At 43.2% G+C, this 72089-nt stretch overlaps 1 protein-coding gene across 1 annotated transcript; it reads right to left on the bottom strand.

Moving 5' to 3' along the window:
• Positions 1-12914: 12914 nt before the first annotated feature.
• On the bottom strand, positions 12915-71086 carry LOC115784903 (cell death activator CIDE-A-like). The gene is made up of 5 exons (XM_030736308.1): positions 71019-71086; positions 63759-63897; positions 37473-37625; positions 36799-36971; positions 12915-13009 (listed from the first exon to the last, which is right to left on the bottom strand). Exons 1-5 carry the CDS (start codon positions 71084-71086, stop codon positions 12937-12939), a joined length of 606 nt encoding a protein of 201 aa, XP_030592168.1. The 3' UTR covers positions 12915-12936.
• Positions 71087-72089: the final 1003 nt, after the last annotated feature.

The raw sequence follows: 72089 nt of genomic DNA, 5'->3' as shown, positions 1-72089 counted from the left end.
TAGTGCCCCTCTGCAGACTGAAACTTTGTGAAATGAGATCATTTGTCCTAACACGCGCATTCGGAGAGCTGTGTAGTGTTCTGATCCAGTTTATAAAGGATGAACCGAATCCAAATTTTTGCAGAACTGCTAGTAAGAATTTCCAATTTACCCGATCAAATGCCTTCTCTGCATCTAAAGACACGATTGTCGTCTCTAATTTGTTAATAGAACAATAGTCTATTATATTTATCAGTCGACGTGTATTATTGGCTGAGTGCCGACCCTTGATAAAGCCTGTTTGATCTGGATGTACAATAAATGGAGTAATACTTTCTAATCTTTTGGCAAGGGCTTTGCAAATTATTTTAAGATCTACATTAATGAGAGAGTCTCTGGAGCTTGAAAAAAGGTGACTGGACTTCTTTTTGTTTCTTGAAGACGTTTCACCTCTCATCCGAAAGGCTTCTTCAGTTCTCAACCAAATGGTGGAGAGACCCAGGTATTTAAACCCCTGTGGGCGTAGTCCCCTGGAGGTGGTTATGACCCTCTATTGATCATGTGCTTGAACACATGTGCCCAGGTGTGAAGGGGGCGTGGGTCATATTTAATCAGTGGTTTCAGTTGAAACCAACTTAGGACTCCGCTCCATTGTTTCCTGTGGCCTATTGAGGTCACTGGAACAAAGAGACCTCAATGAGAGAGATTGGCCTGTAGCTGGATGGGAGTGTGGGGTCTTTGCCTGGTTTAAGAAGCAGGCTAATGTTAGCAGAGTTTAAGGTTGGAGATAAGATGTGGTCATTCTGAATCTGAGTTACCATTCTGAAAAAAATGGGAGCTAGCTCAGACCAAAATTCTTTATAAAACTCGGCTGGAAAACCATCTGGGCCTGGGGCTTTATTATTTGGGAGATGCTGTAGGGCTTCACTAAGTTCAGACAATGAAAGAGGTAAATCCAGAGCTGCAGCCTGGCTGTCATTTAGTTTTGGTAGATTTATATTATTAAGAAATTCTTCAATTTCAGTATCAGATGGGTTAATCTGTGGTGAATATAAGGCTTCATAGAAGTCTCTGAAAGAGTTATTTATTTGTTGTGGGTCATGAGTAATAATACCAGTCGAGTCTTTAATAGAAAAAATAGCTGTTTTTTCTTTATTCAGTTTTAATTGCTTGGCCAGGAATTTTCCAGATTTATTTCCATGCTCAAAGTTTTCCAAACGCAGCCTCTGCAACATAAATTGTGTCCTTTTATCAATTATTTCATTTAGCTCCAGTTTCAGTTTCCTCAGGCTGATAATTGTATGTTCTTGTGGTGAAGCGGCATAGGCAGTTTCTAAAGATTTAATTTTTTGTTCTAATTCTAACACAAGTGCTTTTTCTTTATTTTTCCTATGCGAGCAGTAAGATATTATTTTGCCCCGCATTACTGCCTTTCCTGCTTCCCAAAGAACACATGGTGATATTCCTGGAATATCATTATATTCTAAGTATGCTGACCATTCCTTTTTGAAATAATTAATAAAATCTTCTTCTTTAAGTAATGATGTATTAAATCTCCAGTTCCTGATTGGTGGTGTGACTCTTTTCTGTGTCAGAGACATAGACACCGGTGCATGATCGCTAATAGTGATAGGGTGAATCTGAGTGTCTGTGATATCCATCATTATGGAGCTGCTAACTAAAAAGTAATCTAAGCGGGAATGAGATTTGTGTACTGGTGAGAAATAACTATAATCTCTCAAAGTAGGGTGATGTGAACGCCAAGCATCGCAAAGTCCAAAATCCTTCATGTACTGTTTAAGAATGTCTGCAGACTGCCAGTTCCTCTGACTCACTGCTGTACTGAGCCTGTCAATATCTGCATTAAGTACCAGGTTGAAGTCTCCTCCTATTACAAGTGTGGTGTCAGAGTGATCTGAGAGTGAAGTGAACAAAGCATGAAAGAAGGAGGGGTCATCAACATTTGGTCCATATATACTAGCAATACATAAATCTGTATTCTGTATAGATAAATTAAGTATTATAAATCTACCTTCAGGGTCTATTGTACTGTTGCTAATGTTAAAGTTTATCTTCTTGTTAATCAATATAGCTACACCTCTTTGTTTGGAGTTATAGCAGGCTGAGTACGTGTGAGGGAACTGTGGAGAGGAAAGAGTGAGCACAGATGTTTTGGACACATGTGTCTCCTGTAGAAAAACATCTGCTTTTAAGTCTTTTAACCGATTAAAAATTTTTAGTCTCTTTTCCCTCGAACCAGCCCCGTGCACATTCCATGAGACAAATCTGAGTGTGCTCATCCAACATTATTAGCAGAGGTGATTTCTAGCTTGAATGCTACACTGCTCAAAAAAATAAAGGGAACACTTAAACAACACAATATAACTCCAAGTAAATCAAACTTCTGTGAAATCAAACTGTCCACTTAGGAAGCAACACTGATTGACAATCAGTTTCACATGCTGTTGTGCAAATGGAATAGACAACAGGTGGAAATTATTGGCAATTAGCAAGACACACTCAGTAAAGGAGTGGTTCTGTAGGTGGGGACCACAGACCACTTCTCAGTACCTATGCTTTCTGGCTGATGTTTTGGTCACTTTTGAATGTTGGTGGTGCTTTCACACTCGTGGTAGCATGAGACGGACTCTACAACCCACACAAGTGGCTCAGGTAGTGCAGCTCATCCAGGATGGCACATCAATGCGAGCTGTGGCAAGAAGGTTTGCTGTGTCTGTCAGCGTAGTGTCCAGAGGCTGGAGGCACTACCAGGAGACAGACCAGTACACCAGGAGACGTGGAGGAGGCCGTAGGAGGGCAACAACCCAGCAGCAGGACTGCTACCTCCGCCTTTGTGCGAGGAGGAACAGGAGGAGCACTGCCAAAGGCAAAATGACCTCCAGCAGGCCACAAATGTGCATGTGTCTGCACAAACAGTTAGAAACCGACTCCATGAGGATGGTATGAGGGCCCGACGTCCACAGATGGGGGTTGTGCTCACAGCCCAACACCGTGCAGGACACTTGGCATTTTCCAGAGAACACCAGGATTGGCAAATTCGCCACTGGCGCCCTGTGCTCTTCACAGATGAAAGCAGGTTTACACTGAGCTGATGTGACAGAGTCTGGAGATGCCGTGGAGGGCGATCTACTGCCTGCAACATCTTTCAGCATGACCGGTTTGGCAGTGGGTCAGTAATGGTGTGGGGTGGCATTTCTTTGGAGGGCCACACAGCCCTCCATGTGCTCGCCAGAGGTAGCATGACTGCCATTAGGTACCGAGATGAGATCCTCAGACCCCTTGTGAGACCATATGCTGGTGCGGTTGGCCCTGCGTTCCTCCTAATGCAGGACAATGCTAGACCTCATGTGGCTGGAGTGTGTCAGCAGTTCCTGCAAGATGAAGGCATTGAAGCTATGGACTGGCCCGCCCATTCCCCAGTCCTGAATCCCATTGAGCACATCTGGGACATCATGTCTCGCTCCATCCACCAACGTCACGTTGCACCACAGACTGTCCAGGAGTTGGCGGATGCTTTAGTCCAGGTCTGGGAGGAGATCCCTCAGGAGACCATCCACCACCTCATCAGGAGCATGCCCAGGCATTGTAGGGAGGTCATACAGGAACGCGGAGGCCACACACAATACTGAGCCTCACTTTGACTTGTTTTAAGGACATTACATCAAAGTTGGATCAGTCTATAGTGTGTTTTTCCACTTTAATTTTGTGTGTGACTCAAAATCCAGGCCTCCATTGGTTAATAAATTTGATTTCCATTGATGATTTTTGTGTGATTTTGTTGTCAGCACATTCAACTTTGTACAGAACAAAGTATTCAATGAGAATATTTCCTTCATTCAGATCTAGGATGTGTTATTTGAGTGTTCCCTTTATTTTTTTGAGCAGTGTATATTCTTAAATTAAAAGTTCAAGCTGAGTGTGTGTGTATGTGAGATCTCGCAAAAGTACATCTCTCTCTTTTTTTCCCCCCTCCCTTGTCCCTTGCGAGGTTCTGTAAAAACACAAAGTGCATGTCTTTAGAGTGTGGGAGGAAATTGGAGTACCCGGAGAAAATCCACGCAGACACGGGGAGAACATGCAAACTCCACACAGAGAGAGAGGGAGGGAGCCGGGCCAAGGTGGAATCGAACCCAGGCCTTCCAGATGGTATTCTAACTGTGAGGCAACAGTACTAATCACTGTGCTGCCTGTAGATTATCTCGTCAATAGTTTTACATCCTCACTGCGTATAACTTTGGATAATGTGGCTCCTCTGAAAAGGAAAGCTTCAAATCAGAAGTGCCTGACTCCGTGGTATAATTCACAAACGCGCAGCTTAAAGCAGATAACCCGAAAGCTGGAGAGGGAATGGCGTCTCACTAAATTAGAAGATGCTCATTTAGCCTGGAAAAAGAGTTTGTTGCTCTATAAAAAGCCCTCTGTAAAGCTAGGACATCTTACTACTCATCATTAATTGAAGAAAATAAGAACAACCCCAGGTTTGTTTTCAGCACCGTAGCCAGGCTGACAAAGAGTCAATTCAATTCAATTCAATTCAATTTTATTTATATAGCGCCAAATCACAACAAACTGTCGCCTCAAGGCGCTTTGTATTGTGGGTAAACACCCTACAATAATACAGAGAAAACCCAACAGTCAAAACGACCCCCTATGAGCAGCACTTGGCGACAGTGGAAAGGAAAAACTCCCTTTTAACAGGAAGAAACCTCCAGCAGACCCAGGCTCCGGGAGGGGCAGTCATCTGCCGCGACCGGTTGGGCTGAGGGGAGAGAAAGACATGCTGTGGAAGAGAGCCAGAGATTAATATCAATTAATGATTAAATGCAGAGTGGAGTATAAACAAAGTAAATAAGGTGAATGAGAAACAGTGCATTATGTGAACCCCCCAGCAGACTAGGCCTATAGCAGCATAACTAAGGGATGGTTCAGGGTCACCTGATCCAGCCCTAACTATAAGCTTGATCAAAAAGGAAAGTTTTAAGCCTAATCTTAAAAATAGAGAGGGTGTCTGTCTCCCGAATCCAAGCTGGAAGCTGGTACCACAGAAGAGGCGCCTGAAAGCTGAAGGCTCTGCCTCCCATTCTACTCTTAAGTATCATAGGAACCACAAGTAAGCCAGCAGTCTGAGAGTGAAGTGCTCTGTTGGGGTGATATGGTACTATGAGGTCTTTGAGATAAGATGGTGCCTGATTATTCAAGACCTTGTATGTGAGGAGAAGAATTTTAAATTCTATTCTAGATTTAACAGGGAGCCAATGAAGAGAAGCCAATATGGGAGAAATCTGCTCTCTCTTTCTAGTCTCTGTCAGTACTCTAGCTGCAGCATTTTGGATCAGCTGAAGGCTTTTCAGGGAGCTTTTAGGACAGCCTGATAATAATGAATTACAATAATCCAGCCTAGAAGTAATAAATGCATGAATGAGCTTTTCAGCATCACTCTGAGAAAGGATGTTTCTAATTTTAGAAATATTGCGCAAATGCAAAAAAGCGGTCCTACATATTTGTTTAATATGTGCATTGAAGGACATATCCTGGTCAAAAATGACTCCAAGATTTCTCACAGTGTTTCTGGAGGCCAAAGTAATGCCATCCAGAGTAAGTATCTGGTTAGACACCATGTTTCTAAGATTTGTGGGGCCGAGAACAAGAATTTCAGTTTTATCTGAATTTAGAAGCAGGAAATTAGAGGTCATCCAGGCCTTAATATCTTTAAGACATTCCTGCAGTTTAACTAATTGATGTGTGTCATCTGGCTTCATTGATAGGTAAAGCTGAGTATCATCTGCATAACAATGAAAATTGATGCAGTGCTTTCTAATAATACTGCCTAAGGGAAGCATGTATAATGTAAATAAAATTGGTCCTAGCACAGAACCCTGTGGAACTCCATAATTAACCTTAGTGTGTGAAGAAGACTCCCCATTTACATGAACAAATTGGAGTCTGAGATAAATATGATTCAAACCACTGCAGTGCAGTACCTTTAATACCTATAGCAAGCTCTAATCTCTGTAATAAAATGTTATGGTCAACAGTATTAAAGCTGCACTGAGGTCCAACAGGACAAGAACAGAGATGAGTCCACTGTCAGAGGCTCTAAGAAGATCATTTGTAACCTTCACTAATGCTGTTTCTGTACTGTGATGAATTCTGAAACCTGACTGAAACTCTTCAAATAAACCGTTCCTCTGCAGATGATCAGTTATCTGTTTTACAACTACTCTTTCAAGAATCTTTGAGAGAAAAGGAAGGTTGGAGATTGGCCTATAATTAGCTAAGACAGCTGGGTCAAGTGATGGCTTTTTAAGTAGAGGTTTAATTACAGCCACCTTGAAGGTCTGTGGTACATAGCCAACTAATAAAGACTGATTGAGCATTTTTAAGATTGAAGCATCAATAATTGGAAAGACTTCTTTGAACAGTCTAGTAGGAATGGGATCTAACAAACATGTTGCTGGTTTGGAGGAAGTAACTATTGAAGTTAACTCTGAAAGATCAACTGGAGCAAAAGTGTCTATACAAATACAAGCAGTCAGAGCTCTGTAGAGCCGAGTATTCCTTTCACTTTAACTAGTAGTGACTTCATGGATTTCTTTACAAATAAAATTTTAGACATTAGAGAAAAAATTATTCATAACCATCTCAAAGATTATTCTTCATGTTCGGCTGCTTTCAGCACTGCTGGTATTTGTTTAGATTCTTTGGCTCCAGCTGATCTTTCAGAGTTAACTTCAATAGTTACTTCCTCCAAACCAGCAACATGTTTGTTAGATCCCATTCCTACTAGACTGTTCAAAGAAGTCTTTCCATTTATTGATGCTTCTATCTTAAAAATGATCAATCTGTCTTTATTAGTTGGCTAGTATTTTCGTAAATTAAACCTCATTTGGGAGGGTTTCAGCTTTCATATGAGTCATTTCTAAAACCAATGGATGAATTTAAAGTCAGGTTATAAGCTTTTGTTTCCACAACATGGATAAGTGAGAGAACTTCTGTCAGGGACTGTATGTGAGGGACTGAAGTTCTATGGTTTCAAAAAGGTGTTGGCACACCACCACCAGATGTGCAAGGAGCTCTTTGTCCCTGGACATTTAAAAGATGTAACTAAAGATGTAAATGGGGTGCACACTGGTACTAAAAATGCTTAATCTTTTTTTTGGTGAAGTATGGAACGCCACATTCTGAAAATATACAATAGACCACAAAAAACACTCCAGCCCTATGCCATCGCTGTAGCTCTCCACTCTGTGTTGAGCCACTTGGAGCAGCAGCAGAGCTACGCTCGCATGCTCTTTGTGGATTACAGCTCAGCGTTCAACACAATCATCCCGGACATTCTCACCACCAAACTGCACACCCTGGGTCTCCCCCCTCTCACATGTTCCTGATAAAGGACTTTTTAACAACCGGCCACAGACTGTGAGACTGTGAGTCCAAGTTGTTCTTCCTGAGGGTCCTCAGGAAGAACCACCTGGACTCAAACCTGCTGCTGACCTTCTACAGCTCATCCATTGAGAGCCTGCTGTATCACAGTATGGTACGGCAGCTGCACTGAGGCAGACAGAGGGAGGCTTCAGAGGGTATTCAAGACAGCACAAAGAATCGTTGGCTGCCCTCTCCCCTCCCTGTTGGACATCTACACCTCCCGCTGCATCAGCAGAGCCAGGAACATCATCAAGGACAGCTCACACCCTGGCTTTGACCTCTGACCTGCTGCCCTCTGGCAGGAGCTACAGGAGCATCAAAGCCAGAACAAACAGTCTCAAGAACAGTTTCTTCAGCAAAGCAATCACCACCCTGAACTCACACACTCACCCACTGTAACTGTGCAACACCCACATCTCTGTGCAATATTATATCATTCATACTGAACAATATCTGTCACTCCTATATTGTGTAATATCCAATATTCATTCACCAACTGCAATACTCACCATCTTCATTATTATATGTATACACATTTTATTGTTTACAACATATATATTTTTTATACAGTCTCTTATTTTTTTGTATTTTTAATACATTTTATTTTCTGTATACATTCTTTTATTTTCTATATATTTTCTACATACTGTTTTATTTTCTGTATATTTTTGGAAGTTCTAATTTATATTTTAGAAAGTGTTACTTTCTACTGCATGGCACTGAAAGGAGTGGCCCTCCAATCTCGTTGTACATCCTGTATAATGACAATAAAGCTATTCTATTCTATTCTTATTGTGTCATGTAGCATGGGGCACTAGTCTTGGTCTTGACTTGGTCTCGGTGGTCTTGACTACAACACTGATAAGACCTCAATCACTCATGCCAAATCGGTCTACTATTCTGGCCTTATTTCCTCAAATGAAGGCAAAACCAAGACCCTGTTTTCACTGTGTAACGCCAAGATGACCCTGAGCGGCAAGGCTTTAAATCATGGGAGGCAGACTTTGTTTTTTACCCCATTTTCCATTTTATTTCTCAAGCTCAATTTAGACAATTAACTCCATTGCCCTGTGAAGCAGGTGTGACCTTTCCAGCAACCCAACCAAGTACAAAAGAGAGAAAAGCCCCAACCATCAAAAGACAAAAACCCCTTTTTACCCAGCTGCTGATGAGCCACACCTTGCTCCACAACTTGCAGGAGTACCACACATTTTAACAACAAAAAAATACACAAACAGTCAAACAACAACATTTACAATTAAAACCATCACCCCAACATCTCCATAACCCAATATCTACAATAAAACCAAATACCCCTACAAAACACCTAAAAATATACCTAAAAAATCCCAAACAACTCCCCCACCCAATTTCCTCCTTGGTCTCTTCCGGAACCTTTAAATAGTGTTCAGACACCCGGCGACACATTTGCCTGAAACACCCTGGAAGGACAAAGGAAGAAACAGGTGAGTGATTGCTACACCACAAACCCACTTGCACTATATCTGTATACGTCTAACACACACACTTTTCTTAACCACAGGTCAATTATAATTGTGGCTAACACTAATTCTTTATTTTGCAGCATCTGCCTGCCACACACCAAGTAACTGCTCACGTGCCTGGAAGACAGAACCATACCAATTATTAAAATACTTAATAAAGAATAAATATTTAAGAGTCCTTATTTTTTGAGTGTATGTCAAAAAGTGCCAAGTGCTAATAAAGTGCAAAAGGTGTCCCAACATTTACTACCCAAACTATACACATAAATATAAACAAGTAACGAAAACCCTCTTCGTTACAACTGTTAAACAGTATTCTTCAACCCCCTGCCTCTTTTCCCTCTCACTTTTATTCAACTGCTTGCAACTCCCTTATACTGTTTTTCAATGAAAAAATTAACAAAATCCACCAGCACCTCTGCTGTGTTTCTCTGCCCTTCCCCCATATGAATTCCCCACCCTCTGTCAGTCATTTTCCCGTTTTCAACTACCAACTTCCTCTGAAATCACTGACCTCAGGCCTATTCCATGAAGCAGGTTCAACAAACTCTGGGTTTAAAAACATACTCCAAGTTGATCAACTCTGAGATCAGCAACTCTGAGTTTCCCGTTCCAGAACAACTGATTAGAGTCAGTTCCATCCACAGTGTGTTCTGTGTCAGCAGCTTCATCCAGATCAGTGTGATGTAACAGTGATGCTACAGTAACCACAGTAAATGTTTCAGAGGAACTGACTGACAGTCTGACAGCTGCAGCTGCCTCATTATAAATCAGTGACATCATCGCTGTCTCCGTCCTTACAGCCTGTTAACGAGTGAACGACTGTAAAAGCTTCATGTTACGTACAAAAATAACAAACTAACATCTAACTGGGATTTCAGAGCTTGTAGAAACATAAACATCTGCAGATGAATTCGCTCCTCTGACGCTCTGACTGCCACTTTATGAAAGATGAAATGAATGGGAGGGTCAGACAGGTGGTTCAGGTGCAGCAGAAGGGGCGGAGTCAGAGAGACACTCAGAGTTTGTTGGATAAAGCCTACCAGATTAGGGTCACAGAGTCTGTTACCATGGTAACTGACTCAGAGTTGGAGTTAGCTCTTTCTGGAACTGAAAACCCGAGTTTCCTCATTTTAGGGTTACAAACAAGAGTTGGAGCTAAACCTGCTTCCTGGAATAGGCCCCATACTGCAGCACATGAAACATGAACTGCCTCCACAGTTTATATGCATAAATCATATTTAGCAAAACTGAATTAACTGAAAGTGTCACCTAACACTGTGGCAGGCAAGGCAGAGGCCCTCAGTGCATGACACATAAGGCGAAAAGCCTATTTTAAATTAAAGCTTCATTTACTTGAGTGCAGAACATAAGGCAAAAACATTTTTTCTCCCTGCTCTCGACAGAGATGGTCGCTTCTCTCTCTCTCCTGCCCTCCCCTAACTACCCTGCTGGCTGCTTGCCATAAGAGCCTCTCTCACACATCGTCCAAATAATAACGAGTACCACGGATCTGGCAAACTGGGCTCTCAATGCTATCGATCGATTTTTCTCCACTATGAGATCGGGGAAAGAGGAGCCCACCTGCCCTAGTGGAACAGACCCAGTCAGCTACGTCATTGACTCATGGAGTGTGTGGAGACCCATGTGTCTTGCTGCTCTGTCGGTTGAGGACGTGGAAGACGTATACGCATTTGGCTTTTTGGTAATGGGATTTCTTCTGTCTGGACTTGGAGGATACCTTATTTACCGGGAAATTAAGAGAATCCGGCCAGCAGTTCGGCCCCTGGCGAGACTGCCTAACCAGATGGATGGGCTATGCAGAACCGTTCAGACTCAGTACCTGTTTGACCTGAGCCACAAGCTGGATGCTTGCAGTCCAGCTGCGAACATGCTCGCAGGTGAAAGGGAATAGATCTGGAGATAAGTACGTGTCTGCACAGCGAGAACGGTAACCAAGCAATTTGGACAGTTGGATTTGCATGTCTTTTCTCTCCCCTCAGCCCAACCGGTCGCGGCAGATGACCCCCCCTCCCTGAGCCTGGTTCTGCTGGAGGTTTCTTCCTGTTAAAGGGAGTTTTTCCTTCCCACTGTCACCAAGTGCTGCTCATAGGGGGTCGTTTTTGACTGTTGGGTTTTCTCTGTATTATTGTAGGGTCTTTACCCACAATACAAAGCACCTTGAGGCGACTGTTTGTTGTGATTTGGCGCTATATAAATAAAATTGAATTGAATTGAATTGAATTTACTGAGAGTGTCTCAGTGAACTGAAGGCTGTTGAGAAAACGACAGTCTGTTCCAAAACATCTGCATTATCTGGAATTCGGCTCCTTTATCTGGCCTTGGGGCCGGTAATCATATCTCTCCTGGACGATTTGTCAACAGATGCTCTTCCCCAGGGATCTGGTGAACCATGACCGCTGATGAACGCCTATCACTATCAGCAAACTGTTTAGGCGGGGAGCTAGGTCCTGGCTCCGTAATGCCCCTGACCCACTGGTCTCTGTTGGCTCCCTGTACCCCACCCCTGCCCCTCCCCTCCATGTTGCTATCCCAGCTTTGAATGTGCTACTTGCTTTGCTGAGGCGTTTTTTTGGAACCTCGTAAGGTGCTCATAATGACACAGTACGAGATGATTTTTTTTTAACCTAACTACCCTACTGTACTCCTCCTGTTTTCCTGCTTAAAACAGCAGCGCCCTTGATGGCAGCGACCACAGACACTTGTCTCCCCTGTTTGTATAGTTTTGTCTGTCCTCTTGGATGGGTGTTTTTGAACGCAATTTCATTGTATGTCTTGACGTATAATGACAATAAATTCTTCTTGATTCATGATTAATCTAGGGCAGGAAGCACACAGCCAAACCGGAAGTCAAACATGAACAAAACAATAACCTGCTGCTGTCTCAGTCTCTAACACACAGGTCAGTCAGTCTGAGCTGTTTCTCCACATTTTTATCTTCACTTTCTGTCTCCTGCAGTTTGTCCATCAGGCTGCAGCTGAATAATTAGATTTTATAAATCAAGTGTAAAATTTGGATTCACCTTCATCTGATGGAGATTCAAGTTGTGTAAATAATGAAAGCAGACATTATTAAAGAAATGATATAGTTGATAAACTTTTATTCTGCCTATAATGCTGACAGAGTGGGTCAGGCTGATTAAAGTGACTCGTCACACGTGACATGTGCGATCCTCCATCCATCGGATTAAAGTGGAGGCTCCACTCTTTATTTACCTATTGCCATTTTGAATCCTGGTATCAGAGCTCCATTGATGATGGCTTCCTTTCCTTACGCACGTGCTAACTCAGGGTGATCATACTCAGAGCTGATTGTACCAACTCTGATCAGCTGTTCTGGAACAGGAAACTCAGAGTTGCCGATCCCAGAGTTGATCAACTCAGAGTATGTTTTTAAACTCAGAGTTTGTTGAGCATGCTTCCTGGAATAGGCCCCAGGTCTTCAGATAAATAAACGGCTTGCTTCAAGTTCAATCTCTGCTTATCACACGTCCTGCATTTGGGTCTTCACTACTTGCACTCGTCTGCTTGACACAGCACTGTTGTGACTGGTACTTGCAGCAGTATTGTCTTAAATGACAGGCATTGCCAAAATCTCAGCATCAGCACTAATATAGGGGCAAAAGAAGTTTAAACTGGAAGCAAAGAAATCACTTTTTTCCCCTCACAGCTGAAATCAGATCTAAAACATTATGAAAAATGGTAACCTGATAGAAACATTTTCCTCTCAGGTTTCCATGGAAACACACATAATCCACTCCAGTCTCATTGTACATTCTGTATAATGACAATAAAGGCATTCTATTCTATTCTCTTTCCTAACTGATCCATATGTAGACAGTACAGAGAGACATTTGAAACATGATCTTTATTTACACATAGAGGAAATCCTTCATTTGGGTCAGTCCCACCTCAGCAGGAAGGAGCGGCTGCTTCCACACAAACAGACATGATGTTAACAGCTGGCATCTCTGGTGAACTATGGTTATGATGAGGAAGTGCAGAGCAGCAGCTGCCCGGCCAGTCTTTTTAGAGAGGTGACACAGCGCAGCAGGGAGCTGAAGACAGAGAAACACAGAAACAGATTTATCCAGCTGAACTTATTAACATAAGCAATGTTACATGAGGTATTATGGCTTTTAACCCCTATACCCTTTCCAGATTTTTGATTTCTTTGAGGGAACCTTCTGAAGGAATTGATTATTACTGATCAGGGAAAGAAGGTTAAGAAGTCTAAAGGGGAGTATTTCTCCCACTGCATACAGCTGACGGGAGCAGTGGGGGTCGTATAACTGGCGGAAAGTTGGCCGCGAGGGAAAACAATTCCTTATAAGGGCATGTCCTAGGGGCATAAAAAAGGGATGCGCGAACAGACAGACAGATTGCAGGGGTCCATCTGGGATGGGGAAAGTGTAAATGTGGTAAGGGAATATTGTTCTGCAATCTCCAAGCATGCTTGTTTAATTTTGCATTATTTTTGGCCTTCATGTATTATGTGTGGTGATTAATACATTTTAAGAATGAAACTGAAAGTCTGACTTTTACCTTCCTTTATCAACGAACCCGGGAGGGAACGGGACGGAGGAATCCTGGTTTCCTAACACTTCCTAAAGGGGGTCAATAAAGTTTTTGAACAGAAAAATAGACTTTATAAAGTTACTATAAATGTGAAACTCAGTTACTGTATTCAGTATCATCATCTTAAATTTAAAGTGATGTCTGCCCTTGATGTTGCCTAACACTGACCATGAACATCACAGCCACTCTGTACCAGTCCAACTAAGCAGTTTAGCCCACACAACACTTCACTGAACTGCAAAGTATGTTCATGCAACTTCTGAATGACAGAAATTTATTTATATTTGAGATTTTTTCCAAGATATTTTCTAATATGAATGGTGAGTTTGCAGTTTATCAAGATATAAAGACTGATCAGCAGTCTTTATATAAACTAATCTCTCTTCTTTCTTAGATCTGTCTTCAGAGTCTCTCAGTAACTCTCCCTGAGAAATGCAGCTGCTGCTTGCTAGCATGCACATCTTCTCAGAAATTGTGCAATGACAGTTTGTGTTTGCTGGTATTTGTTGTGATGCTTGAAAAGTTACATTTGAAATGATCTGTCATTAAAAAACAAACAAAAAAACATTACTTTGTTTACACTCACTATACTTCTGTAGCACTGACTACATGCTGAAGTACCGTGACGACACATCCATAAGTACTATAAACGTATCACACGGGTGGAAAGGAAAAAGGATTTGTTGAGCTGTGAGATGCCATTTATTTTGTTCTCACCTGGAAGCAACACCAAGGCCCTATTCCAGGAAGCAGGTTCAACAAACTCTGAGTTTAAAAATACACTCCGAGTTGATCAACTCTGAGATCAGCAACTCTGAGTTTCCCGTTACAGAACAACTGATCAGAGTCAGTTCAATCAGCTCAGAGTATGTTCACCCTGAGTTAGCACGTGTGTGAGTAAGGAAAGAAAGCCATCATCAATAGAGCTCTGATACCAGGATTCACCATGGCAATGGCTAAATAAAGGGCGGAGCCTCCATTTTAATTTGATGGATGGAGGATTGCACGTGTCAGTGTGGAGCATGACGAGTCACTTTAATCAGCCTGACCCACTCTGACATCATTATAGACAGAATAAAAGTTTGTTATCAAATATATCATTTCTTTTATAATGTCTGCCGGTGTCCTCAGTTGCATGTACATTTTGTAATGACACTAGAACTGCAACCAAATAAGAGAGAGCAATGATTCTTTTTGCATATAAATACGGAGGAATTACACTTACATATCGTGCATTCAATGTGTCCCAGAGCGCCGTATCCTTCCTCCAACAGCTTTGCGTTAAAATGCGCAAACAACAACAACATTATAATCCTGATGCAGCTGCTTTACTGATATGATCAGCTGTTCACGGGACTTCCTACTCAAGTTTTGTATTTAAAAATACGGGAAATTTTCCGCTGCTGAAAATGGAGGTCACTGTATGACGTCATAATTTGTAATTTGTATAATTGTTCATTTGGATGTACTGTAGTTGCAATCGAGGGTCCAGGAGAGGAAAAACATCTTTGGAGAGACAAAATGTGAAGGAAAAAAACACCATAAATATGTTTAGAACTACAAATAAACTTTATGAAATAACGTAAAAATTTCAATGCTTTGCCTAGACCCACATAACATAGATCAGTTTTGTCCGGTATTGTTTAATGTTAGAATATCAAATTTAATGAAAACACTGTGGGGTGAGACTGCTGGCTAAGTTAAACCCTCCTCCTTTTACTGGGCCACTGTTGCCAAGTTGTGTAAGAAAACTTGCTGTCGGCTGTCTCAAAGGTTGATAAAGGCCGAAGCGAGGTCTGGGGATAGGAGTGGAGAGGGCGGGTATGCAGGCTCTGTGTTTAAGTGAGGTTCGGGGGTTAGAGGGTGGAGGGTGAAGACAAAGTGAGGTCTAGGTGATGCCAAAGTGTATGAAGGGACGCAGTAAGAAGGCTTCATGTACACAGAACATGGTGACAGCGGAGGATTTCACTGTCGCTATATCGCTTTATGGGAAAAAGCCCAACTGAGGTCCAGTTGTTTTTACAGGGTTGTTCAGGCTGTCGGCACTAACCTAGTGATAGTGACAATTCAGTTTGGAGCGGCACAGGAATGCTTTAAAAAAACTGAAAATTGAAATAAGGGATGACGCTGGGACAGAGGGCCAAAACAGGAGACTTATGTAGGTATGCCTACGTTGGAATTTACGCCATCACATTGTCAACATGAACTTCGCGTTTTCTTACACACCATGAACCATGACAAAAGAATGACGTCATCTCCCAAGAAATTTGTTTTTCTTTTCCCTCTGCTTGTAGTCGCCCTTTTGCTCACAATTGCATTCTCGTTCGCATTAGATTTAGACACACACTGATCACACGCATTACACACTTGCCACAGACACACTACACACTCGCGAACACAAAATGTTACTGCAAAAACCCGGACCAGCCAAACGGTACAATTTGCAGGAAGTTTTGGCACTAGTTACGGCGCCAGATTCAATTCAATTCAATTCAATTCAATTCAATTCAATTCAATTCAATGTTATTTATATAGCGCCAAATCACAACAAACTGTCGGCTCAAGATGAAGATGGCGTTTCGATCCACTCATCTGGTCCAGATTCGGCCAACAGTGGAGATGAAGCCGACTTCGTTGAAGGCATCGACCCGTTCCATGACATGTATGTATATATATTCATGAAATATATTTCTTTTTGAGTTAGAGAAAAGTAAGGAAAATATACAACTCTAATAATTTAGTGCCAAATACGCATTATTATTATATTATTCTCATTCTAAACACCATGTAATTTCTTCTGTGTACAGTGTTACTGATGTTGAGGAGGAGATAATTGAGGGGTCCTCCTCCACTGAGGAACCCTGCACTCTGGAGGGAGGCAGAGGGAGAGGAAAGAGGAGGAGGAGTCAGCCTCCAACAAAACGAGGCAAGCGCTCCAGGTCAGAGACACTCTCTGGTGATGAACCTGCCTGGAAAAGTGAAACAGAGCCTGACAGCTTGCCACATCTCCCATTACATTTCCTGCCTAAAAGAAGGCCAGGTGTGCAGCCACCTCTGTCAGAATATGTGGACGGTCCATCTGAACTGTTCAAAATGTTTTTTGACCAAGCAGCCATCAAAACACTGTGTCATGATCCTGGGCTGGTGGCCCAGCGTTTTGAGTTCTTTTATGTAGCTTTCTTTTGTTGTACTTTTCAGGTTGTTTTCTTGGTGTTTCTTTTGGTTTCTCTGTTTGTTGTTTGAGTGTGCGGTTTGGTTTCCCTTGTTTCATTTTGTAATATTGCCTTTTTCAAGTTTTCGGTGTTAGGTCTGCGTCTGTTATGTTTAGTATTTCCTGCTTTATTTTGGTAGTCCAGTGTTCCCTGTGTTTTCTGTTATGTTTTACTTCCTGTGTTATTAGTCTTATTCTTTTCACCTGTTGTGCTCAGCTGTTTTCCACTCCCCCTCGTTCCATCTGTGTATTTAGGTCTCAGTGTTGTTTAGTTCAGTGTTCAGGTCCTTGTCAGTTTTTCGCTGTGTGTTTTGTCTTCTGGTTTCGAGTTTTCAAGTTTCATGTTTTGAGTGTACTGTGAAGCACTACTAATAAATCTTCACCTAACCTTGGTCTCGTCGTGTCCTGCACTGAGGTCCTCCCTGCCTTGCCTGCGCCAGCTGTGACACACTGTGTGCAAACACATACAAAAATGCAACAATATTGCTGCAGGGAAAAAATTCAAATGGACTGGCATCACAGAGGCTGAGATGTACCAGTACATTGGGCTGACGCTTTGAATGGGGCTTCTGAAGCGGACGAAGATCAGAGATTTCTGGTGTACTGGTTCCATCTTCCGTGTGCCATATCCTTCTTAGGTCATGTCCAGAGACCGGTTCCTCACCGTCACTTGGAACATGCATATGAGTGACCTTGCAGAAGATGCTCTCATTGACAGCAAAAAAGGCACAGATGATTATGACTGCCTGCACAGAACATGCCCCCTGTACGACAGCTTACGTGTGGCCTGCAAAGCTGTATACTACCCCCAGCAACAGCTTTCAGTGGATGAACGCATGGTAGCCACCAAAGCCAGAATTGCTCTAAAGCAATATATAAAAAACAAACCCACAAAGTGGGGAATCAACCTATTTGTGCTCTCAGACAACACAGGCTACACTGTGGACTTCAGCATTTACACAGGCAAGTCCACTCTGGCAACTAGAAAGGGGCTGTCATTTGATGCTGTGATGTCATTCTTCAAAAAAGGCTACCTGGGATCTGGTTATCATATTTATTGTGACAATTTTTACACCAGTCCAGCACTTTTTGTGCACCTGTATAACCTGTGGTTTGGAGCTTGTGGCACATTTCGAGACACAAAAATCGGCATGCCAAAAACCAAAGTCAGTGCCCTCACAAAAAAGTCTCCCAAGAGGGACCATCAGGTGGATCAGATCAGCCACTTGGTGTTGGCTCTCACTGCAGTATTGTATCACTTCCTGTTCCTGTTTCGGAGCACAGTGTTTTGCTGTCTGTTAGCTGTTATATCTGTATAACTCAATTTATCTGGATGATAACATATTTTAGTGTAATCTTCACCTACTTTAAATAGCATACTCTTTGCTGAATCACCTGTATTCACATTACTCACTTTATTTGTTTTTAGAAATTCGCTAGCTTAGCTCAGCTAGTAGCTTAGCCCTTAGCCGACTCACTACCAGCATGGCTTCTTCTCCTGTCTCTCCTGCACTTTCCTGCTCTGGGTGTCACATGTTTAGTTACTCCTCGGCCTCCTTTAGCAGTAACGGTACTTGTAATAAATGTAGTCTGTTTGTAGCTCTGGAGGCCAGGCTTTCTGAACTGGAGACTCGGCTCCGCACCCTGGAAAATCCTGCATCTAGCCAGGCCCCTGTAGCGGGTGCGGACCATGGTAGCTTAGCCGCCGTTAGCTCCCCCCCAGCAGATCCCGAGCAGCAGGGAAAACAGGCCAGCTGGGTGACGGTGAGGAGGAAGCGTAGTCCTAAGCAGAAGCCCCGGGTACACCACCAACCTGTTCACGTCTCTAACCGTTTTTCTCCACTCGGCGACACACCCGCCGAGGAACAAACTCTGGTTATTGGCAACTCTGTTTTGAGAAACGTGAAGCTAGAGACACCGGCGACCATAGTCAAATGTCTTCCAGGGGCCAGAGCAGGCGACATTCATGGAAATTTGAAACTGCTGGCTAAGGCTAATCGTAGATTTGGTAAGATCGTTATTCACGTCGGCAGTAATGACACCCGGTTACGCCAATCGGAGGTCACTAAAATTAATATTGACTCGGTGTGTAACTTTGCAAAAACGATGTCGGACTCTGTAGTTTTCTCTGGGCCCCTCCCCAATCAGACCAGGAGCGACATGTTTAGCCGCATGTTCTCCTTGAATCGCTGGCTGTCTGAGTGGTGTCCAAAAAATGACGTGGGCTTCATAGATAACTGGCAAAGTTTCTGGGGAAAACCTGGTCTTGTTAGGAGAGACGGCATCCATCCCACTTTGGATGGAGCAGCTCTCATTTCTAGAAATCTGCCCAAATTTATTAACCCTCCTAAAAACTGACTACCCAGGGTTGAGACCAGGAAGCAGAGTCGCAGTCTTACACGCCTCTCTGCAGCTTCTCTCCTCCTGCCATCCCCCCAAAACCCCATCCCCATAGAGTCGGTGCTGCTCCCAGACCACCAAAAACCAAAGCTAAAATCAGCAAAAAGCTATTTAAGCATAAAAATTCAAAAACAATAAATAATACAGCTTCATCAACTGCACCAAAAAATAAAACAATTAAATGTGGATTGTTAAACATTAGGTCTCTCTCTTCCAAGTCCCTATTAGTAAATGATTTAATAATTGATCAACGTATTGATTTATTCTGCCTTACAGAAACCTGGTTACAGCAGGATGAATATGTTAGTTTAAATGAATCAACACCCCCGAGTCACAGTAACTGTCAGAATGCTCGAAGCACAGGTCGAGGAGGAGGATTAGCTGCAATCTTCAATTCCAGCTTATTAATTAATCACAGACCCAGACAAAGTTTTCATTCTTTTGAAAGCCTGACTCTTAGTCTTGTCCATCCTAATTGGGGAAAATCAAAAACCTGTTTTATTTGTTATTATCTATCGTCCACCTGGTCCTTACTCAGAGTTTCTGTCTGCTTTCTCAGACTTTTTATCTGATTTAGTGCTCAGTTCAGATAAAATAATTATAGTGGGTGATTTTAACATCCATGTAGATGCTGAGAATGACAGCCTCAACACTGCATTTAATCTATTGTTAGATTCAATTGGCTTCTCTCAAAATGTAAAGGAGCCCACCCACCACTTTAATCATACTCTGGATCTTGTCCTGGCATATGGCATAGAAACTGAAGACTTAGCAGTATTCCCTGAAAGCCCCCTCCTGTCTGATCATTTCTTAGTAACATTTACATTTACTTTAATGGATTACACAGCAGTGGGGAATAGGTTTTATTACAGTAGAAGTCTTTCTGAAAGTGCTGTAACTAAGTTTAAGGATCTAATTCCTTCATTGTTATGCTCTTCAGTGCCAACACAGTGCAGAGCAGCTACCTAAACTCTGCTCCCAGTGAGGTCGATTATCTCGTCAATAGTTTTACATCCTCACTGCGTATAACTTTGGATACTGTGGCTCCTCTGAAAAGGAAAGCTTCAAATCAGAAATGCCTGACTCCGTGGTATAATTCACAAACGCACAGCTTAAAGCAGATAACCCGAAAGCTGGAGAGGGAATGGCGTCTCACTAAATTAGAAGATGCTCATTTAGCCTGGAAAAAGAGTTTATTGCTCTATAAAAAAGCCCTCCGTAAAGCTAGGACATCTTACTATTCATCATTAATTGAAGAAAATAAGAACAACCCCAGGTTTGTTTTCAGCACTGTAGCCAGGCTGACAAAGAGTCAGAGCTCTGTAGAGCCGAGTATTCCTTTCACGTTAACTAGTAGTGACTTCATGGATTTCTTTACAAATAAAATTTTAGACATTAGAGAAAAAATTATTCATAACCATCTCAAAGATTATTCTTCATGTTCGGCTGCTTTCAGCACTGCTGGTATTTGTTTAGACTCTTTGGCTCCAGTTGATCTTTCAGAGTTAACTTCAATAGTTACTTCCTCCAAACCAGCAACATGTTTATTAGATCCCATTCCTACTAGACTGTTCAAAGAAGTCTTTCCAATTATTGATGCTTCAATCTTAAAATGATCAATCAGTCTTTATTAGTTGGCTATGTACCACAGACCTTCAAGGTGGCTGTAATTAAACCTCTACTTAAAAAGCCATCACTTGACCCAGCTGTCTTAGCTAATTATAGGCCAATCTCCAACCTTCCTTTTCTCTCAATGATTCTTGAAAGAGTAGCTGTAAAACAGGTAACTGATCATCTGCAGAGGAACGGTTTATTTGAAGAGTTTCAGTCAGGTTTCAGAATTCATCACAGTACAGAAACAGCATTAGTGAAGGTTACCAATGATCTTCTCACAGCCTCTGACAGTGGACTCATCTCTGTTCTTGTCCTGTTGGACCTCAGTGCAGCTTTTGATACTGTTGACCATAACATTTTATTACAGAGATTAGAGCTTGCTATAGGTATTAAAGGTACTGCACTGCAGTGGTTTGAATCATATTTATCTAATAGACTCCAATTTGTTCATGTAAATGGGGAGTCTTCTTCACACACTAAGGTTAATTATGGAGTTCCACAGGGTTCTGTGCTAGGACCAATTTTATTTACATTATACATGCTTCCCTTAGGCAGTATTATTAGAAAGCACTGCATCAATTTTCATTGTTATGCAGATGATACTCAGCTTTACCTATCAATGAAGCCAGATGACACACATCAATTAGTTAAACTGCAGGAATGTCTTAAAGATATTAAGGCCTGGATGACCTCTAATTTCCTGCTTCTAAATTCAGATCAAACTGAAATTCTTGTTCTCGGCCCCACAAATCTTAGAAACATGGTGTCTAACCAGATACTTACTCTGGATGGCATTACTTTGGCCTCCAGTAACACTGTGAGAAATCTTGGAGTCATTTTTGACCAGGATATGTCCTTCAATGCACATATTAAACAAATATGTAGGACCGCTTTTTTGCATTTGTGCAATATTTCTAAAATTAGAAACATCCTTTCTCAGAGTGATGCTGAAAAGCTAATTCATGCATTTATTACTTCTATGCTGGACTATTGTAATTCATTATTATCAGGCTGTCCTAAAAGCTCCCTGAAAAGCCTTCAGCTGATCCAAAATGCTGCAGCTAGAGTACTGACAGGGACTAGAAAGAGAGAGCAGATTTCTCCCATATTGGCTTCTCTTCATTGGCTCCCTGTTAAATCTAGAATAGAATTTAAAATCCTTCTCCTCACATACAAGGTCTTGAATAATCAGGCACCATCTTATCTCAAAGACCTCATAGTACCATATCACCCCAACAGAGCACTTCGCTCTCAGACTGCTGGCTTACTTGTGGTTCCTAGGATACTTAAGAGTAGAATGGAAGGCAGAGCCTTCAGCTTTCAGGCGCCTCTTCTGTGGAACCAGCTTCCAGCTTGGATTCGGGAGACAGACACCCTCTCTATTTTTAAGATTAGGCTTAAAACTTTCCTTTATGATAAAGCTTATAGTTAGGGCTGGATCAGGTGACCCTGAACCATCCCTTAGTTATGCTGCTATAGGCCTAGTCTGCTGGGGGGTTCACATAATGCACTGTTTCTCATTCACCTTATTTACTTTGTTTATACTCCACTCTGCATTTAATCATTAATTGTTATTAATCTCTGGCTCTCTTCCACAGCATGTCTTTTCTCAGCCCAACCGGTAGCGGCAGATGACTGCCCCTCCCTGAGCCTGGTTCTGCTGGAGGTTTCTTCCTGTTAAAAGGGAGTTTTTCCTTTCCACTGTCACCAAGTGCTGCTCATAGGGGGTCGTTTTGACTGTTGGGTTTTCTCTGTATTATTGTAGGGTCTTTACCCACAATACAAAGCGCCTTGAGGCGACAGTTTGTTGTGATTTGGTGCTATATAAATTGAATTGAATTGAATTGAATCAGAGAGGGACCTCTCATATTCATCAAATGGATGGACACGAGGGAGGTGAGTGTGTACTCCACCCTGCACACCGCCTTCTCAGGGGACAATGTGAAGAGAGCATGCAGAGTTGATGGAAAACACAGAGCAGTTGAGGTGCCACTGCGGTCCACTGTGAAGGACTGCAACCGCTTCATGGGTGGAGTTGACCTCTCAGACCAGCTGATCGGCTCCTATGCATCATGGAGAAAAAGCAGGAAGTGGTACATTACAGTGCTGCATCATTTCATTGACATTGCTGTAACAAACAGCTTTTTGCTCAACAAGGAGCTGTGTGGCAGACTGGAGCAGCAATTCAATTCAATTCAATTTTATTTATATAGCGCCAAATCACAACAAACAGTCGCCTCAAGGCGCTTTGTATTGTGGGTAAAGACCCTACAATTATACAGAGAAAACCCAACAGTCAAAAACGACCCCTATGAGCAGCACTTGGCGACAGTGGGAAGGAAAAACCCCCTTTTAACAGGAAGAAACCTCCATCAGAACCAGGCTCAGGGAGGGGCAGTCATCTGCTGCTACCGGTTGGGCTGAGAAAAGACATGCTGTGGAAGAGAGCCAGAGATTAATAACAATTAATGATTAAATGCAGTATAAACAAAGTAAACAAGGTGAATGAAAAGAAACAGTCTATTGTGGGAACCCCCCCAGCAGCCTAGGCCTATAGCAGCATAACTAAGGGATGGTTCAGGGTCACCTGATCCAGCCCTAACTATAAGCTTGATCAAAAAGGAAAGTTTTAAGCCTAATCTTAAAAAGAGAGAGGGTGTCTGTCTCCCGAATCCAAGCTGGGAGCTGGTTCCACAGAAGAGGGGCCTGAAAGCTGAAGGCTCTGCCTCCCATTCTACTCTTAAGTATCCTAGGAACCACAAGTAAGCCAGCAGTCTGTGAGTGAAGTGCTCTGTTGGTGTGATATGGTACTATGAGGTCTTTGAGATAAGATGGGGCCTGATTATTCAAGACCTTGTATGTGAGGAGAAGGATTTTAAATTCTATTCTAGATTTAACAGGGAGCCAATGAAGAGAAGCCAATATGGGAGAAATCTGCTCTCTCTTTCTAGTCCCTGTCAGTACTCTAGCTGCAGCATTTTGGATCAGCTGAAGGCTTTTCAGGGAGCCTTTAGGACAGCCTGATAATAATAAATTACAATAGTCCACCCTAGAAGTAATAAATGCATGGATTAGCTTTTCAGCATCACTCTAAGAAAGGATGTTTCTAATTTTAGAAATATTGCACAAATGCAAAAAAGCGGTCCTACATATTTGTTTAATATGTGCATTGAAGGACATAGAAGAAGAAGAAGAAGAAGAAGAAGAAGAAGAAACAGCCTTTATTGTCCCACAGAGGGGAAATTTGGGTGTAACAGCAGCCGCAGTTATTATAAATATAAATAAAGATATAATAATTCACACTATTAAGAAAAGAATATATATAAAATCAACAAACAATATTAACCTTAATACTACTAATAATAATAACACTATATACAATGTACATGATGTGCCTGTGTGTTGAACCTTAACAGGCCGGACTATTTACAGTATATTATATATTATCCCACATTGTGTAGGTTATTGTGGTTTTTGTTGGGAGCAGTGATGGTTATAAAGTCTTACAGCTGTTGGGAGGAAGGATCTGCGGTAACGCTCCTTTGTGCATTTAGGATGCAGCAGTCTGTCACTGAAGGAGCTCTCCAGCTCAGCAACAGTTTCATGCATGGGATGGGAGACCTTGTCCATCAGTGATGTTATTTTGGTCAGAGTCCTTCTGTCTCCCACCACCTGCACTGAGTCGAGAGGACATCCTAGGACAGAGCTGGCTTTCCTGATGAGCTTGTCTATCCTCTTCCTCTCAGCTGTAGACAAGCTGCTGCTCCAACATACTGCTGCATAGAAGATGGCTGATGCCACCACAGAGTCATAGAAGGTCTTCAGGAGTGTCCCCTGCACTCCAAAAGACCTCAGCCTTCTCAGCAGGTAGAGTCTGCTCTGACCCTTCCTGTAGAGCGCATCAGTGTTATGAGTCCAGTCCAGTTTATTGTTTAGGTGAACACCCAGGTACTTATAAGAGTCCACTATCTCAATGTCCACTCCCTGGATGTTCACCGGTGTCCGAGTGGTGGGTCTGCGCCTGCGGAAATCCACCACCAGCTCCTTGGTTTTAGCGGCGTTGATCAGGAGGTGGTTCCGCTGGCACCAGTCCACAAAGTCCTGAGTCCACTGTCTGTACTCTGAGTCATCCTCACCTGTGATGAGGCCAACTATGGCAGAGTCGTCAGAGAACTTCTGCAGATGGCAGCGTGGGGAGTTGATGGAGAAGTCTGCAGTGTAGAGGGTGAAGAGGAACGGTGCCAGCACAGTTCCCTGTGGGGCCCCCGTACTGCAGACCAGCCTGTCAGAGACACAGACCTGTGTCCTCACGTACTGTGGGCGGTCAGTGAGGTAGTCCTGTATCCACTCGGAGATGTGGTGGTCCACTCCTGACAGTTCCAGCTTGTCTCTCAGAAGTCCTGGCTGGATGGTGTTAAAAGCACTGGAGAAATCAAAGAACATGATCCTCACAGTGCTTCCAGGCTTCTCCAGGTGGGTCAGAGCTCGGTGCAGGAGGTAGATGATGGCGTCATCCACCCCGATGCCAGGCCGGTAGGCGAACTGCAGCGGGTCCAACGAAGACGACACCATGAGGCGTAGATGGTTGAGGACCAGCCTCTCGAGGGTCTTCATTAGATGCAATGTCAGGGCTACCGGCCTGTAGCTGCTAAGATCCTTTGGATGTTTGGTCTTTGGTACCGGTACCACACAGGAGGTCTTCCACAGTTGTGGTACTTTCCCCAGCTTCAAGCTCAGGTTGAACATGTATCCCATCATGCCACACAGCTGATCCGTCTGGACCAGCAGCCTTTCGCACATATCCTGGTCAAAAATGACTCCAAGATTTCTCACAGTGTTACTGGAGGCCAAAGTAATGCCATCCAGAGTAAGTATCTGGTTAGACACCATGTTTCTAAGATTTGTGGGGCAGAGTACAAGAACTTCAGTTTGATCTGAATTTAGAAGCAGCTGATGATGCACCAGGCCTTCCAGGAACAGTTAACAGCTGAGCTCTGTGGGGGTCCCCTCACAACCGGTCCCGGAGAGCTATCAACACCTTGCTCTTACCATTGCTGAAGGGGCATCTGGCCCAGAAAAGGCCACACGGGGTGCAGGAAGTGTAAGCTATGTGGGAAGAAAACTCCCTTTATGTGTGAGGCATGCAAAGTCCCTCTTTGTGTGATTGTGGACAGGAACTGTCACAAGGCCTATCACAGCCCCACGGATGGTATTGAGAAGTGAAATTTTACTATGCCTTCCTGTATATTAATGCCTTTCTATATATCAGTTCCTGGGACAGTTAAAAATTTGATTGCACTTTGTAAATATTTTTTTTTGATGGACATGCTGTCTTTTTGCATATTCAATTTTTTGTTTTTGCAATAATTTATAAAAATCAGTGTATTTCCAAGTTATGAATGCACTCAAAATAAATTTGATGTGGTTTGAAAGGCTTTTGTGCAACTTTTTTCATTTACTGTTTTGAGGGATATAGCTTTGATATTTCTGTATCCAAGAAAAATACAGGGGTTGGACAATGAAACTGAAACATCTGTCATTTTAGTGTGGGAGGTTTCATGGCTAAATTGGACCAGCCTGGTGGCCAATCTTCATTAATTGCATATTGCACCAGTAAGAGCAGAGTGTGAAGGTCCAATTAGCAGGGTAAGAGCACAGTTGTGATCAAAATATTGCAATGCACACAACATTATGGGTGACATACCAGAGTTCAAAAGAGGACAAATTGTTGGTGCACGTCTTGCTGGCGCATCTGTGACCATGACAGCAAGTCTTTGTGATGCATCAAGAGCCACGGTATCCAGGGTAATGTCAGCATACCACCAAGAAGGACGAACCACATCCAACAGGATTAACGGTGGACGCAAGAGGAAGCTGTCTGAAAGGGATGTTCGGGTGCCAACCCGGATTGTATCCAAAAAACCTAAAACGACAGCTGCCCAAATCACGGCAGAATTAAATGTGCACCTCAACTCTCCTGTTTCCACCAAAACTGTCCGTCGGGAACTCCACAGGGTCAATATACACGGCCGGGCTGCTATAGCCAAACCTCTGGTCACTCGTGCCAATGCCAAACATCGGTTTCAATGGTGCAAGGAGCGCAAATCTTGGTCTGTGGACAATGTGAAACATGTATTGTTCTCTGATGAGTCCACCTTTACTGTTTTCTCCACATCCGGGAGAGTTACGGTGTGGAGAAGCCCCAAAGAAGCGTACCACCCAGACTGTTGCATGCCAAGAGTGAAGCATGGGGGTGGATCAGTGATGGTTTGGGCTGCCATATCATGGCATTCCCTTGGCCCAATACTTGTGCTAGATGGGCGCATCACTGCCAAGGACTACCGAACCATTCTGGAGGACCATGTGCATCCAATGGTTCAAACATTGTATCCTGAAGGCGGTGCCATGTATCAGGATGACAGTGCACCAATACACAGAGCAAGACTGGTGAAAGATTGGTTTGATGAACATGAAAGTGAAGTTGAACATCTCCCATGGCCTGCACAGTCACCAGATCTAAATATTATTGAGCCACTTTGGGGTGTTTTGGAGGAGCGAGTCAGGAAACGTTTTCCTCCACAAGCATCACGTCGTGACCTGGAAACTATCCTGCAAGAAGAATGGCTTAAAATTCCTCTGACCACTGTGCAGGACTTGTATATGTCATTCCTAAGACGAATTGCCGCTGTATTGGCCACAAAAGGAGACCCTACACCATACTAATAAATTATTGTGGTCTAAAACCAGGTGTTTCAGTTTCATTGTCCAACCCCTGTGTTAGGTTCGGACCACCGTTAAATAAAGAAAGACACAGAAACCCGTAGTTGATCTTTTTACCTGCAGGGAGAGTCTCCATCAGCCAACACGCGTGTGTGTATGTCTGAGGGAGAGTCTGAACCTTCTTCCTGCTTGGCTCTTTTATTTTAGCATCATGTGAGTTTACACAAAGCTCAGGTAACAACATCACTCACGTCACATGATGTAATCATGTATGTGTATGTGGGTGTGGGTGTGTGTGTGTGTGTGTGTCCTCAGGAAACAGGCGTTACCTGCTTTCCTCACCTGGAGGGTCCGGGTGTGTGTGAGTATGTTTTGTGCTTACAATCTGATGGTCATGTGCATGTTTATGATGAACACATTGTGATACATAGAAAAACAGTTACATGTTTATCTATTCTAACAATTCCTCCCTGTTTATCATGAACATAGCACATACAATCCTGAATGAGGTTGAGGTGAAAAACCTGTCATGCGGCTGTCTATCCTTCTTTTGACCCAAAGTCACTTTCTATTCTTTCAAGACAGGAAAATTCCTCAACGGCCCCGCCGCTCACGGCAGCCACTGCTAGTCAGTCTCACTCAGGGAAGCACCTACATACATTTGCAAATTTTAAACATTAGTTTGAAAACCAGTTTACATCCACCCCCATCACTTGGTCTCTCATTTTCAATGGGGGTTTCATATTTGGTCTTCTGTTTCACCCTCCTGCCCACCCTGCACAAGGGTACACTGATAGAAAGCTGAGAGGAAAACATTTGTCATCATTTTCCTTAAACATGGAACAATACAACTGAAAAATAAACAAAACAGTAACAGATTGACCCCTGGTGGCCCTAAGACTTTCAGCAGGGCTTGCCACCAAGCTCCAGTAGTCAGCCAAGAGAGCCAGTCCTGACTCCCTCCAGGTGTCTGCTGTTCCATATACTGCTGCAGGGTGTATACTCCTCCTTGCGGGGCGGCCAGCAAGTCCAAAACCACTCTGTTCTGCATCACCATTGCATGAAAGGCGCTCAACTCTTGTGTTGCAGTCGCGATGGTCATCAGTGCGCCCAGGGTGCAGATCCAGTTCCACGTGGTCATTGCATGTGAACGAGCCATCCCTATTTAGTGGGGGATTCAGTTGTTTTCTTCACGGGTTTGAGACGAAGGTGGCCTAGGGCTCACCCCCCCCTTTGTACCCCGACTTCCATCCCCTACTCAGCGTTGGTTGGCTCAATCCTTTTGCACTGGCTGAGGTGGATCCACGTGGATCTCTCTGCTATTTTGACTGCAGTTGGTGTAGTCAGTGGTACTTTGTAGGGTCCGTCCCACTGGGGTTGGTTCCAGCACTTCTTCTTGATCACTCTGACCAGGACGTAGTCTCCCACAGCCACCGGATGTTCCTGTTGAGAAGCAGAAAAGCCTTCCTGGCCATTTATTTGTGGCAACAACCTTTTTGCTTTGGAACAACTTTCTCATCCAATCACTCAAGTCTGTCTCTTCCTCTGCTTGTTGTTCTTCTGTGCACACCAGGAGTCTAAAAGGTTGGCCGAACAATGCCTCATAGGGGGTTATCCCTGTGTCGTTGGGAGTCACATGCATGTATGTTTTTACTAAGTCTATGTATTCTACCCAGGGCCTTCCCGTTTCTGCCATACATTTCCTTAGTCTATTTTTTACTGTGCCATTCGTTCTTTCAACGAGTCCTACGCTCTTGCGGATGATAAGAACAGTGATTTTTTTAGCTGTACCCCTAGGTTTTACGACTAAGCAATACTTATAGGTCTTACTCACTATCCCCCCCTGTTGATACATGTGTTAAAGCATGTATCAATATGGCTGCTGTTTTGAATAGTGACCTAGGAAGTTGTTCCACTTCAATTTTGCTTGCTGCTGCATCTCATGGAGCACTTCGGGTCACAAGCCTTCCACAATTGTCGTGTAATTGCTGAGGTGCCATATTTACCACTTGCGGCCAGCTTTGCTGCTTTGTCAGCGTAGCTGTTTCCCAATACTATCAAGTCTGTGCCTGTTTTGTGTGCCGCGCATTTACAAATGGCCAGGGCTGATGGTAGTTTTATGGCCGTTAATAGGTTTTTTTAAACAGTTCAGCATGTTTTACTGGCTTCCCTGTAGAGGTCAGCATTCCCCTTCTCGCCCACTGTGCTGCAAACGAACATACGGCAGAAACAGCATACTGGCTGTCAGTGTAAAACGTGACTTCTTTACCTGCATGATGCTTGCATGCTTCGGTTAATGCGATTAACTCGGCTGCTTGAGCAGAGAGGTGTGAGGGCAGTTTCTCCGCTTTGATTATGGTGGTATTGGTGACTATAGCGTAGCCCGTTTCTGTTTTGCTTTATCGTTTTTCCCGCTTGAGCCGTCCACAAACAACGTGGCCTTTCGCCAGTGGTTCATCTTGCAAGTCTAAGCTGGGCTTGCTGTTTTGTTCCGTCAGCACTTTGCAGTCATGAGGGTCGCCGTCATGTGGCGTTGGTAGCAGAGTGGCTGGGTTTAGAGTGATGCAGCGCTCTATAGTTATGTGTGGTTGCGATAACAGGAGAGCTATGCAGCTCCGGTGTCTGGCTGGAGATAAGAATGTCATTTTACTCTGTAAGAGCAGCACCTCAAGTGTAAGTGAGTGGAAAAGCACCAGTTCTCTGGAAGCCTACATAGCGAGTGCTGCTGCACATACTGCTTGCACGCAAAGGGATTTATGCTCTGCAATAATTACACAGGCCTAAAACGGCCATCATATGCTTCTTCGTTTGTGGTTCAGGTGTTTGTGCTAGTGCTGTGTGTGTGTGTTAGATGCCAGTAATGAGTGAGTGGTGTGTGTGTGTGTGGGTGTCATCTCACTTCCCTTCTCTGCTGATCAAGCAACTTGCCCTCATCTGACTTGTCTGAAGTCCTCCTCTCCGATCAGTGTGACACAGTCTGGTTAGTCCACGTTCCATTCACCAGTTGTGGACATTCAGTTCACCAATGACCCGTCAGGCTGCAGTTGTAACATCTGTCATCTCGATGCACCGACGATCATTCTGGTCCAGACGATGTCTGATCGGAGGGCAGGAGTCCAGATCTGGGTCAGAGATTTTCAGCGCTTATAAATTTGCCTGAAAAAAGGGCATAGAGAGATGAGGTATCACAAGTAACAGCAAATGGAGGTGGCCCCAAAACCCCCACTCCATTAATTAGGGCATCAGCTGTTCTGCCGCTCAAAACTCCACTGAGATCGCGCTCTACGCAGAGTTCTTTAACTATTAATTTTCTACTCCTGCGTTCCCATCTCCATTTTTTCCCCAGTGAGACGTCTCTCACAGGTAAGAAAACAGAAAAAAGGACACGTTCAAGGAGGCCTAATCACCTTAGGTTAAAGCCACCCATTCGCTGATGGGTGTTACCCTTTTAAGCAGACTCCCAATGTCTATTCGTCTCTGACAGTGACAGATGCAATTTTTGATTTAGCTTTTAAATCAAACTTTTTCCCATTTTAAATTATTTGGAATCTTTCTCACTCGATATGTGTTATGGCCGTGCCTCTAAGGCAGGGTCCTTGAATCCAGGCAGCTGTCCAGCAAAGGGTGAAAATTCGAGTTCCTCCTAATTTGCAAATGCAGGAGGACTGAAGCATTTTTTTTTTCTTCAGCTGGCCAGTGACTCGTCACTTCTTTGTGGAAGAACTTACTGGATCCTACCAACAATCACCAAAATTGTTATGGAAATTTATCAAATGAGAGAGACAAGATTCCTGTCACCCATTGTTCTATGTCAATTTTGTGTGGGGTTAAGCCTTTAACGGACTCTTGCATTTCAGTCTCAGTCCAAGGTCGGTAAACCAAAATAGTGGGAGGTTGAGGGGCGCTTGCTGTCCCTGTGTTTGGGTTCGGGACTTGGAGCATGGGGAAGATTTGTGCCACTGGTTCCAGTGCGGGTGGGGGCCCTCCACAATTGAAACAATCCCTTTCATGCCCGTACTCTGATAAAATGGGATAACCTGCTGGCTTAGGTGTGGCATGCACATCTATGTGCGCCAGTGTTTTAAGTTCCCCATTTCTGGTGCGGCTCACAATGGGAGAGAAAGCTGCAGGAGAAACAGCTGTTAAGCCTTCCCTTGCTTGGGTCTCATGTTGTTTTGTCCCACTAGCTCCTCCCCCCTCTAAACATGGCGCGGCTTGTTTTACCCCGTTAGCTCCTCCCCCCTCTAAACATGGCGCAGCTTGTTTTGCCCCGTTAGCCCCTCCCCCCCTCTAAACATGGCGCAGCTCCGGGTGCCGCAGGGTCAGGCCCACTACGGTCTTGCTGGGATCTACATACAATGTGAGTTTCCTCATCTGCCTTTATTACAGCTGCATGCACGTGTGTGGGTGGTTTTAACGCTGTGGCTTTTGCCTTCCGCTGTTCCTGTCGGCGTTTAGCCTGTAACAGCCAAAACTTTGCACACTGCAGTTCCAACTGCGCCTTTTTGCAAAATGCTGCTTTTTGTTGCAGCTGTGTTACTAAGTTTTCACATTCTGTCACTACCAAGTTTCCCTTAAACCCATATTTTTTCTTCCATTTGTTTATATTGAGTTGACCCTTGTTTATCCCATTCCATAAATTTTACATCGCCCTCTAATACGGCGGCCTCGCATTTCGAGAGGACTTACCCATTGTTCCTGACGTACAATCAGCCTGTGCTTTGTCTCGTACAGACCACGTGTCTTTATTGAGACCTAAACCCAAATCCGCCCTTCACTGTGTACTCCAACAGACCATGAAGTTGAAAACCGTTAGATTTTCGTCATGCTGCTGCTTCCACTTCAATGGCGGCTTTCACTCTGTCACTCACTTTCACACACACATACGCGTATTTATGGCGCCTATTTTAAATCTTTGTTTATGGTGAGAACACCAAAATTCCAAATTAAGGCCAAATTAAAATTTCTCCGTTGGGCGGGAGTTACCAATTTACTTTCTCCTTTCGGCGAGAACACCTACGGTACCGTTTAATACTTTATTTGCTTTTCCCTGAAAAGCTAACTTTCCCTGAAAGTTACTTCGGCCGGTGCCCCTCGTGAACCCTGTTCTGAGGGCGCTTTTCCCTGAAAAGCGAACTTTCCCTGAAAGTTACTTCGGCCGGTGCCCCTCGTGAACCCTGTTCTGAGGGCGCTTTTCCCTGAAAAGCGAACTTTCCCTGAAAGTTACAACGGCCGGTTACCTCACGAACCCGGTTCGGAGGACGTATACTACAGTTTTCCCTGAAAAGCCAACTTTCCCTGAAAGTTATCCTGGCAATCGGACCCGGTCCGACTCAGTAGTGTACGATTTGTTTGTGCTTTTCCCTGAAAAGCTCCGGCCGGTTACCTCACGAACCCGGTTCGGAGGACGTAGACTACAGTTTTCCCTGAAAAGCCAACTTTCCCTTAAAGTTATAATGGCAATCGGACCCGGTCCGACTCAGTAGTCCACGTTTTGTCCTACCTGGTTTCTGTTGTCTTCACTTGGTGGATCGGGTCTCGAGGAAAGCGTTCCCAGCGACCGCGGAGAAACTTGTAAAGCCGGGCCTGGTATCGAAGTTTACGATCCAGGTCTTCTATTCAGCGCCCCTAAGGCAGCTGGCTGTCCGGACAGGCTGCCGGCGTCCCTCCGTAGTCGTTGGAAAAACCTCCTCACTGCCCGCCCGGCTCTCGAAGGACCAAAAAAGGTTAGGTTCGGACCACCGTTAAATAAAGAAAGACACAGAAACCCGTAGTTGATCTTTTTACCTGCAGGGAGAGTCTCCGTCAGCCAACACGCGTGTGTGTATGTCTGAGGGAGAGTCTGAACCTTCTTCCTGCTTGGCTCTTTTATTTTAGCATCATGTGAGTTTACACAAAGCTCAGGTAACAACATCACTCACGTCACATGATGAAATCACATATGTTTACACAAAGCTCATGTAACAACATCACTCACGTCACATGATGAAATCACATATGTTTACACAAAGCTCATGTAACAACATCACTCACGTCACATGATGTAATCATGTATGTGTATGTGGGTGTGGGTGTGTGTGTGTGTGTGTGTGTCCTCAGGAAACAGGCGTTACCTGCTTTCCTCACCTGGAGGGTCCGGGTGTGTGTGAGTATGTTTTGTGCTTACAATCTGATGGTCATGTGCATGTTTATGATGAACACATTGTGATACATAGAAAAACAGTTACATGTTTATCTATTCTAACACCCTGTATGTGTAAAAAAAAAACCCAAAAATTCTCAATTTCTTTGTGGTTTACTGAACTTTTTAGTGATTTATTTAGTTGCTATGGTGTTATGATATACATATTATTAAAAATTGGGTTATATAGATTATATTGATGTATAGCAAGTAGAATTACTCCAAAAATTTGCATTGCAGCATGTAAAAATGTAAAGATAAGGTCAGGCGGACTTGTTCTATGGTAGGTAATAATTAACTCCTCAAACACTCACAGTGAGGCCTCAGCAAAATGGGTAAGCAGAAGCCTGTTGTTTTCATAACCGAAGTCTGCTGAATTGGGTGTTAAAAATTTTTCTGTGAGTGAGGGGGAGGTAAGGTTATGAGAGAATAAATTTTAGAGAATCTGTTAAATAAACTGTTGGATGCTTGGAAATATTGAAGCATCAGAAGAAGGGTAGATATTAAGAATTAAAAATAGTGGTTAAAAGAAACAAAGTATGAGAAGTGATAAGAGTTTATTTAAGTGATAAAGAGCTTTGAGAGGTACTGGAAGCATTAAACTGCCCTTCAGCATTAGACTGATGGATAAATGTACTTGTTAAAACTAAGAAGTGTGTGTGGCAAATTCTTTGAATTAGAAATAACTCATAAAATCCACAACATGAGGAATTGTTATGTGAGAATTGGCTTTTTTTTTTTTTTTTTTTTTTTTTTTTTTATTATTTTATTATTTATTGTCTGAGGCACCTAGAAAGGAATGCATTTTAAATTTCGTTGTGCAACTTCTGTGTACAATGACAATAAAGATTCTGATTCTGATTCTGATTCTGATTCTTTATACCATGAGAGATGACAAAATGAGTTGCCTGGGGTAGTGAGTATTGTTGATGTTTATGTCGGCCTTTGTCAGAGGCTTATATGTGATTAGACGTATACGTTGGCCCTTAAAGTGGTGGCTTATAACTGCTAGAGACATTAAATTGATGATATTCCTGTTGCATAGACTAAGGTAGTCTCCTTGAGATAAAATAAGAATTGAAAATTACTAACTGTCTGGATTATCTCTCATGGTATACGCTGGCAGGGAAAATTTGTTAAAAGTGTTGAATGAACAAACTAGAGACTAACAAATTGGCATGAAATTGTTAGAAACTAGTAAAAGTTGCAAGTAAAAGTATGAATGATTGAGGCCTTTGAATGCTTTAAGTTGAGTGGTGGATTAAGTGGTGCCCTTGAGTGTTAGGCTGCTGGTACCTCTAATTCAGTGTGGGCTGATTCTGAACTGAATGAAAAGAGGCTTAAACACTCAAAGAAACTGGTAAAACAAAATTAAAGGTGTATAAAGTCCAGAGAACAAATATTAAGGTTATAGCAAACATAAACAAGGAAGGTGTCCCTCGCTCACTTATTAGGTAAAGATAAATCATTTTCTTGATTTATACATCTGAAGGTCAGGAATCTGGTAAAAATTCCAAAACTGGATCACACAGGAAAGGAAACAAGTGTCTGTTACTGTGTGTATCTGTGCGTGCATGTGTGTGTGTGTGTGTGTGTATCTGTGCGTGCATGTGTGCATGTGTGTGTGTGTGTGTGTGTCTGGGAATTGGTGTGAGTGTGCGCGTGACTCTGAGCATTATTGAGTGTGTCAGTATCTGTGTTTGTGTGTGTCTTGGAGAGAGAAAAAGAGAAAAAGGAAAACAGCAGTTGCAAAGTTTTAGCATATGGAGTGTGTGGTGGTGTGTGTGTGTGTGTTGTGTGTGTGTGTGTGTGTGTGTGTGTGCGCGCGCGCGCGCGTGTGTCTATGTCTGTGTCTGAGTTGGTGTGTGACTGAGAGACAAATCAATTACAAGTCCTGTAACTTATTGTTGCTTTTCTTTTGGACAAACATTTTTATAGACAATTTTTAAGGGAAAAAAAACAAAAAACAGAACAGCTTGAAAAATGTTGAAATTCATATCAAAACCACTGGAAACATATATTATTGGAATACAATTATAATTGGTTAAATATAATAAAAATATATAAATTGTTATGTTTTAACATGAACAGAACTAAAAATTGTAAATCCAAAGAAAAGACAAATGTCTTAAAGGTGTTTTAAATTTTCTAGGTTGTGGTTTCAGGATCCTTTTTCTTTCAAAAACTGGTAATTTAAGTCTTTCTTTCTGATTAATTTTCTTAAAAATGAAGCTAGTATAACACACTTATGCCTTAATCATCCCAAACTGAGGTGTTAAATGTAAATGATGATTTATATATTTATTAGAGGCCATTGTTTTCACTTATGGTTGTCAACAAAACAGAGGGCCACTCTGGATTGTTCTGGCCCACTTTAATGCCTGAGTACGGTCTCATATCAATAGATCTCTATTTGAAAATCTGCAAAATAAGAAGAAACTAAAACTTTAAAAATGATTTGGCAAATAAGATCATTTTTAAAGGCTCCAGGGACCCTTCAGGCTGCAAATATTCTGCCTGAATGTTACTGCCACTGTAACATACTGTAAATTATGTGATGACTTTGACAGTAACTTGAATCTTTCAAGTCTTTTTGGTGCTTTTTCTCACTCTTTATTTCCATACATGTGTCTGCATTTTTTTGTGCACTTCTGTGTTTGTGTTTGAGTGTTATTAGTCTGACTCTAACTACCAGGAATGTTGAAAAGAGAACCAGGAGAACCCACTAGCAAAATTTCTGCCAAAGCTTCATATTAATTTATCTGCAGCCGCTGTGCAAAAGACTCCCACTCCACAACAGGCCTCCACTGTTACTCAAGCAAAGGTTCCTGAAACTAACTATGATCCAGTGATCATAATGGTTTAGAAGGGGGTCTGTCAATGCTTAACATTTTTCCTGTCAACTTTTAGGACAGCTGAGGAATTGAAAGGTTCTCCATAATGGTGGAGTGGGAACGATTTTCAGGTCACAGTTGAAATTTGTCCACCTAATGATTCACAGTCTCCTCAGCCTGTGCATAAATCTGTGAGCCAAAGCACAACCTGTGTATTCATATTAGAAAAGAGACAAAAATCATGATTCATGCTGTCAGACTTTGCATAAAGCTGCTGAGATGTTTTCATACTTACGCAGCTCAACTTACTCAAGGAGATGTTTGATCCTGGTGAATCTGAAGTCATAGGAGAGTGTGTATGTCTCATACAGAGTACCCCTTATGGTGAAGCAGCACAGCAAGTCTTTAGGCTGCAGCTTGTAGAGGTCAAAGGTCAGTTTGGCGATCCTGTTCCTCTTTGGTTGACGAAAGCATGGAATAATCTGAAACATCCAACATGTTGTAATATCTGATCCACAGCCTCTGCACCTGAAGCTCTGAAGGCCTCCTCCAACCATCATCAAACACTTAGACATTTTAAGGTGCTGCCATCTGCTGGAATAACTGGAGAAAAGAACATCTTTGGCTCTGTCTACATAGCCACTCAGAAAATTTTGATTTGGTTAAAAGGCTTTTTTATTATTAAAAAAAAAAAAAAAAAAAACCTTTTTGGGCAACTAAAAACTTTGACTCAAGCTAATTTTGCACATAAATACTGTATTTTTACACAGATATCTGTCAGAATAAATCCCTGATTAGAGAAAAATGTGCTCAATTAGTTCCTTATCCCCTTCCTGTCTGTTTCCTGTATGTTCTTCATGCTGCTGCAGCATGTATACTTCCCTCCTGGGCTCAGTGAAGATTGACATCTCACTCCATTAATGCACACGGAAACTCAGCTGCAGTGATGAACATACTCTCTGCTCTCATCCGTTGGCTCTCACCTTGCCCTTTGTCCACATGTCTCCATTCTCCAGCACCATCAGTAATGTGTTGTTGGGCAGTGAATGGAAGAACTCCTCTGAGTCCACCACAGTCCCATCCTCCTCTAGGACTAGAATCAGGAATTGGCAGGACAACATGAACACCCTTGCTGCCTGGGACACAAAACAGGAACACAGAACAAACAATAATGTATCCAAAGAGGTCCAAATCTGATAATATCTGTTAACAGACTGAGAAAATTGTCAGTCTATGAGTGCCAGCCATAAAAGATGAAGCCAATGTGGGTTGGTCACTTGGTGTTGGCTCTCACTGCGGTATGTATCACTTCCTGTTCCTGTTTCGGAGCACAGTGTTGTTTTGCTGTCTGTTAGCTGTTAAATCTGTGTAACTCAATCTATCTGGAGAACGACATATTTCAGTGTAATCTTCACCTATTTTATCTAGAGCACACTCTTTGCTGAATCACCTGTATTCACATTACTCACTTTATTTGTTTTTAGAAATTCGCTAGCTTAGCGCAGCTAGTAGCTTAGCTCTTAGCTGACTCTCTAGCAGCATGGCTTCTTCTCCTGTCCCTCCTGCACTTTCCTACTTTGTGTCACATGTTTAGTTACTCCTCGGCCTCCTTTAGCAGTAACGGTACTTGTAATAAATGTAGTCTGTTTGTAGCTCTGGAGGCCAGGCTTTCTGAATTGGAGACACCTGCACCCTGGAAAATCCTACATCTAGCCAAGCCCCTGTAGTCAGTGCGGACCATGGTAGCTTAGCTCGTTAGCGCCCTCCCCCCTCGAGCAGATCCCGAACAGCAGGGAAAACAGGCCGGCTGGGTGACTGTGAGGAGGAAGCGTAGTCCTAAGCAGAAGCCCCGGTTACACCACCAACCTGTTCACGTCTCTAACCGTTTTTCTCCACCTGATGACACACCCGCCGAGGAACAAACTCTGGTTATTGGTGACTCTGTTCTGAGAATCGTGAAGCTAGAGACACCGGCGACCATAGTCAAATGTCTTCCAGGGGCCAGAGCAGGCGACATTCATGGAAATTTGAAACTGCTTGTAGCTGTCGCAGAGAGAAGGTGTTTATTTGTTCATATTTAATGTCATTTTCTTTGTAAATACTGAAAATTAAATTTACCTTGTGTTGTATTACTGACATCTATTGGTGGAGTTTTGCATTGCATCAATAGGCGCTCATGCAGCGAGCGCATGACTGATTGATGCACACTATCGGAGGCTACCGACAACACCCAGAAAATGTTAGTGTGGATTTAAGCTTGAAAAGGAAAAGAATGGACGAGATGGACAATAACTCTCCTAAATGTTTGGGCAGAAGGCGCACACGGTATGTTTATGTATTTACTTTGGATGTAAGTTTTATTTTGGTTGTAAATGTAAGTTAATTAACATATGTTTATATTGTGCATTCAATGTAGTTTTTCACGGTGTTACTGGCAAAGAAGAAAATAAAAGCTGGTTAACATCAGTTGGAGCGTGGCTTTATTCTGCACCAAACAAAAACCCTTTGGGAGCCATTATAGTGAAAAACGTCGCCTGTTATCGAGTGAGCAGTTGGAGTCCTGCACGCCACGCTTTGAGGAAGGCAGCTCATGGTTCTTCAGCTTACCTGTTTCCACATCATCTGGACATCTGAACTGCAGTGGTCCACGCCGGGTAACTAAAGGGGACCAAGGCAACATTTGGAACAGTGCAGTTTGCATTGAATCACAGCACCCATCAGGTCAGACTCTTTTGAGTTTTGGGAAAAAGGGGCAAAGCTAATATTGTGCTTTACAGCTGTTGGAAATTCATTGAAGGTTGTTACTGTGTGTGTTAATATTTGACATTTGAAATAGCATACTCTGGTTAGGTGTTGGTTTAAATCACTGTTGCAATGGAGCAGAGTGCATCAGAAACTCGTGTTTTGGAGGAAATACTAGTAGCTCTAAAAGATGAAAAGGCACAGTTAGAAAGGAAATTAGAAACTGAACTGGAGGAAGCAGAAAGACAAGAAGTAGAGATTCGCATAGGTGAAATTCAAGCAGACCTTGAAATACATAACATAGGGCTGCCTCAACCACCATCTCAAGCTGAGACAGAGGTGAGACGCTCAGAGCGTCAAAAAGAACCAACAGAAAAGATGCATGAGTTTAAGCAGATGGCGATAACAAGCAAAGAAAGGAAGTTTATGTCAATGTATATAAACTTTAAGGCAGAGATTCAACTCACCAGGTCGAAACTCAAAGAAGAATGCTCAAAGTCAGAGTTAACTGAAATGATCAAGTCAGTGAGAAAATGTGAGTCAGACTTGCAGCAGGATTATGAGACTTTACGTGCACTGACTACACCATCTCAAGATATGAGAAAAAAGATGGACAGCTGCACTTCAGTTACTACTGAGATGATTCTACTTTTGAAAAGACGTTATGCAGATGTTGACAAGGAGTTTGATGCAGCAGCTGTGAAAGAGTCACTCCTTCTCTTGCTTCAAAGAGAAGATGCAAAATCAATCTATGGCTCAACTGTATCTAGAGCTGAAAGAAGTAGCCAACACTGTCATAATAAAAAAAAACAAAACAAAAAAAAAAAAAAACACTGTCATAGTCAGCAAGGAAGTCATGTATCTGCGAGAAAGGCAGAGGCAGCTGCACAACTGGCATCTAAACGAGCTGAAATAAGCAGGGAAATGGAAATATCAGTCCAGAGAAAGAAGATACTAGCTCAACAAGAGAGATTAAAAATGTTGGAAAATCAAAGAGATCTTGAGGTCATGGAGGCAGAATAAATGCGTATGCTAAAGAGGAATCCAAATTAAACGCTGAAATAGGAAATAGTGAAGTAAAGAGTACTTTGTCTGTCAGTCAGCTTCCCAAACAGCAAAGCAGTCTTCCATGCACCCAAGTAGCCCAGAGGATAGCACCTCCTCACTCTGAAGGTAAACCCATCCAGCTCTTACAAGGTGTTCTAGTCCCTCAGTGCGATGTTAAACCAGTGCCAAAGGAATCTGAGTTCTCTCTTGTTCAAGCATTAAAGGAGTCCTTTGCCATGACTAGACTTCCAGTACCTGAGCCGTTTGAATTTCAGTGGAGTGCTCTACTCCACTGAAATTCGTGGAGTGGAGCACTTGCTTTAAGGCTCTAATTGAAACTAGTTGCTCAGATTCAGCTCATAAGCTGTTCTATCTGAAAAAATACACAAGTGGAGAAACACTTAGTGTGTTAGAAGGAACATTCTACAGAAGTGATGAAGAAGCCTACAAACAGGCTTGGGATGCACTGAACAAGCTCTATGGCCACCCATTTGTGGTTCAGAGAGCCTTTCGGGGAAAACTAAGCAGTTGGCCAAGGATTGGGCCAAAGGAGTCACTTAAGTTAAGACAGTTCAGTGATTTCCTCATTTCCAGTAAAAATGCTAAGCCACATGTGCAAGGTCTAAAGGATTTGGATGATTGTGAGGAAAATCAGAAGATACTACTGAAACTTCCTGACTGGGCAACAACACGCTGGAACCGTCATGTCACTAAAATGGTGGATAAAGGAAAGGAATATCCAGGTTTTGCAGAGTTTGCAGACTTTGTGGCGGATGAGGCACGCATAGCATGCAATCCCGTTTCTTCTCTGTTTGCCTTAAAGAACACATTTGAAAGGCCCGTAAAGGAACAAAGACGTACGAAAGCTAATGTCCTGGCAACATCAGCGAATGTATCTAAAAATCCAAAGGCCACAACTACGAGGCAGAGCAACAGGAATTCCAAACCCAATCTTTCTTCAACTCAGAGCAAAAGGCAAATTGAATGCATCTGCTGTAAGCAGCAAAATTTCATCTATAAATGTGATAAGTTTATAGCAAAGCCTCTTGAAGAAAAGAAACAGTTCATTAAGGACAACAACATGTGCTTTGCTTGCCTTAGAGTAGGTCACATTTCCAAAAACTGTCAACAAAGAGTAACATGTAACGTGTGCAGGCGAAACCACCCTTCTCTTCTCCATGAAGATTGTTCAGGAGGAGACAAATCTGAAGTGACACAAGAGAAAAATGCAGCCACTCTCTCATGTAGTGTGAGAATGGGCAACAGTGATTGCATTTCAATGACTGTACCAGTGTGGCTTTCATGTGTAACATCGAAGAGACTAGAGATGTTGGTTTATGCCTTGCTAGACACCCAAAGCAGTAACACTTTTATTGATCAAGACGTGTGAAAAATTGCAAGCAATTACAGAACTGACAACAATGACTGATAGAAGTTCAATCATGTCTAGTCAAAGGGTGAATGGACTGAGAGTAAGAGGGTACCACTCATAAGAATATATTGAGTTGCCACCTACATACACTCGAGAATACATTCCTTTGGAGAAAAACAATATTCCAACATGAGAGATGGCAAATAAGTGGCCTCACCTACTCAGTATTGCAAATGAGATACCAGATCTCTTGGACTGTCCTGTAGCACTCCTCATTGGTTACGACTGTGCAAGAGCTTTAAAACCAAGAGAGGTCATACCAGGGAATGATTATGATCCCTACGCAATCAAAACAGACTTAGGCTGGAGTATCGTGGGATCTTCTAAGCCCTGGACAAGCTCAAGGGAGGTAACAGGGATCTGCAATCGCATCATGGTGAAAGAACTGCCATCAATCACACCTGCTTCTGTGATTAAAGCACTTGAAACTGACTTTCTGGACACAAATCCTAAAGAAAGGAACATATCTCAAGAGGACATTCAGTTTCTGGAGATACTGAAGGATGACATTCACTACAATGAGAAAGGTCATTTGAAAATGCCCCTACCTTTCAGAGAACGTCCACAGCTTCCAAATAATAAGCAGGTCGCAAAAGTTCGCCAAAAACATTTGAAAAGGAAAATGGACAAGAATCCCAAGTACAAGGAGGATTACATAAAGTTTATGGAGAATGCTTTTAAAGATGGTTATGCAGAAGAAGCAGATGGCCCACCAAAGGATGGTGACACATGGTACATTCCGCACCACAGTGTGTACCATCCAAGGAAGCCTGACAAAATTAGAGTTGTTTTTGACTGCTCTGCTAAACATGAAGGCATCTCTTTAAATGACCACCTACTTACAGGCCCAGACTTGACCAATACTCTGGCAGGAGTATTATGCAAGTTTCGAGAGCATCAGATTGCAATAACATGCGATGTGGAGAAAATGTTTCACCGTTTCCATGTCAGCCCAAAAGATCGGGATTTCCTAAGATTCCTGTGGTGGAAAGATGGGAATACTGATAGTGAGCCCAAGGAAATATCGCATGCGAGTGCACATTTTTGGAGCAGCATCATCACCAGGATGTGCTAACTATGGCATGAAATATCTTGCAAGTGAACATGAGAAGAACTACCCTTTGGCAGCCAGCTTCATTCACAAAAATTTCTATGTGGATGATGGACTAACCAGCATTGATTCAGTCGACAAGGCAAAACAGCTGGTCTGTGAAGCTCAAAAGGTATGTGCTAAGGGGAGACTACGCTTGCACAAATTTGTGTGCAACAGTAAGGAGGTTTTGAGTGTTATTCCAGAAATGGAACGAGACAGCAATGTAAAGGACGTCAACTTGAACTACTCTGAAATTCCAATGCAAAGTGTATTGGGAGTAAAATGGAACATTGAGGCTGACATGTTCTCATTCAGTGTAGCCCTCAAAGAAAAACCAGCTACACATCGAGGAATTCTGGTAACAGTAGCAAGTGTATACAACCCATTAGGATTTATTTCACCCTACACTCTAACTGGGAAGCAAATACTCCAGGAAATGTGCAAACGTGGAGCAGGATGGGACGAATCTATTCCCCCCACATTGAAGACAAAATGGGAGGCTTGGCTCCGTGAGTGGGAAAATCTTGGTATCTGAAAAATTCAGATACTAAGATGCCTCAATACTGAGAACATCTGCGAAGTCAGGAAAATTGAACTGCATCATTTCTCTGACGCTAGCACCAGTGGCTACGGACAATGTTCATATATCAGGATTGTTACTGATGAACAAGTGCACTGTGCGCTAGTTATGGGTAAAGCCAGAGTGGCTCCCACAAGAATAGTCACTATCCCACGCCTTGAGCTCACAGCAGCCTCTGTTTCTGCTGGGGTAAGTAACTTCCTCAGAACAGAGTTAGAGCTAAAGGTTGATGTGGAGTTTTTCTGGACAGATTCTCAGGTGACGCTTGGGTACATAAAAAATGAGGCTCGCCGCTTTCATGTATTCGTTGCTAATCGAGTGCAGAAAATAAGAGATATTACTGATCCAAAACAATGGTTTCATGTGGAAACTGATCAAAATCCAGCAGATCACGCGTCTAGGGGTGTCATGGTGGCCGATCTGATACACTCAAATTGTTCACTGGACCTCAATTCCTATGGGAAAGGGAAATCACCACAAATCAACATTCCCCAGAGCTTCTCGTTGATGATCCAGAAGTAAAGGTCCTTAAAACAGATGCCCTTGAGCAAGACAGCTTTCTTGAGAGATTTTCAAGATTTTCTGATTGGAATACAGCCCTCAAGGTCGTAGCAAGGATTAAAAGACTTGCAAAGAGAGACAAGTCAGAGCTCATTAGTGTAGAGGAGAGACAAATGGCTGCTTTTGCACTCATCCAAGCAGCACAGAAGGAAGCCTTTAAGGAAGAGCTTAAATGGTTTAGTCAAAATTCAGCTAAACTATCAAAAACTCATAAAATGTACCAACTCGATCCTATCCTTATGAAGGACCTGCTTAGAGTTGGAGGACGGTTGAGGAAATCCTCAGCATCATTGGAACTAAGACATCAATAATCCTCCCAAAGGAAGGGATCATCACAAAACTCATCCTTGACCACTGTCACAAGAAAGCACAACATCAAGGCCGAGGCCAAACTCTGAATGAGCTCAGGGCCAATGGTTATTGGATAATAGGTGCCAGTAAAGTAGTAGCCAAGCATATTAAAGGGTGTGTCACTTGTAGAAAGGTGTGTGGACCAACTGGGGAACAGCGCATGGCTGATTTGCCATTGGATAGGGTAGATCTCTCACCCCCTTTCTCTTACACCGGACTTGAGGTTTTTGGACCCTTCTATACAAAGCAAGGTCGAAAGGAATGTAAGAGGTATGGCCTATTGTTGACATGTCTAAGCTCGAGAGCTATACACATTGAGATGTTGGAGGATCTCACCACTGATGCATTTATAAATGCATTGAGATGCTTCATTGCAATCAGAGGTGCAGTGAGACAGATTCGTTCTGACCAAGGCACACACTTCGTTGGAGCTGAGAACGAGTTTGAAAGGGGCCTACCAGAGTTAGATAAGGAGAGAATTTCTACCTATCTAGCCAGAAACCAGTGCGATTTCCGAATGAACGTTCCTGAAGCTAGTCACAGGGGAGGTGTTTGGGAACGCCAAATCCGGACAGTTAGGAATGTTATGAGTTCTGTCCTACCACAAGCCACAGGAAGATTGGATGACACCTCTTGGAGAACTTTCCTTTATGAGGCCATGTCAATCGTGAACCATCGTCCACTCACTACAGATAATATCAATGACCCCAAAAGTGCTGAACCTTTGACGCCTAATCATTTGCTCACTATGAAGGAGTCAGTGCCACTCCCGCCTCCTGGTAGATTCATTAGAGAAGATTTGTACGCCAGGAAGAGGTGGCGGAAAGTGCAGTATTTGACAGAGCAGTTCTGGAGCAGATGGCGCAAGGAATACTTAATCAGCATCTGCTTAAGACAACAGTGGCATACGCCCAGAAGAAATGTGGAAGTTGGGGATGTAGTGATTGTAAAGGAGGACAATGTTCCTAGAAATGAGTGGAAATTGGCAAGGGTAGTTGAATCGACTAAAGACGATGATGGTTTAGTGCGAAAGGTTAAGATCCAAGTAGGACAAACAGATTTGGGAAAGAAAGGTGAACGTTTGAAACAACTATCATTCTCGAGAGACCAGTTCAGAAACTAGTGGTATTAGTTGAAAATGAGTCCTAACTTGTAGAAGAGGTTGCAAGGGTTAACTTAAACATGAATGTGTGATCTTTAAGACTGTAAGTAATTTCACTTTGTAACATAGTATGATGGTTGATTGTCATTTCATGGAAAATTACGAGATTTAAATTTGTTCAATTCATTGTGAATATAAATCCTTTGTAATTTTCGTGGCAGTGTAGCTGTCGCAGAGAGAAGGTGTTTATTTGTTCATATTTAATGTCATTTTCTTTGTAAATACTGACAATTTAATTTACCTTGTGTTGTATTACTGACATCTATTGGTGGAGTTGTGTATTACATCGAGAGGCGCTCATGCAGCGAGCGCATGACTAATTGATTGATGCACACTATCGGAGGCTACCGACAACACCCAGAAAATGTTAGTGTGGATTTAAGCTTGAAAAGGAAAAGAATGGACGAGATGGACAATAACTCTCCTAAATGTTTGGGCAGAAGGCGCACAGGGTATGTTTATGGATTTACTTTGGATGTAAGTTTTATTTTGGTTGTAAATGTAAGTTAATTAACATATGTTTATATTGTGCATTCAATATAGTTTTTCACGGTGTTGCTGGCAAAGAAGAAAATAAAAGCTGATTAACATCAGTTGGAGCGTGGCTTTATTCTGCACCAAACAAAAACCCTTTGGGAGCCGTTATACTGCTGGCTAAGGCTAATCGTAGATTTAGTAAGATCGTTATTCATGTCGGCAGTAATGACACCCGGTTACGCCAATCGGAGGTCACTAAAATTAATATTGACTGGGTGTGTAACTTTGCAAAAACGATGTCGGACTCTGTAGTTTTCTCTGGGCCCTTCCCCAATCAGACCAGGAGCGACATGTTTAGCTGAATGTTCTCCTTCAATCGGTGGCTGTCTGAGTGGTGTCCAAAAAATGACGTGGGCTTCATTGATAACTGAGGAAGTTTCTGGGGAAAACCTGGTCTTGTTAGGAGAAACGACATCCATCCCACTTTGGATGGAGCAGCTCTCATTTCTAGAAATCTGGTCAAATTAATTAACCCTCCTAAAACCCCATCACCATAGAGATGGTGCCTGCCCCCAGACCACCAAAAAACAAACCTGAAATCAGCAAAAAACTATTTAAGCATAAAAATTCCAAAACAATAAATAATATAGCTTCCTCAACTGCACCAAAGAATAAGACAATTATCCATCCATCCATTCTCTTCCGCTTATCCGGGCCGGGTCGCAGGGGCGGGAGCCTAAGCAGAGAAGCCCAGGCTTCCCTCTCCCCAGCCACCTCCTTCAGCTCATCCGGAGGGACCCCAAGGCATTCCCAAGCCAGCCGAGAGATGTAATCTCCCCAGCGTGTCCTGGGTCTACCACGGAGCCTCCTCCCGGTGGGACATGCCCGGAACACCTCACCCAAGAGACGGCCAGGAGGCATCCTATTCAGATGCCCGAGCCACCTCAACTGGCTCCTTTCGATGTGGAGGAGCAGCGGCTCTACTCTGAGCCCCTCCCAGATGGCCGCACTCCTCACCTTATCTCTAAGGGAGAGGCCAGCCACCCTTCAAAGGAAACTCATTTCTGCCTCTTGTATTCGCAATATTATTCTTTCGGTAACTACTCAAAGCTTGTGACCATAGGTGAGTGTAGGAACATAGACTGACCGGTAAATTGAGAGCTTCGCTTTTACACTAAGCTCCCTCTTCACCACGACAGACCGGTGCAGCGTCCGCATCACTGCAAAAGCAGCCACGATCCGTCTGTCGATCTCCCGCTCCCTTCTCCCGTCACTCGTGAACAAGACCCCGAGATACTTGAACTCCTCCACTTGGGGCAGGAACTCATCCCTAAGCCGGAGTGGGCACTCCACCCTTTTCTGGCTGAGGACCATGACCTCAGACTTAGAGGTGCTGATTCTCATGCCAGCCGCTTCATACTCGGCTGTGAACCATTCCACTGTGAGCTGGAGGCCACCCCCAGATGAAGCCAACAGGACCCCATCATCTGCAAAAAGCAGAGATGAGACTCTGAGGCCACCAAAGAAGAAGCCCTCCGCCACTTGGCTACGCCTAGAAATTCTGTCCATAAAAATTATGAACAGAATCGGTGACAAAGGGCAGCCCTGATGGTGTCCAACACCCACAGGAAATGAATCCGACTTATTACCAGCTATACGGACCAAGTTCTCACTGCGGTTGTACAGGGACTGAATGGCCCACAACAATGGGCCAGACACCCCATACTCCCACAGGACCTCCCACAGGATACCCCGAGGGACACAGTCAAATGCCTTCTCCAAGTCCACAAAGCACATGTAGACTGGTTGGGCAAACTCCCACGCACACTCAAATATCCTTGAGAGGATAAAGAGCTGGTCCAGCGTTCCGCAACCAAGACAAAAACTGCATTGTTCCTCCTGGATCCAAGGTTCGACTAACGGACGGACCCTCCTTTCCAGCACCCTGGCATAGACCTTACTGGGGAGGCTGAGGAGTATGATCCCCCGAAGGTTGGAGCACACCCTCCGGTCTCCCTTCTTAAAGATGGGGACCACCACCCCGGTCTGCCAGTCCAATAGCACTGCCCCAGATCTCCACGCGATGATGCAGAGGCGTGTCAACCAAGACAGCCCTACAACATCCAGAGCCTTCAGGAACTTAGGGTGAATCTCAGTTGAAGTCAGCAGCACCCCACCTGCACTACATTAGGTCTCTCTCTTCCAAGTCCCTGTTAGTAAATGATTTAATAATTGATCAACATATGGATTTATTTTGCCTTACCTGGTTACAGCAGGATGAATATGTTAGCTTAAATGAATCAACACCCCCGAGTCACACTAACTGTCAGAATGCTCGAAGCACAGGTTGAGGAGGAGGAGTAGCAGCAATCTTCAATTCCAGCTTATTAATTAATCAAAGACCCAGACAAAGTTTTAATTCTTTTGAAAGATTGATTTTATGTTTATTAGATCCCATTCCTATTAGACTGTTCAAAGAAGTCTTTCCAAGTATTCATGCTTCAATCTTAAAAATGATCACTGTCTTTATTAGTCGGCTATGTACCACAGGCCTTCAAGGTGGCTGTAATTAAACCGCTACTTAAAAAGCCATCACTGACCCAGCTGTCTTAGCTAATTATAGGCCAATCTCCAACCTTCCTTTTCTCTCAAAGATTCTTGAAAGAGTAGTTGTAAAACAGCTAACTGATCATCTGCAGAGGAACGGTTTATTTGAAGAGTTTCAGTCAGGTTTCAGAATTCATCACAGTACAGAAACAGCATTAGTGAAGGTTACCAATGATCTTCTCACAGCCTCTGACAGTGGACTCATCTCTGTGCTTGTCCTGTTGGACCTCAGTGCAGCTTTGATACTGTTGACCATAACATTTTATTACAGAGATTAGAGCATACTATAGGTATTAAAGGTACTGCACTGCAGTGGTTTGAGTCATATTTATCTAATAGACTCCAATTTGTTCATGTAAATGGGGAGTCTTCTTCACACACAAAGGTTAATTATGGAGTTCCACAGGGTTCTGTGCTAGGACCAATTTTATTTACATTATACATGCTTCCCTTAGGCAGTATTATTAGAAAGCACTGCATCAATTTTCATTGTTATGCAGATGATACTCAGCTTTATCTATCCATGAAGCCAGATGACACACATCAATTAGTTAAACTGCAGGAATGTCTTAAAGACATTAAGGCCTGGATGACCTCTAATTTCCTGCTTCTAAATTCAGGTAAAACTGAAGTTCTTGTTGGCCCCACAACTCTTAGAAACATGGTGCCAAACCAAATACTTACTCTGGATGGCATTACTTTGGCCTCCAGTAACACTGAGAAATCTTGGAGTCATTTTTGACCAGGATTTGTCCGTCAATACACATATTAAACAAATATGTAGGACCGCTTTTTTGCATTTGTGCAATATTTCTAAAATTAGAAACATCCTTTCTCAGAGTGATGCTGAAAAGCTCATTCATGCATTTATTACTTCTAGGGTGGACTATTGTAATTCATTATTATCAGGCTGTCCTAAAAGCTCCCTGAAAAGCCTTCAGCTGATCCAAAATGCTGCAGCTAGAGTACTGACAGGGACTAGAAAGAGAGAGCAGATTTCTCCCATATTGGCTTCTCTTCATTGGCTCCCTGTTAAATCTAGAACAGAATTTAAAATCCTTCTCCTCACAAACAAAGTCTATATTGTTCAGTGATCAGTGGATAAAAACAGTGGTCAGCACTTTTTACAGTGACATTTAAGCTGCCCGACCCCCAAAAATGGCCAAATGAAAAGTGGAAAACAGGGATTTTCCAAACAGGTAGGAGGTAGAGGACCTGTTCATGGACATCGGAGTTAAAGCGTCTGTCTCTTTTCCCCGTATGCGATGTGCTGGGATGTAGGATGTAGGATGGATGCAGGAGAAGATGCAGAGGGACACCTGCACAGGTGAACTAACAAATGGTAAATGGACTAGTTCTTATATAGCGCTTTTCTACTCAGTATGAGCACTCAAAGCGCTTATACAACCTGTTTGCATTCACCCATGCACTCCCATTCATACAAGCACTTCCATTTTTTTATGAAGCTAAGTGCTTTTTTAATTAACTAACATTCACTCACATTCATACTCCGACAGAACGGTCGGAGAGCAACTTGGGGTTAAGTATCTTGCCCAAGGATACATTGGCATGTAGCCCGGAGTAGCCAGGATTCGAACCGCTGACCTTCCGATCAGTAGGTGACCTGCTCTACCTACTGAGCTACAGCCACCCCAACAATGCATCACTGCATCACACAGCAGGAAACGCTGCGCAGCAAAGTTCTGAAGATAAAACAGGCCATGAGCATCGTAACACAGGCAGTGAACTTTAGAAGAGGCAAAGTTTTAAGTCACCGGCAGTTTCAGAGGAAATAGCTTTTGAGTTTGGTGACGCGCCTTATACACAGGTGCAATGAGCTACCTAAGGAAATTGGTCAACTTCATGAAAAGTAAAGGAAAAGTCTCAACAGGGCTCCAGCATAAAAGGTGGCTGTGTGAGAAGCATCCATACATCAGTGGAGCTTCAGGGATGGGACCGCGTGATTACACGTATGATTGACAAAAAAAAAAAATCAGAACAGGTCTCCACCGCTGTGTTTGCAATGGAGTTTTTTGCCATTTTTATCTTAAAAATTTAAAAATTTTCATCAGCTTGAAATATATAAATTTTTCCTGATGTTATTTTTGAAGAAAAATTTAATTTTACATTTTATTTAATGTGTTGAGGAAAAAGTTGCTGTATTCTGGCCATTCAAATTCATGTTGATGATTGAAACTATTATTTTTAATCCTATTCAGCCTGCGACTCAGACTGTGTCTTCAATTTTGGCCTGTCCTGTGACTGAGTTTGACAGCCCTGGATTAAAGTAATGGAGGTGGTGGGCATGACCAAAAATAGATGAGATGCAGCAGCATTACTGGTTTTAGCTTTTGACTGACAGATTACACGAACAATAGGCAGACATGTCATAAATTTTGGATGACTGACGGAACATCCATTAACCTTCTCGTCTAGTTTTGTCTCGTCAACAAAAACTGACATACGTTTTGTCCTGTTTTAGTCATCAAAGAGCCATGTTGCTCTTGTTATTGACTCCTTATCGTCATGAAAAAAAGGGTTGTCAATTAAATAATTTCGTCATCATTAACGAAAACAACACACACACAGTGAGATGCCATATGGTGCCCCCATCTAAAACTCCTAGAGTGGAAACTAGGGCTGCAAGGATTCATCGATTAACTCAATTAAATCAATTGTAAAAAATTATCGACACAAATTTACTTTGTCGATGCTTCGTTTAAACTCTGCAGCTCTCAGCTGTCTCGGTGTAAGCAACGCTCCTCACTAGCATCAGTGCTCCGTCATCTTTTTGTGCGTTTATTGGTGGCTGGCAAACCAACATAGAACTGCATTACCGCCACCTACTGGACTGGAGTGTGAATCACTCACACACACACACACACACACAGATTCTAAAAAGCTCTCCGTCGCTGCGATGGATTTCCTTTAACACAGAGTGGATCATCGCTAGAGTTGCCACCTGTCTCTAAAATACAGAACCCCGTATGTTACAGGACTCCGTGGAATACGGCTCCGTAACATGCGGGGTTCCTTACTTTACGGGATGGGTGGCAACTATTGCTGACGTGCATTTCCACGCCTCCACTGCTCTCTGTGTGTCTGTGTTGTGCTCGCTGAGAATTTCAGCTGTTATTTTTGTCTTTGCTTCAGCTGTAGCTACCAGAACTGGTTTGCTAGCGAGCGTGGGCCATTAGCACTAGTGATGGATCGGTACCGGAAGGCCCGCCCCCCAGGACTGAGGGGTTCCGTCAAAATATTTTTTATACTTTAATCCCTTATTAGTGACTAAATACAGACCTGCAGTAGAAACGTATTTTCGAGAATGCTTGTGAATACAAAGCATTACACCATTACTCACACATGCGCCATGGCTCCCGCAGCCACTAGTTTTTCAAAACACTCATAGCAGGCAGCGGTTTTAACTGCGCAAGCGCGAAGAGGCAAAGCTGTTATAGAGACGGTGAGCTCAAGTAATGCAAAAGGAAACGTTTTTCCAGCGTCCAAAACAGCAGCTTTTTCTTTTAGTAACTACCATTAAAATCTTTACTGGGAAAGAGCTGGAGGTCCTTCATCAAGCACCTGATCAGCAAGTGTTAAGGTGAAGAAAAGAGAACTTTGTAGCTGCTCCATCCACCGCTGTTTGTTCACACGGCGAAAAACTGCAGTACGGAAGTTAAAATATGCAGATAAACTGTTAATAAAAAAGTATTTCTTATCTGATTACTCGATTAATCGATGGAATAATCGATAGAATACTTGATTACAAAAATAATCGTTTTATGCAGCCCTAGTGGAAACAAATTATTTCATATCAGTCCACAAGGCTTTTACATAAACTGAGAAACACAAAAACAAAAGGGATTTTTTCTATCATTTCAGTACCTTTTAGTTAGATTTGTAAACACACAATTTAATTACCATTTTTATTTATTCCAGTTAATGAAAATATTTTTTCAGTTTCAGTTTTCATTACTTTTTATTCATTTTTGTTAACAATAATAATCTTGGTTTGGATGATGTCTTTCATTGAACAGCCTTAGATGGAACCACACTGATTGGGCATAATTTCAATGATGTTCCTTAGTAGATCATCAATGAAACGTTCATGGTGTTACAAAGTAGCCAAGTGAAGTGGTAAATTGAACATTCCATGATGTTGTTTATGGTCTTCCTGTTTTGTACCACATTACTGATGAGAATAGAATAGAATAGAATAGAATAGAATGCTTTTATTGTCATTGTACAGAATGTACAATGAGATTGGAGGGCCACTTCAATTTCAGTGTCTTGCAATAGAAAGTCAAACTTTCTAAAATGTAACATATAAATTAGAACTTCTAAAAATATACCGAAAATAAAACCGTGAATCACCACCTTATCGTGGTGGAGGAGTTTGTGTGTCCCATTGATCCCAGGAGCTATGTTGCCCGGGGCCTTATCCCCCTGGTAGGGTCTTCCATGGCAAATTGGTCCTGGGTGAGGGTCCAGACAAAGAGCGGTTCAGATGACCCCTTATGGAAATACAAACAAGGGAACAGTTTACCCTGCCCGGGATAGGGTTACCGGGGCCCTACCCAGGAGCCAGGCCGGGGGACGGAACTCGAGGGAGAGCGTCTGGTTGCCGGGCATCAGCCCGTGGTGCCCGGCTGGGCGCAGCCCGACGAGATGACATGGGCCCGCCCTCCTGTAGGCCCATCACCCGCAGGAAGTGTCGTAAGGTTCGGGTGCAGTGTGTGTCAGGCGGTGGCCAAGGGCAGAGGCCCTGGCGGACCAATCCCCGACTATCGAGACTGGCTATTGGGACATGGAATGTCACCTCTCTGGTGGAGAAGGAGCCAGAGCTAGTGTATGAGGTTGAGAGATGCCAGCTAGATATAGTTGGGCTCACCTCAATGAATGACCTGGGCTCCGGAACCAGTATCCTGGAGAGGGACTGGACTCTGTTCCAGTCTGGAGTTTCCCTCGGTGAGAGGGGGCGAGCTGGGGTGGGTATCTTTGTATCCCCTCGACTTGCTGCCTGCACGTTGGAGTTTTCACCAGTGGATGAGAGGGTTTTTTCCCTGCGCCTTCAGTTCGGGGAATGGGTCCTGACTGTTGTTTGTGCTTATGCACCGAATGACAGACCAGAGTACACACCCTTTTTGGAGTCGCTGGGTGCTTCAGAGTGCTCCATCTGGTGACTCCATCGTCTTGCTGGGAGACTTCAACGCTTATGTGGGCAATGACAGTGAGACCTGGAGGGGCGTGATTGGGATTAGCGGCCTACCCGATCTGAACCCGAATGGTGTCTTGTTATTAGACTTCTGTGCAAACCACAGTTTGTTCATAATGAACACCATGTTTGAACATAAGGATGTCCATACAGTGTATCACAAAAGTGAGTACACCCCTCACATGTCTGCATATATTTAAGTATGTCTTTTCATGGGACAACACTGACAAAATGGCGCTTTGACACAATGAAAAGTAGTCTGTGTGCAGCTTATATAACAATCTTCATGTAGAAATGACAAGCAGTGTTCAATTTGGTCATTTACGGGTGTAGTCTCTTAGGGGTGTACTCACTTTTGTTGCTGCTGGTTTAGGTATTAATGACTGTATATTGAGTTATTTTGAGGGAAGAATAAATTTACACTGTTATATCAGCTGCACACAGACTACTTTTCATTGTGTCAAAGTGTCATTTTGTCGGTGTTGTCCCATGAAAAGATATACTTAAAATATCTGCAGAAATGTGAGGGGTGTACTCACTTTTGTGATACACTGCAAGTGCATGTGGCACCAGGACACCCTAGGTCGCAGGTTGATGATCGATTTTGTAATAATATCACCAGATCTCCGGCCGTATATTCTGGACACTCGGGTGAAGAGAGGAGCTGAGCTGTCAACTGATCACCACTTGGTGGTGAGTTGGATCAGGTGGCAGGGGAAGATGCTGGACAGACCTGGCGCACCTAAACGTGTTGTGAGGGTGCACTGGGAATGCCTGGCAGAAGCCCCAATCCTGAAGATCCTCAACTCCTACCTCCGGCAGAACTTCGACAGCATTCCGAGGGAGGCTGAGGACATTGAGTCTGAATGGACCATGTTCTGCACCTCCATTGTTGAGGCTGCTGCTTAGAGCTGTGGCTGGAAGGTGGTTGGTGCCTGTCATGGTGGTAATCCCCAAACCAGATGGTGGTCACTGGAGGGGAAGGGAGCCATCAAGCTGAAGAAGGAGTCCTATTGGGCTTGGTTAGCCTGTGGGACTCCAGAGGCAGCTGACAGGTATCAGCAGGCCAAGCGGAACGCAGCCCGGGCAGTGGCTGAAGCAAAAACTGTGGGAGGAGTTCAGTGAGGCTATGGAAAAAGACTTTCAGACGGCATTGAAACGATTCTGGCAAACCGACAGGCGACTCAGGAGGGGAAAGCGGTGCCCCACTCAAGTGGTTTATAGTGCAGGAGGGGTGCTGCTGACTTCAACTAAAGCTATAGTCAGACTGTAACAGTCGTAATTGTTTAGTGTCTCTTTATGACAGTCTAAGCTATTGTTATTGTTGTTCCTCTGTAGAGAGCGTGGGAGAAACGTTTTGGCAGATAGACACATGGATCGAGGCGGACCTCTATTTTTCTATCTCCCTAACTCTTTGGAAAGTTATGGGTTGTATGAACACTGCTTATTTTCATGTATGATAATGCAGCAGCCGTTCAACCGGGCTTTATAAGGTTGGTGACACTAGTGGAACAAATCAGACCCGGGCCGGGGGCGGGGCAAATGACCGGGCCCTTTATACTGGATGCGTTGCGTAAAAACATGAAATTCCAAATCTTTTGGATGCGAACCTGTTGTGTAACCTACATACACACCAGACGCGCTGCGTTTTTGCGACTAAATTGCCCTCATAAAACGCACTGTGAAAGAAAGGAAGCCGACATCAAATGATGATGTAATGAGGTTGTGATTTTTCTAAACAAGAGGAGGAAGAAAAAGAGATTCTGGGTTCATCCAACACATTAGAAAGCAGCAGCAGGGAGAGTTTCATAGTTTGATCCAGGAGTTGAAGCTGCATCACGGATGCTTTCGCGCACATTTCATATCATCAGTGGGCAGTTGTTGTTGACAGAGTTGGGATCACATGTGAGGAGGCAGAGAATAATTTCAGACAGCCGACTGACTCAGAACAGCATGTAGCTGTGTGTCTGAGGTAAAATAGTACGAGTTTACTGTTCCCACATCACTGTATATTCAGTACATCAGTGCACGTTTTGAGCTATGAACTCACATGTTGCTAAATGCAGCGCTCTGATTTATTCGCAAAAACGCAGCGCGTCCAGTGTGTATGTAGGTTACACGACAAGTTCACATCCATAAGATTTGAAATTTCATGTCGTTTTTACGCAACGCATCCGGTGTGAAAGGGCCTTTAGAGTGAAAATAAAGCCAGTCATGCAGTCCATGATGGGTGATGTATAGTGGGTTGTATACTGTGCACATTGAGCCATGCATATTGCGATATAATCACGACAGGGCCCTCCTTCTCCACCTCACCTCGGATGTGACAGAGGCCTGGCTACCTGAAATCTTATTCTCCTCTCCTCTCTCCCATCTGGGCCCCTGCTAGCCCCGGGCCGGGGGCGTGCCGCCCTCCCAGCCCCTCCAGAAGCTCCGCCCCTGGTTGGTGAAGAATATGTTTATTAAAGGACAACACTGGAATTCCTAGTACCGGTGTGGTTGTGCGTTTTTGACTGTCTGCTAAGTACGTTTGCCACCTCCTCTTCACCACTGAACACAACCCAAACTTTACAAGACGGTGGAAGGAATACTTCGAAGACCACCTGAATCCCACTGACATGTCTTCTGTAGTGGAAGCTGAGTCTGGGGACAAGGGGAATGACTCACCCATCACTGGGGGTGAGATCACTGAGGTGGTTAAACAACTCCTTGGTGGCAGGACTCCTGGGGTGGACAAGATTCACCCTAAGTTCCTAAAGGCTCTGGATGTTGTAGAGCTGTCTTGGTTGACACACCTCTGCATCATCGCGTGGAGATCTGAGGCGGTGCCACTGGATTGGCAGACTGGCGTCTTGGTCCCCATCTTTAAGAAGGGAGACCAGAGGGTGTGCTCCAACTTTCAGGGGATCACACTCCTCAGCCTCCCCGGTGAGGTCTATGCCAGAATGCTGGAAAGGAGGGTCCACCCGTTAGTTGAACCTCGGATCTAAGAGGAACAATGTGGTTTTCGTCCTGGTTGTGGGACCAGCTCTTTATCCTCTCGAAGATATTCGAGCATGCGTGGGAGTTTGCCCAACCAGTCTACATGTGCTTTGTGGACTTGGAGAAGGCATTCAACCGCATCTCTTGGGGTATCCTGTGGGAGGTCCTGCGGGAGTATGGGGTGTCTGGCCCGTTCAGTCCCTGTACAACCGCAGTGAGAGCTTGGTCCATATAGCCAGCAATTTTTTGGTGTTTAGTTTATTAACAAACTTAGCAGTATCATGGTGTTTGGTGTAGTTAGTGATTGTATTCTGTTTAGTTACCCCTATTGTGTGTTAATGGTCTGATTAGCCAGCATATATACCCATGTGTGTCATTTCTTAGGAGGGTCAGTTATGTTTTGTTTGTGCAGCTAGTTTGTTTGTTCACATTTTTGCCTGAGTTCAGTTTTATTTTTTTGACCTCTTTTATGAGCTCAGTATTTTGTAATTGGGATTTCTTTGGGTTAAAATAAAAAACCCTATTTTTTCTAATACTTCCTGTGACTCCTCTTGTTTTTGACTTGGTCTCCCACATGTGGTGTCAGGAGTGGGATCTTTTCAGTTGAGGAGACAGGATTTTTTTCCTGCAGTAATGGCTGAAGAAACTGAGGGTGAAGGTACTAGAAACTGAAGGTGAAGATAGGGAGCCAACTCTGCTTGATATAGCAGGAATTGTTCAGGCTTTCATGGGACAACAGGAAACTTGGGATAAAAAGCAGAGAGAGGAATCTGCACAATGAGAGCAGCGCTTCAAGAGTTTGCAACACCAGTTTTGGCTTTTGCAGACGGAAGTGCAGGCCAGGACAATCCCTGTTCCTGAGCCTATGTCAAATGATCCAGAGCCTGTTGAAATTCCAAATGATTATCAGATTCAAGCAGCATCTCAATCCGAGGGTTCTGACTCAGTTTCCAGCTTAACAGGTCAGTCTGGGCATATTTATCATCCTGAATTGGAAAAATTAACTGCTGAAGATGATATTGAACACTTTCTGACCAATTTTGAGAGAATTGCAGCTGCTTATCACTGGCCCAAGTCATACTAGATTCTGCACCTCATTCCTCTTCTGACTGGTAAGGCTCGAAGTGCATATGTTAACATGCATGTGGATGATTCTCAGGAGTATGTGAAGGTAAAAGATGCCATTTTGCAAAAATATGATTCAATTCAATTCAATTCAATTTTATTTATATAGCGCCAAATCACAACAAACAATTGCCTCAAGGCGCTTTGTATTGTGGGTAAAGACCCTACAATAATACAGAGAAAACCCAACAGTCAAAACGACCCCCTATGAGCAGCACTTGGCGACAGTGGAAAGGAAAAACTCCCTTTAACAGGAAGAAACCTCCCGCAGAACCAGGCTCAGGGAGGGGCTGTCATCTGCCACGACCGGTTGGGCTGAGGGGAGAGAAAAGACATGCTGTGGAAGAGAGCCAGAGATTAATATCAATTAATGATTAAATGCAGAGTGGAGTATAAACAAAGTAAATAAGGTGAATGAGAAGAAACAGTGCATTATGTGAACCCCCCAGCAGACTAGGCCTATAGCAGCATAACTAAGGGATGGTTCAGGGTCACCTGATCCAGCCCTAACTATAAGCTTGATCAAAAAGGATATAAAGGAACTGTATGCAAGGTTTAAAGAATTTTATGAGAAATGGATTCAGCCTAAAAATAAAACTGAAGGAAATTGTTTAGCTGATTATTTTGGAAAAAATTTTGAGAATGCTGTGTCCTGAGCTGCAGGTCTGGATCAAGGAGCATAATCCAAAATCTGCTGCAGAAACTGCCACACTAGCAGATGTATTTGTAGCTGCCCAAAGTAGGAGCCAGCCATGGAGCAACAGTGCATTGAGGGTTGATAGAGACTCACGCCGGCCACAGCCCTCTCAGCACCATCAGAAGTCAGCAACAGGTGTGGGTAAGCTCCCTTCAAATGCTTTCAAGTCAGGTAAAAGACCGCCTGTGTGTTACCTCTGTGGACAGGAAGGTCACACCAAGCCTGTCTCCTAAGAATCAAAGCAAGTTATCTCAGATGTGTTTTGTGCCTCACCAGAATGTGGATATTCAACCTGAGCTAAAGCATTCCAATAAAATCACCACGGTGAAGATTTGTGAACACGAAATGGATGCTTTAATAGATACTGGTAGCACACAGACTCTGATGCACAGGAAATGTGTACCAATGGGCTATACATATCCTTCTGAAACAATATCTGTTTGCTGTGTACATGGAGATTAAAGATTGTACCCCACTGCTGATCTGTTTATTGAGGTGCAGGGGTCTTCCTATTTGTTAAAGGTGGGGATAGCTGATAATCTACCCTATCCTGTAGTTCTTGGGGAGGCTCTGCCAGTTATCTATGACTTATTAAGGGGAGTGCAGAGCTGTAATGCTGCTTTAACAAGGGCCCAAGCTAAAAACCAGGATGAAGATTATGCAACACTTAGTGCTTTAGCCTTCTTTGAGGCTGAGCTAGAGACAGTACCTGGGAAGTCTCAGAAGATGCGCAGTCAAAGAAGGTGTGAAAAATTTCAACATTCAGTTGGAAAGGCCTCAGTTGAGGTTACTCCAAATATGCCTTTTTGTCATGGTCATGGTCCTTGGCCGGTGGCCCAGCGTTTTGAGTTTCTGTTGTGTCGCTTTCTTTTGTTGTATTTTCAAGTTGTTTCTTATAGTTTGTTGTTTGAGTGTGTGGTTTTCCTTTGTTGTTTCTTTGTGTAATGCTCAGTTTGTCAGGTTTTCAGTGTTAGGTCTGCGTCTGTTATGTTTAGTGAGTTCCTGTTTTATTTTGACGATCTTGTGTTCCCTGTGCTTTGTGTTTAGTTTTGCTTCCCCTTTGTCATTAGGTTAATTTGGTTCACCTGTCGTCCCCTGTTGTTTCCACTTGCCCTAATCCCCTTGTTTGTATTTAAGCCCTTAGGTTTCCCTCTGTTCCTTGTTCGAGTCCTCGTCATTTTTTATGTCTGTGTGACATTTCTGCTGTTGCTTTCCTGTTTTCGAGTTTTTCTAGTTTGCTGTTTCAAGTTTTGAGTTTTCAAGTTTGTATTTCTAGTTTCGGGTTTTCTTTGTATGGCTGCCTTCAGTTCAGCCTTCTCAGTTTATGACTTATTAAATAGAAGAAGAAGAAGAAGAAGAAGAAACAGCCTTTATTGTCCCACAGAGGGGAAATTTGGGTGTAACAGCAGCCGCAGTTATTATAAATATAAATAAAAATACAATAATTTACACTATTAAGAAAAGAATATATATATATATATATATATATATATATATATATATATATATATATATATATAAAATCAACAAACAATATTAACCTTAATACTACTAATAATAATAACACTATATACAATGTACATGATGTGCCTGTGTGTTGAACCTTAACAGGCCGGACTATTTACAGTATATTATATATTATCCTACATTGTGTAGGCTATTGTGGTTTTTGTTGGTAGCAGTGATGGTTATAAAGTCTTACAGCTGCTGGGAGGAAGGATCTGCGGTAACGCTCCTTTGTGCATTTAGGATGCAGCAGTCTGTCACTGAAGGAGCTCTCCAGCTCAGCAACAGTTTCATGCATGGGATGGGAGACCTTGTCCATCAGTGATGTTATTTTGGTTAGAGTCCTTCTGTCTCCCACCACCTGCACTGAGTCGAGAGGACATCCTAGGACAGAGCTGGCTTTCCTGATGAGCTTGTCTATCCTCTTCCTCTCAGCTGTAGACAAGCTGCTGCTCCAACATACTGCTGCATAGAAGATGGCTGATGCCACCACAGAGTCATAGAAGGTCTTCAGGAGTGTCCCCTGCACTCCAAAAGACCTCAGCCTTCTCAGCAGGTAGAGTCTGCTCTGACCCTTCCTGTAGAGCGCATCAGTGTTATGAGTCCAGTCCAGTTTATTGTTTAGGTGAACACCCAGGTACTTATAAGAGTCCACTATCTCAATGTCCACTCCCTGGATGTTCACCGGTGTCCGTGTGGTGGGTCTGCGCCTGCGGAAATCCACCACCAGCTCCTTGGTTTTAGCGGCGTTGATCAGGAGGTGGTTCCGCTGGCACCAGTCCACAAAGTCCTGAGTCCACTGTCTGTACTCTGAGTCATCCTCACCTGTGATGAGGCCAACTATGGCAGAGTCGTCAGAGAACTTCTGCAGATGGCAGCGTGGGGAGTTGATGGAGAAGTCTGCAGTGTAGAGGGTGAAGAGGAACGGTGCCAGCACAGTTCCCTGTGGGGCCCCCGTACTGCAGACCAGCCTGTCAGAGACACAGCCCTGTGTCCTCACGTACTGTGGGCGGTCAGTGAGGTAGTCCAGTATCCACTCGGAGATGTGGTGGTCCACTCCTGACAGTTCCAGCTTGGCTCTCAGAAGTCCTGGCTGGATGGTGTTAAAAGCACTGGAGAAATCAAAGAACATGATCCTCACAGTGCTTCCAGGCTTCTCCAGGTGGGTCAGAGCTCGGTGCAGGAGGTAGATGATGGCGTCATCCACCCCGATGCCAGGCCGGTAGGCGAACTGCAGCGGGTCCAACGAAGACGACACCATGAGGCGTAGATGGTTGAGGACCAGCCTCTCGAGGGTCTTCATTAGATGCGATGTCAGGGCTACCGGCCTGTAGCTGCTAAGATCCTTTGGATGTTTGGTCTTTGGTACCGGTACCACACAGGAGGTCTTCCACAGTTGTGGTACTTTCCCCAGCTTCAAGCTCAGGTTGAATATGTATCCCATGATGCCACACAGCTGATCTGCGCAGCACCTCAGGAGCCTGGAGCTGATGCCGTCTGGACCTCAGGAGCCTGGAGCTGGTGCCGTCTGGATAAAATTCCAGACGGACAAAATCCCAAGTTTCAATCCTGCACTCTCCTGTGTCCTGCTCTGAGGTCTCTCTTGCTTAGTTTGCCGCAGCAGTCGTGACACTTTTGGCTTCCAAATACCCATGAACATTAGGCAAATGCAGCAGGATGATCCAACTTTGTCTGCCATACTTTTGAGGGCTAAGGAGAAGGAATATGCTGCAGGATCTGACACAAATAAAGAGTAGTACATTCTACAAGATGGCATTTTATATCACCAACATGGCCAGGCTAAGCAGTTAGTGGTCCCTAAAGTGGCTCGTGAAACAGTAAGTACTTTGGGACACTCTATTCCCTGGGCTGGCCACCTTGGGAAGCATAAGACCACTGCTCGCATTAAGCAATATTTTTTCTGGCCTGGTTTATGCTCAGATGTTGGTCTGTTTTGCAGAAGTTGCCCCCAGTGTCAGAAGACTTCAATTAGAGTGCCAACTAAAGCACCACTCCACCCTCTCCCAATCATTGGCACCCCATTTCAATGTCTTGGCATGGACATAGTTGGTCCTGTGGAAAAGAGTAAAGCTGGAAATCGCTTTATGTTGGTGATTACAGACTATGCTACAAGATATCCCGAAGTCTTTCCATTAAAAACTGTCAAAGCAAACGTTGTGGCTTCCTCACTGATTCAACTTTTTCACTCGATTTTTTGGGTTAAAATAAAAAACCCTATTTTTTCTAATACTGTATGTCCTGCGACTCCTCTTGTTTTCGACTTGGTCCCCCACACTACCCTCACCTATGGTCACGAGCTTTGGGTAGTGACCAAAAAAATAAGATCACAAATACAAGCAGTAGAAATGAGTTTCCTCTGAAGGGTGGCTGGCCTCTCCCTTAGAGATAGGGTGAGGAGAGCAGCCATTTGGGAGGGGCTCAGAGTAGAGCCGCTTCTCCTCCACATCGAGAGGAGGCAGTTGAGCTGGCTCGAGCATTTGACTAGAATGCCTCCGGTGCGCCTCTTGGGTGAGGTGTTCCAGGCGTGTCTGGGAGGAGACCCCGGGGCAGACCCAGGACACGCTGGAGAGATTATATCTCTCAGATGGCCTGGGAACACATTGGGGTCCCCCCGGATGAGCTGGTGGAGGTGGCTGGGGAGAGGAAAGCCTGGGCTTCTCTGCTTAGGCTGCTGCCCCAACGACCGACAATAAGCAGAAGAGAATGAATGGATGGATGGCTCTTTTGTTGAGTTTTTATTACATAGTCACTCTTGCGCCTTGAATCCTGCACCTGACAAAGTATGAAACATTAAATCTAACACTAAAACTAACGAAAACTAAACTAAAACTAAAAAAAGCAAGTAAAATCGCTCTGAAAACAAACTAAAACTAACTGAATTATAGAAAAAATTGCAAAAACAAGATAAAACTAAACTATAATATAAAATACAAATCTATTATAACTCTGCAACTGCCTAGTATCTACTATTTTGTTTATGTTAAAACAAATGTGCTGCCATTTTGTGCCATTGAGGTTGTACTGAGTCGAAATTTTTTTATCATAAAAAGATTTTGATATTTGAGCCTTTTGCCTTCATTCACACTGAGCACAGGATGGACTGAAGATTTTACTGGTTTTGCCTCAAAACAAAACATTATTTATTAAAAAAGTAGGTAAATTACTATGAAAAAAAAAGGCACCTCACCATTGGCTGTGAAATTAAATTACTAAAACGTATTATAGGATCCACATTTTAAAAGAAAAGTGTCCAGGCAGAGTCAGAGGGTTTTGCATCTAAACTCTTCATGTTTCTATAGTCCTTTAAAAAATCTACAACAAAAATACTTCTGAAAAGTAGATTGTGCAGAGATAAACTCGTTGCTGTTATGTAACATTTTATTGTTTCCCATGCTTATCATATCTATAATGAGAACAACTGCACACAATTGCAGTGTTTCCATAACAACCACCAGCATTATAGAGAAGAACATGTAAGTGACTTGCACATCACATCATTAAAAATATTGAATTTGAAGCTTGTTAGAATTGTGCAACTCTGTTTTCCCATCTTTGCACAGGTTAAAACTAACTGCACCTATTTCCCATTTTCCAAGCAAATATAAAGAAATGAAAGGTGGCTCAAGACTGTTGCATACAGATTTGGTGACCTAGAAAGTCTTTGTCTTTACCTGCTCCAGCAGCTCCGCAAGAGAAGACGCCATCAAACTTCGCCGCCGTCTCCGGCTGTAGTTGCAGACTCTGAAACAGCGAGGCTGAGTCAAGGGCAGGATCTGGCAAGAGGTGGTGGTCTGGACTGTGGACATGGACCTGTCGGTCATTCAAAGATGACTGAATTACTGTATAAAGATTATCCACATCTGGATATATTCTGTACTTTTCTTAAGTGTAAAGTCAATCCAGTACTGTTGCTGTTATATCCTTAATTTTTCCAGGAAAAAGTCTAATTGAGATTAAAATCTCCTTTTCAGAGACAAAACACAGCAGAGATTTGTAATTTTAACAAACACATCGTAAAATACCCATTTTATCATCGAAAACTGTTTTTTTTTTTTTTTAATCCTGTCATGTCTGGCATTTTTCACAATCGGAATGATGATCCGAATGCACTGATGTACCAAACATATTTGCTTTAACAAGAACAGCTCTATAAGTTTCTATAGGCTATTCTTGTTAATGTTTGTATTTTTATTTATTTATCTTTTTATTTAGCACACACACACACACACACACACACACACACACACACAATTTCATTGTTTGCAGTAATGTGTGTGTATGCACCTCTGTCATGCAATGTACTCAATAATGAGGGCAAGAAACTGCAACCATGCCCCCCCCGCGATCCAGAGGCGAATAGGGAAGGACCCAGGGGACCCAGGCCATCCACAGCCTAGGAGCTCAGAAGACCTGAGGCCACACATCCTGACAACCGAGTGCACACCCCAGAGGAGGAAGGAGGGAGACCACAGACGGAGCCCCCACAGTCAAAGGGCAAGAGTCCAAAGAGCCAGAGGGGACAAGCAGCCCCCCCGGCAGGCCGGCACCCCCTAGCACGAGCCGAGCACCCGGCCCCCGAGGCCCCAAGCGCCCAAGAGCAGCCCAACACCTGGCAGAGCCCCCCCGCATGCCAAAGAGGCCCAAGCCAACCCCAGGCCACAGCCGCCAAGGGACCAGGTCAAAAAACATGCCGAGACATCCGGCCACACACCCCGGGACCCACGGGCACCCACACCCCCGGGGCGGTAGTGACAACCAGTGGGGAGCAGCGTGGAGCGGTAGGGAGGGGTAACTCCCACCCTCCGTGTCCCACAGGTGCCAAGGCTCGGCAAGCCACCAACCCAGGCCCAGCTGTCCGCACACACACACACACACACACACACACACACACACACACACACACACACACACACACACACACACACGCACATCCACATGCACCAGTCACACACTCATGCACACACACGTAACATACATGGACACCTAATACGGGAGAGCGGGTACCAGCACAGAGCCAGCGGCAACCCAGGGAAGCAACCAACCCAGCCCCGAACAACAAGCCAGTCCCCATCCCAGGTGGGGTGCATGAAACTGGGGTGTAAGAAGACTCGTCTGCCCCCTCCTCCCACTCATCGTGTGGGGCGATGTGAGTGTATGTACTGAGAAGAATGTGTATGGCTGTGTGAAAACTGCAGTGCTATTAAAATTGGAGGGACAGATGTAACATGAGCACTGAATAACAGCGCCCATCCACACTGCCCCCCCCAAGGCCCTCAATGTCTAAAATGTAAATAAAATTGAGGAGCAGGTAGCAGTGAACAGACAAGTGGGGCCACCTCAGCAGTGCCACCCACTAACCACTGTGTGACACACCTGCCCCCCAAGGCCCTATATGTGCATAATGTGATGTTTAACTGAGTGGGAGGAGGGAAAGGGTCAGGATGAATATGACCGGGAGGCAGAGGACTACCCCCCGGAGGAAGAGAGCCAGCTAGCTACTGGCTCACTAGGCACCCCAGTGAGAGTTTAGTATTGTATAAGTTGTAAATCTGGACTTTTAGTCATTTTGAAAGTGTTTAAACATATTTGTGTCCAGAAGTTTTCCTCTGGGTTGATGGAAAGATCTCACTCCCATTTTGTAGTTGGGAAGGATATTGAATCATTAATTTTTAATAATAACATAGAATAGAAAAGAATAGAATAGAATGCCTTTATTGTCATTATACAGGATGTACAATGAGATTGGAGGACCACTCCTGCTCAGTGCCATGTAACAGAAAATCAAACTCTCTAAAATAAAAATATTATGAAAATATTATAATCTAGTATGATCAATATAATCAAGAGATATACAGAAATAAACAATGTGTAAAATATACAAAAAATAGCATGTATAAAAATATATACATACATTGGTGCATCTGTACATTGTAAGAAAAGTAAATATGTGTATACATATAATAATGAAGATGATGAATATTGCACTTGGTGAATGTCTCTGGAGCTTGAAAAAGGCGACTGGACTTCTTTTTGTTTCTTGAAGACGTTTCACCTCTCATCCGAAAGGCTTCTTCAGTTCTCAACCAAATGGTGGAGAGACCCAGGTATTTAAACCCCTGTGGGCGTAGTCCCCTGGAGGTGGTTATGACCCTCTATTGATCATGTGCTTGAACACATGTGCCCAGGTGTGAAGGGGGCGTGGGTCATATTTAATCAGGCGTGGGTCATTTAAATATGACCCACGCCCCCTTCACACCTGGGCACATGTGTTCAAGCACATGATCAATAGAGGGTCATAACCACCTCCAGGGGACTACGCCCACAGGGGTTTAAATACCTGGGTCTCTCCACCATTTGGTTGAGAACTGAAGAAGCCTTTCGGATGAGAGGTGAAACGTCTTCAAGAAACAAAAAGAAGTCCAGTCGCCTTTTTCAAGCTCCAGAGACTACTATGACCTGGATAACTGAGAATCTACACAGACTTGGTGAATGAATATTGCACTAGTGAATGAATACTGGATATTACACAATATAGGAATGTCAGATATTGTTCAGTATGAATAATATAATATTGCACAGTTACAGTGGGTGAGTGTGTGAGTTCAGGGTGGTGATTGCTCTGGCGAAGAAACTGTTCTTGAGTCTGTTTGTTCTGGCTTTGATGCACCTGTAGCGCCTGCCAGAGGGCAGCAGGTCAAACAGGTCAAAGCCAGGGTGTGAGCTGTCCTTGATGATGTTCCTGGCTCTGCTGATGCAGCGGGAGGTGTAGATGTCCATCAGGGAGGGGAGAGGGCAGCCAACGATTCTTTGTGCTGTCTTGACTACCCTCTGAAGCCTGACCCTGTCTGCCTCAGTGCAGCTGCCGTACCATACTGTGATACAGTACGTCAGCAGGCTCTCAATGGATGAGCGGTAGAAGGTCAGCAGCAGGTTTGAGTCCAAGTTGTTCTTCCTGAGGACCCTCAGGAAGTGAAGTCGCTGCTGAGCCTTCTTGATAACAGCTGTGATGTTATCTGACCAAGAGAGATCAGCAGAGATGAGGACACCAAGAAACCTGAAGGTGTGGACCCTCTCCACACGCTCGCCGTTGATGTAGAGGGTGATGTAACATATATTTTTGATAATAATTTATGGGTATAAAGATTTAGAAATTCTGTTACAATACAGGGGTTTCTAATTTTAAATTATTTAAATTAAACCTTGCCTGTATGATGGACCTCAACTGCTGGTATTCAAGAAATTTGCTATTGCTAATTTCATATTTTGAAATAAGTTCTTCAAATGAAATAAAGGTCCCATTATGAATAACATGTTCTAAATTCTTTATTCCTTTCTCTTGCCATGTTGAAAAATTCACTACTGTCTTTTTCTGACATATATCTGGATTGTTTCAAATGGGTGTCAGTTTACATGGGATAAATGAAGACTTTGTTATCTTTAAAAATTCCCACCAGGCTGTCAGAGAGGTGTTTATGTTAAGACTTTTAAAGCAGTTATGCTGTTTAATACTGATGCTAATGAAAGGTAAGTCAGAGATTTTCACTTTTCCACAGAGTGTTTGTTCTAGATCCAGCCATGCACTGTAAAAAAAGAAAAGTTGAGTCAACTTAAAAAAGTAAGGCAACCAGCTGCAAAGCTTTTTTGAGTTTACTCAACTAGGGGCTAATGAGTTATGTCTACTTAAGTTGAGAAGTTCACTCAACTTGAGTTGAGAGGTTCAGTTAATTTAAGTTGCGAAGTTCAGTCAACTGAAGTTGCGAAGTTCAGTCATGATGTTATCTTGTGTTTTTCAAACTTAAGATTGCTATTCAGAGCTACTCACGTACTTAAGTCAAATATATTTAAATTAGTACATTTGACCAAACTGCAAACTTCATTTAAATTGAAAACATATAGTGACAACTCTGAAGCATTCGGAAGTGTATCGAGGCTTCGAAACAATCTGAAACCCATCGCCACAGTGACACCTGTTGTCCAATTTTGTTATCGCCACATCTTGATAATGCTGTTCAATGAAACAGTGACACAGATGCACCATGCACAAGTCCAAACTAACTACTGATTATACCTGACTATCAATGATTAGGATCAACACATGTTTTAGAGCAGTGGTCACCAAGATCCTTGAACTTGACCCTGAACAAAGCAAGATCTACCTGTTGAAGCACTGAACATAAAAAAAAAAATAACCCAAATACTTTCCAACTCTAGGCTTTTATTTATGTAGTGAATGTGTTGTTCATAGTGGACAAAAAACCCCCCAAAAAACAGCTTATTTCTAATAGTACAAATGTAGTACCATTACCATGACCAAACCTGCCTCATGGAAATTACTACATTTACTGTTGTTCATTCTTTTTTAACAGAAGGGGGTAAATTAACACATATTTGTAATGAACAGATAACACACACTGCCATTTATATAATTTTCCTGGTTGAACTTTACTAAAGTTGCTACATTTCCTTTTAACGTGAAATAGCAGGATGCCTGGCAACAACTCCCCTAATCAAATACATTGAATGTGGTTCTGAACAATCTTATGCAGTATCATTTTTACACAGAGCCAGAAGGAAAAGCTTCTCCAGAAAAGCTCATTCGAGTCAATGTGATGGTTGGGAATGAACACTTTATGTAAGTTTTTTGTTTGGCTCATAGGTGCAGACAGCCAGTCTGATGCAGTCTGTGAGGTGTCTGTCAGTGAGGGAGCTCCTATAATTTGACTTAATTCTGTGGGAGTGGCGCAGTGGGTAGGTGCTCGCCTTACAGCCGGAAGGTTGCAGGTTCGAGCCCCTGTCCCTGCGCTGCGTCCTTGGGCAAGACACTTAAACCACATTGCCTAACAGTAGCGCCAGTCTCTGGCTGCATGACTGCAGATGTTCGTCTCTGGATTATTTTCATCTGTGAAAATGCCATCTCACAGAGGTAAGTGGAGCCAAAGTAGGCACTCAATTTCAGTGCACATGTAGTGAGAAGAGGGAACTTCTCTCTGCTTACAAGTCCCCAAAAGTCATTGTCCTTTGATCTGGCTTTCAGTTCTGTCATTTTGCAAATCAATTATCTCCATGTCCACACCAGTTTGTAATGCAAATGCATGATGAAATTTTGCTGCTGTCTGCTCTACGTTAATGTGCTGAAAGGAGTTTGAGACAAATGCAGCAATGTCCTCCATGACATTTAACTCACCAAAACGCGAACCAAACTCTGCTTTCACTTTGTCCAGATGTGAGCAGTACTCCTCAGGATGGAAAGCACCCTGGTCTTTGATTGTTTGAGAGAATTTTTCCAGGTTCGGAAAATGTGTTAGCTTCCTGGTGTTCAGATGTGTCTTCCAAACACAAAGTTTAGCTTTGAATGCATTTACTGCACTTATCATGTGGGACAGGTGTTTGTTTTTTTCCTGGAGTTCAGTGTTGAGGGCAGTCAATTTAGCGGTTAAATCCGTCAAAAACCCCGGATCAAGCAGCCATGCATCATCAGACAATTCTTTGTGCTCCTCATTCCGAGTTGACAGAAAAGTCTTTATCTCTGGAATTAAATCAGCGAACCTCTGCAGCACTTTGCCACGACTCAGCCAGCGAACATCAGCGTGGAGAATTAGGTCTCCATACGCAGCATCAAGCTCATCCATTAACGACTTGAATAAGCAGTGTTGCAGAGCTTTTGCTCTAATAGAGTTGATCAGTTTGACTACCAATGTCATGACATGAGAAAAGCCCAAGGCTTTCCCAACCAAGGCCTGTTGATGAATCATACATTGGTTGGTTATAAATTCTGGGAAATCGGGATCATTGCAGCACAGCGCTACAGACCCCAAGCGCACACCCCGCATTGCCGGCGCTCCATCAGTAGTGATCGCTACCAGTTTATGGATGGGAATGACATTTTCACATACATATTTTTTAAAGTCCTTGAAAATATCCTCACCTCTTGTTCTGTCCTTCAAGTGCAAAAGAGTGAGAAAGTCCTCCTTTGTTGTAAAATCCTGGAAAGCCATTCTCACAAATACAATGAGTTGCGCTGTGTCGGTTACATCCAAAGATTCATCCAGTTGTAGAGAAAAATATTCACAAAGTGACAAGTCCTTTAAGACCTGTCGATCCACGTCCTCCGATAGTGATTCTACTCTTCTCGTCACAGTTGCAGGGCCAAGCGGGATACTCTTGATTGCAGCTCTGATTTCATCTTTGTTTTTGAAGTCCTTAAAAATTGTGTTTGCTATGATAGTCATTGCCTCCTTAAATAACTCCCCATCGGTAAATGGCTTCTTGTTTTTAGCCAAAAAATTACTTACACGAAGTGATGCTTCTGTTGCAGCTTTATGTCGTGCAGTCGGTATAATGAAGAGTGACTGCTGGGCTTTCAACTCCGATTTCAGCTCCAAAACTTTCCTAGCACGGATAGCAGTCTTTGGTGGGAAGAGTTCCTTGAATTTTGGGTGGTTTGTGTTGTGGTGCCGCTCCAGATTTCCTCTTTTACTCAGTGCTTGAGTTTGGTGACATAACATACAAATACACTTGTCTTTAACTAACGTAAAAATAAATTCATCCTCCCATTCTGGATGAAAATGGTATGTTTTTGACTTCTTCCACAGGGCTTCTGCCATTTTGGCAGCCTGCTACCTTGCAAAGTTGCGTCTTGTGATTGAGTGAGTGATTATCTAAAAAAGCACAAAGTTTTCATTGGTTGCTATGGCTATGGGAGGGGAGGGTATAATAAATAAATGTCTAAATTAAAAAAAACACTAAATCTTTTCCTTCTTTAAAATAAAGACTAACACTAAGTCTTCACACACACAGCTTCCTCTGCAAAGTCTAAAAACTTCCTGAACAAAATTTGAAACACAGCTGATTTGAACCAGGTTACACAAGACATTTATCTGATCCCCAGATTTCCAGAAACTTTGATCCTAAATTTACTTTAACAAACTGACCTCATCAGTGTCTCTTGCAGCAGCATTTTGGCATATTTCACTCCAGACTGGATGGTCAGCAGTGCCATTGTGAAGTGAGAAAATGAGCTGAAGGAAAGCTTCAATAATCCTGTTTAGACCACAGAGCCACTGCAGCTGAGAGAAACTAGGGATAACCCATGAAAAACCAAAAGCCTGTGATTGGTCACTGATGAGAGCAGAGAGCCAGTAGGATTAAGGAAACTGCAGCAGCTGCTTTCAAAGACATGTCCAATTAAAATGAAGGAATGCTGCTGGAAGATGGAGTTTAAACAGCAGGAGTCAGATCAAAAAGATTGTACCAAGGGTAGAGAGTATATAAAGTATGCAACTTGTATGCAAATAAATGATGAGTGTGTATCATGGGATCAAATCAGAGTCACCAGTTAAAAACAGTAGAATGATCCAAACACCTTCATGTGATGGTTTTATTGGAAATGTATCTTTAGAATTTATTCATGGACTGGCAGGTCTGTTTGATCTGCAGAAAAGGAAATCCTGGGACTATAAAAATGAACACAAGCACTGTTAGAAAAAATGGGAGATTTAAGAAGTACTCAGAGTACTCAATGTAGTAACTGAAATATTCCATTAATGGTAAAAGTTCTGCATTCGACTTACATAAAAGTACAGACAACTGAATGTACTTTAATCTATGAAAAATAAAAGTACTTCATTCTGCAATGAAATTTGCCCTGCTACTTTATTGTGGTGCTTTAGCAGCTTTTTGGAGGAAATTTAAGTACTTTAATGTAAGCAGGTTTCAGTCTGAAGGTTCCCAAACTAAGGCTTGAGCCCCTTGAAAGGGTTAGGAGATAAATTTGTGGTACACAGCGGGAAGCGTTGGGTCTCCAGTCTGTGATTTAGGGTGAGATGTCTGTATTTATTTCTGAATTTATTTTTGATAATTTTTCTTCATGTCTTTTTTAGCCTGTCATGTCTGGCAGTTTTTGCAATCAGAATGATGACCCACATCCACTGTTGTACCAAATATATTTGCTTTTTCACCAGTTGTATTTACAATCTGATCACCACCAACAAAGCTGCTCAGTA

Source organism: Archocentrus centrarchus, chromosome 8 (genome assembly GCF_007364275.1).
Source record: "Archocentrus centrarchus isolate MPI-CPG fArcCen1 chromosome 8, fArcCen1, whole genome shotgun sequence".
Lineage (NCBI taxonomy): Eukaryota > Metazoa > Chordata > Actinopteri > Cichliformes > Cichlidae > Archocentrus > Archocentrus centrarchus.
This window is presented reverse-complemented; position numbering and strand designations above follow the sequence as displayed.

Excerpts from the sequence above, each read along its gene's own strand:
- LOC115784903 (XM_030736308.1), bottom strand. The coding sequence starts at position 71,086 with ATGGCACTGCTGACCATCCAGTCTGGAGTGAAATATGCCAAAATGCTG. Across the intron at positions 63,898-71,018 it reads CTGCAAGAGACACTGATGAG|GTCCATGTCCACAGTCCAGA; the intron begins GTCAGTTTGTTA and ends AATGACCGACAG. Across the intron at positions 37,626-63,758 it reads TTGCGGAGCTGCTGGAGCAG|GCAGCAAGGGTGTTCATGTT; the intron begins GTAAAGACAAAG and ends TTTGTGTCCCAG.